We start from the raw sequence: 72,089 nt of genomic DNA on the forward strand, positions 1-72,089 counted from the left end.
GAGCGCAATGGCTGCCCCAATACGCCGGTAAAATAGACACGTTGACCGGGTTTAAGAAGAAGATCAACACCCTGCTAGACATGCACGCGATGACTGGTAAGCAGAGGGCCGCTGTGGTGCTGGGAAAATTGACTGAAGCAGCAGAATTGGAGGCTGAGTCCTGGACCAATGATGACCGGGGCTCTGTTGAGACCATCTTTGCCAAACTAGCAGCTGCTTTTGAACACCGCACAGAGGGAGAGCTGAGGACGGACTTCTATAACTGCCGTCAGAAGCCCCAAGATAGTATAAGAGACTATGCCCTCAGGCTGCAGGCTGCACTACGGGCTCTCAAGCTGGTGGACCCTGTCAGTGATCAGGAAGGAAACCGGATGATGAAGGAACAATTCTTGCGGGGCCTGCGCTCTCCTGAGGATGGGAAGCAGATGAAGCTGTGGTCCCTGGAACACCCTGACGTGGACTTTGCCATTCTGAAAGACAGGGCAGTGAAAGCACTCCAACCTCCTGTGGACACAGACCCCGTCGCACCAGCATGGCCTGCCAGTTCCACGGCTGCAGGAGCGGAATCCTCCTCGCAGGCCCTGATAACTGCAAAAGGACTCAACACGCCAGCAGAGACCATAAATACACTATCCTCCCAGGTGCAACAGCTCACTAAGGACGTCGCACAAATCCTGAAAGCAATGCAGTTGCCCTCAGACACCAAAGTCCCTCATCGGATCCTGCTAGCTGACAGCCCAGAGGACGTCCCGTGGATGCGGAGGAGAAGAGGTCCTGCAACCCGAGGCAGGAGCAGTGATCGCTATGACTCATCTGGACAACCCATCTGTCGTCGTTGCCAGGAGGCAGGTCACTATGCAAGGGCTTGCCCTTTAAACGAGCCAAACCTGGGGCCGAGGGCCAGTCCTCAGGATTAAGAAGATCAGGCCCAGGTCGCTGCCGTGGTCAGTACGTGGGTGGACGTCCTGTCCTGTCCATCGCCCTGGATGGGATCCCTACCCCGGCATTATTGGACACCGGCTCTCAGGTAACCACGATCCCGTATGTCCTTTATCGTAGGTTTTGGTCGGACGACGAACTCCGACCCCCGGACCCCTCCATCACCATCTATGCTGCCAACGGACAGCCTATAGACCAGATCGGGGTCAAAGAGGTAACCATAAAGGTGGGAAGGCAGGAAATGAAGGGACAAGGACTGATTGTTGTGGACACTGATATTAGAGAAAGGAACCCGCAAATGATTTTAGGCACTAATGTCATAGAAAATTGCCTAGGGGAAGTGTTGTTGTTGCTTCACCAGATTGTTGAAGGTGCTGAGGGCAGGTCGCAAAGAGCCTTGCAAAAGGAGATCCGAATCATTCTGAGGAAGCAACAGGTAAAACAGACTGGCGGTGAGATTGGTAGTGTACGGGTGATGGATGCTAACCCCATTGTGATACCCCCACGGAGTGAAATGATGATGTGGTGTAGAGCAGCGGTAGGTCTCAGAGGACAAGATTACCAGGCTGTACTAGAGCCCACTCATTCAGACCACTGGCCCACGATTCTGACAGCCAGGGGGGTAGTTGATGTACACAAGGGACGAGTGCCTGTACGAGTGTTGAACTGTGGGGAGGAGGAAGCCAGACTACCAAGGTACGCTACCATAGCCAAACTGTTTACATGCTCAGATGACGCCATAACACCTGTAGGTCCCCTGACACAAGCTGACTCAACAGAGGATGAGACCTCCCAAAAGCAGTTAGAGGACTGGTGCCAGAAACTACACGTGGGGACTGACTCTACACCCGTCTACCAGAAACATGGGGTTTACAGGGTCGTGCAGGAATACGAGCAGGTCTTTAGTAAGAACCCACTAGACTTTGGTAGGATCAAAGGGGTGCAACATCACATACCCACAGGCAGTCATCCTCCCATTAAGGAAAGACATAGGCCTATTCCACCAGCCCATTACCAGCGCACAAAGGACATGCTTAAGGACATGAAGGAGGCAGGAGTCATAAGGGACAGTTGCAGCCCCTGGGCAGCTCCCCTAGTCCTGGTGAGGAAGAAGGATGGCACGATGAGGATGTGTGTGGATTACAGACGGATAAATCAGATAACACACAAGGATGCCTACCCTTTGCCAAGGATAGAGGAATCCCTCGCTGCCTTGAAAACCTCTAACTACTTTTCTACCCTAGATCTTACTAGTGGCTACTGGCAAGTATCTGTAGCAGAAGAAGATCGGGAGAAGACGGCCTTCACCACTCCAATGGGCCTCTGTGAGTTCAACAGCATGCCATTTGGACTCTGCAATGCCCCCGGGACCTTCCAGAGGCTTATGGAATGCTGCCTAGGGCACCTCAACTTTGAGACCGTCCTGCTCTACCTGGATGATGTCATCGTGTACTCCAAGACCTACGAGGACCACCTGAAACACCTGGCTGAAGTCTTTGAAGCGCTATCCCGATATGGAATGAAGCTGAAACCATCCAAGTGCCATTTACTGAAGCCAAAGGTCCAGTACCTAGGTCACGTGGTCAGTGCAGAAGGAGTAGCACCGGACCCAGAGAAGGTCACAGTCATCCAGGAATGGCCCACACCTACTACCGTCCGGGAGGTACGTCAGTTCCTTGGCTTGGTAGGCTACTACAGAAGGTTCATCAAGGGCTACACGAAAATGGCAGCGCCTTTGCAAGAGCTCCTGGTAGGCCACCCAAAGAAGAAAGGAAAGATCTCCGGCCCGCCATTTCACTGGGGAGAAGCAGAAGAACACTCCTTCAGACAAATGAAAGGGGCCTTGACGGGTGAAGAGATCCTAGCCTACCCTGACTACGGTCTGCCATTCGTACTGTACACCGATGCCAGTAATGTGGGACTGGGAGCAGTGCTTTCACAGGTGCAGGGAGGCAAAGAGTGTGTGATTGCTTACGCCAGCAGGAAGCTCAGGCCTACTGAAAGAAACCCAGAAAATTATAGCTCATTTAAGCTAGAGTTCCTGGCCATGGTATGGGCTATCACAGAGCGGTTCAAGCACTACCTGGCAGCCACCAAATTCACTGTCTTCACGGACAACAACCCCCTGACCCACTTGGATACTGCTAAATTGGGTGCCATGGAGCAGCGTTGGGTAGCCCGACTGGCGAATTATGACTTTACTGTCAAGTATCGAGCTGGCCGCAAGAACGGCAACGCAGATGCTCTGTCCAGGATGCCTCACCTAGCAGACGAGGGTGAAGATGAAGATGATCTTGAAGAGATTGAGCTGCCAGCGTTCCATCGCCATGGAGCAAAACAGTGTCGGCAGTCGCGTGCCAACCGCCAAGAGGTGACCCTGAACCCACTACCTCACTACAACTGGAAGGAGACCCAGGAAAATGATCCAGCGGTAGGCTTGGTAAAGAAACTGATCAGCCAGCCTGGCGCCAGCCTTGACAAAGGAGCCCCACCTGAGGCACAGTACCTATGGAAGGAGAGGGGTCGATTATTCATCTATCAAGACAAACTTTACAGGAGCATCATTGACCCGAGGACGCATGAAAAGGTGTGGCAAGTGATTGTACCACAGAAGGATACGAGGATGGTGCTAGAAGCCTATCACAATGGTGCAGGCCACTTTGGTTGGAAGAAACTGGAGGCCCTACTTAAAGTAAGATTCTACTGGGTGGGCATGAGATCTGCCCTAGAGAAGTGGTGTCGAAACTGCGGGCCCTGCAATCTTAGAAGAAAAGACCAGCACAGCCAGAGAGCACCACTCCAGCCAATCCAAACTAAACGGCCTCTGGAGATCGTGGCCCTGGACCATGTAAAGTTGGCACCCAGCAGACAAGGCTACAACTACGCTCTCACTATGGTTGACCACTACTCCAGATTCCTGGTGGTAGTACCAGTCAAGGACTTGACAGGTCAAACTGCAGCCAAAGCTTTCCAAACACACTTCTGTCGACCACATGGCTATCCAGATCAAGTGCTCACTGACCAAGGACCAGCCTTTGAAGCTGAAGTGTTTAAGGAGTTTTGTAACCTATACGGCTGCCAGAAGATCCGTACTACGCCTTACCATCCCCAGACCAATGGCATGTGTGAGAAGATGAACCACATCATTCTCGACCTTCTGAAGACGCTCCCACTAGAAGAACGAAGTCAGTGGCCGGAAAAGCTGCCCGATCTAGTGGACATGTATAACAACATCCCTGTGAGTTCCACGAACTGCACACCGGCATACCTGATGAGGGCCAGACCAGGGAGATTGCCAGTAGATTTGGAAATGGGAGTTGAGACCCCTGAAGACCATCTACAAGGTGCTGATTGGGATTCCAACCGCCAAGCCCAATACAAGAAAGTACAAGAGTGTGTGGAGCGAAGCCTGACTCAGCAGCGTGAGAAACAAGAAAAGGCCTACAATCGAAAAGCACCTGCTGTTCCTTTGATGCCAGGAGATATAGTTCTCAAAAGAAAGAGAAGACGTCATAAACTTGACAATCACTGGGAAGAAGAACCCTATACTGTGTTACCATCGACGCTTAGCAATGAAAAGACATACCTTATCAGCAAAGATGGAGGAAAAACAACAGCTGTCGTTTCTAGAGATCGCTTAAAGAAATGTCCTGAACAACTAAGAATCCCTGAAGAAATTCCCAACCCTTTGCCAGTTCAAGAACCAAAAGAAAAGATGATCCATACTGTACTTGGAGATTTTCCAGCAAGTTGGCCTCAATACAATGGAGCAGTAGTTATTCCAGTCATTACATTCCCTCAATCTAGAGAAGTAAGAGAACCAGAAGAACCTGTTCAGAACCTGGAAGAGCCAAATGTAGCTGAAGCAGAAGACCATGCACTGGTATCAATACCCAGTACACCCATTATTCACATAGAGACACATACATCGGGTGGGAGGACACAACCTCAGACAGATGACAGTATAGTACTGCGTAGATCAACCCGCAGCAACTTTGGTCAGCTCCCATTACGCTATAGAGAAAGTACAGTTTAGTTCAAAGTGACGGTATGAAATGTAATGTTTAACCTGTTTACAGTTAAGTAACGTTTAAGTGAAATGTGCCCACAAGGACTATTGTGAGACCTCTTTAAAATGTTTTCTTTGCACTAGTTTACGTGCACTTTAAAAATGGACCATCGGTTATGAACTGGCTTTAACCACAAACTCTTGCATTGTAAAAAGTTACCTCCTTGGTACCAACCACAGGGTCTGCCTGTTGAGGGGCATGGCTCTGCACCAACAAGGGGGCACGCCTGTTTATGGGGCCTGCCCTCCAACACTCGGAAGCGGGTACGCCTGTTTATGGGGCCTACCTTACACCACTCTCCTCAGGAGAGGAAGATTGGAGGAAAGGTCTGGGGAATGTGATGGCCCAGCCCTGGTCACCAAAAGGACCGGCGACCTACCTCCTGGAGGTTTTTGGGTGGGGTTCGGACATGTGGGTGGTTGGTGGTGGAATGGTACCTGGCATGTTTAAATGTAAATAATTGCCCCTGTGTGGGAAAAGTTTGTATTTACCTTTTTCTTTCTCTTGTCTTTGCAGCCCGAGGACGTGCTGATGATAACTAAGGGGGAATGTGGCGCCCCTGACCTGGTCAGGCACCACAGAGTATTGCACCCATGCGGGAACAATGCTTCCAGGTAATCTCCAAAGGCCAGGATGAGGTGCACACACAAACACATAGTGACCAGGCCTCCCACATCACCAGAGGGGACCCTTGGGTAGCCAGAAGGGGTTAACTTTCAATTCCCGGCTGGGGGTGTGTTCTGGGGCTAGTTGCTAGGAAGCAGGGCAGAGAGAGGGAGGAAGGAGGGAAGTCTGGAGGAAGAAGTTGAAGTGTGTGGAAGGGAGCAGAGGAGCTCTCGTGTCAGACAGGTCCTGAGGAGTGCAGTAGCTGAAAGCGGGGGAGAAAGGAGTACCGTGGGTCGGCCTGAAAATCATCCAGAGAGAAGGGTGGCTGAGTACGGAGATCCCGGTATCCGAGCACACAAGGGGAACTAGGTCCCCAGTACAGGCAGCAGATCATCCAGAGCTGCTTAACCTACAGGTGGGGGGGGGTACTTCATGCCCTCACCACGACTACACAGAGCTTGAGCCAAGCAGCAATCACCAGGCCCATAAGGGGACAGGGCCAGAAGCCATCCCACCAAGGCCACGCTGCCGGCAGACGAGCCAGAGAGAGGGGAGCAGGGTGGTAACAGCTTCCCTGGAGGGGTCCTACCACGCTTCAAGCAAAGGATCCTCCTAAAACAGAAAGAGTGCAAGGAAGGCGAGTGGACAGCTACCCTCAGAACGGCCTCCTGGAATTCCTGGTTCAACCTGGTTATCACAGTGTCGCCCGGGCATCTCACCGTGACCTCCAAACAGTGAGTAAACACGTTAAAAGACTTCTTGGACTGTGTTTGAGTCATTCTGCGACCTGTGGTCCCACACACATACACCGGGGCCTGGGGCTTGCCTCACTCTCAGAGGGCTAATATACTGACTGCACCCACCATCAGCCCCAGGCATCCCTTAATCTGCAGTGGCGGTCCCCGCTGACCGCAATACTGAGAGTGGCGTCACGACAATCCTAAAAGAAGGTTCCCTACCTGTGACCAGACTGTTCCATCCACGTGGAGTCCCTGAAGGTACTGCACCGACACATACTAGCGGGGCTTCACAGTGGCAGATAGCAGAGTTGGGCTGGTGGTGTGGCTAGCCAGGGTGTGCTAACTATATGAATACTTAGACAGCGAGGGAGATGATGTGCCATGTGCACACTGGTTCCCTATAGTAAACCGGTGCAAAAAAGAGCAAAGAGAGTCGGCAGAAGGGAAGATGTATGGACCGGCCCTGGAGCCAGGACAGGTAACAGCTCTCCAGGGAAAGTCAACCCGCCCCAATCACCTGTAGGTAGCCCAGACTCTGTGTAGTCTAATCTTAAGGGTGCTTTATATGCTGCAACATCGCTAACGATATATTGTCGGGGTTATGTCATTAGTGACGCACATTCGGCGTTGTTAGCGATGTCACACCGGCGTGTGACACCAAGGAGTGACGATCAACAATCGCAAAAACGTCAAAAATCGTTGATCGTTGACACGTCGCTCCTTTTCATAATATCGTTGGTGGTGCATGCCGCTGGTTGTTCGTCGTTCCTGCGGCAGAACACATCGCTGTGTGTGACACCGCAGGAACGAGGAACATCACCTTACCTGCGTCCACCGGCAATGAGGAAGGAAGAAAGTGGGCTGGATGATAAGTCCTGCTCATCTCCGCCCCTCCTCTGCTATTGGACGGCTGCCGTGTGATGTCGCTGTGACGCCGCACGGACCGCCCCCTTAGAAAGGAGGCGGATCGCCGGCCACAGCGACATCGCAGGGAAGGTAAGTCCGTGTGACGGGTGTAAGCGATGTTGTGCGCCACGGGCAGCGATTTGCCCGTGACGCACAACCAACGGGGGCGGGTACGCTCGCTAGTGATATCGATGCCGATATCGCAGCGTGTAAAGCCCGCTTTAGAGTCTTTTTCCTTCTCTCTGTCTCATACATCTCTAGACACACAGGTCTGCACATAATTAGAGATTTTTAATCATTTTGCAAAGTTGTTTCATCTTTTATTCTACATTTACTGCCAAACACCCGGTAAGTATTATGAAATATTTAGATTGCATTTTCTCCCATTATGTGTTCTTCTCTTGCAGACATCCGAATGTGAATATTGTTATTAGGCTATAATTACTAATGTGACCCAGCAGACTGCGAGGTGCCACAGATTATCAGTAGGTATCTTTTGCAGACAATGTTTTCATAACTGATCATTTAGATGGATGGTGCACAATTCCTGACATTTCAAACTAATATCTCCAGGTTTTATTACAATTGTCTGGCACCAATGAAAATCTTTAATTAAGATGAGATCGTTAGATTTTCACCGTTCTATAAATTGCAAATCATGTAACAATTGGCAAAGCAATTACTGCTGGGTTCACTTTCAGGACAAATCTGTCACCTCTCCTGTGTGGTGTAGTATATAGAGGATGTGTCCTGTGTGGTGTAGTATATAGAGGAAGTGTCCTGTGTGGTGTAGTATATGGAGGAAGTGTCCTGTGTGGTGTAGTATATAGAGGATGTGTCCTGTGTGGTGTACGATATAGAGAATGTGTCCTGTGTGGTGTAGTATATAGAGGATGTGTCCTGTGTGGTGTAGTATATAGAGGATGTGTCCTGCGTGGTGTAGTATATAGAGGATGTGTCCTGTGTGGTGTAGTATATAGAGGATGTGTCCTGTGTGGTGTAGTATATAGAGGATATGCCCTGTGTGGTGTAGTATATGGAGGATGTGTCCTGTGTGGTGTAGTATATAGAGGATGTGTCCTGTGTGGTGTAGTATATGGAGGATGTGTCCTGTGTGGTGTAGTATATAGAGGATGTGTCCTGCGTGGTGTAGTATATAGAGGATGTGTCCTGTGTGGTGTAGTATATAGAGGATGTGTCCTGTGTGGTGTAGTATAGAGAGGATGTCTACTGTGTGGTGTAGTATAGAGAGGATGTGTCCTGTGTGGTGTAGTATATAGAGGATGTGTCCTGTGTGGTGTAGTATATAGAGGATGTGTCCTGTGTGGTGTAGTATATAGAGGATGTGTCCTGTGTGGTGTACTATATAGCGTATGTGTCCTGTGTGGTGCAGTATATAGAGGATGTGTCCTGTGTGGTGTAATATATAGAGGATGTGTTCTGTGTGGTGTAGTATATAGAGGATGTGTCCTGTGTGGTGTAGTATATAGAGGATGTGTCCTGTGTGGTGCAGTATATAGAGGATGTGTCCGGTGCGGTTGTAACACCCTGCCTGGATCCACAGACTCAGATGGGCTGTAATGGACAGGCTAGAGGGAAACCACTTCACCAAGCAGAAGCCCCCAGAACCCTGAAACCCTTTAACCCCTATACAGGTATTTGGAATTACACAGGGCCCTGGAGATCACTACCTGTGGAAGGCTGTAGTCCAAGAGAGTAGTCATCAGGCAGGGTCAAACCAGGAATTGTATAACAGGGACAGAATTGGCAGGCAAGGACATAATCAGAAAACGTAGCAGAGGTCAAGTCCAGATTGGGCAGCGAGGTACATAAACAGCAGGCAGGGGGGTAGTCAGGAAACAAGCAGAAGTTAGAACACCAGAATCACAAAACAGAACAGGGCAGAACAGGAACCAGAATATCAGAACTATCTCTGGCAGAGGTCAGCAGACAGGAGAGGAATTAAGAAGGGTGTGGTGTCTTCCCATTGGCTGTAGCTGAATGATGGTAACTTCAGCTGGAAGACACACGCCACCTACAGTCGACTCCTCTCCCATCGCCAGCACCATCCACAGCAGGAACACGGCGATCGGAGTAGAAGTCGCTGGAGTGGACTTCGGTGGTGACGTAACAGCGGTGTAGTATATAGAGGATGTGTCCTGTGGGGTGTAGTATATAAAGGATGTGTCCTGTGTGGTGCAATATATAGGAATGGATCGCTCTGTGTGTAATGACTCTATATAATATATAGGAATAGATCCCTCTGTGTGTAATGACTCTATATAATATATAGGAATAGATCCCTCTGTGTGTAATGACTCTATATAATATATAGGAATAGATCCCTCTGTGTGTAATGACTCTATATAATATATAGGAATGGATCGTTCTGTGTGTAATGACTCTATATAATATATAGGAATAGATCCCTCTGTGTGTAATGACTCTATATAATATATAGGAATAGATCCCTCTGTGTGTAATGACTCTATATAATATATAGGAATAGATCCCTCTGTGTGTAATGACTCTATATAATAGATGCGTTTCCTTTTTGTATTGAATTACTGAAATAAATTAACTTTTTGTGGATATTCTAATTTATTTATTGTGATGCATTTGTATGTGTGTGTATACATATGTGTGTGGTGATCACTACATATATGCATGTGTGCCGTGTGTGTATACCTTTGTGTGTGCATTTGGTGTATAGATGTGTGTGTTTATACATGTGTGTGCTCGGTATATACATACTGTATGTGTGTATGTGCTTGGTGTATACATGTGTGTGCTGTGTGTGTATACATGTGTGTGTGCTCGGTGTATACATATGTGTGTGCAACCTACAGTGATGGTGTCACATACTGTGTGTGTGTAGCATCCACATTTATAAATCCTGGCAGCGCAGATGAGCATTTATTGGTGTAATCATGTCGGCAATCGCCCAACGAACGAGCAAAATGCGGCTCATCATCAGGTGATTGGATTGTTTATGGTGGAACAGAAATCCTTGTTCTCAGCAGCACATCGCCCGCTGCAGACAGCAGAAGTGCTGCTGATAAGAGGATACTGTAGGTGCAGAGTGATCTATAGTGATCGTCTTGAGCCATCATTCCTCATCATCCTGTGTAAAGAGGCTAGAAACCAGCCCGGAAGGACTTTTCTTATTGTTATTAATATTTATTTATAGAGCACCATTGATTCCATGGCGCTGTACATGAGAAGGGGTTGCATACAAAATAGATATACAAGTGTCACAGATAACACACAAACACTCCCACCCCCATTAGACAGGGACACCAGCCAAACAAAAATCCTTGTTGCCTCCCTCCAGTGTCTGATGTCCACACCAGGTGGGGCGGAGTCAAGCGGTTGGCTCCACCCACCGAGGAGTTCACAGGCCTGGAGGCGGGAAAAGTGACAGAACAGTTTAGGAGTTTGAAGAGAGAGGAACAAGCACTTGGGTGTCTGGGTTTGTGGCCCAGGTACTGACAGCAAGGTTGGCAGACGGTGGTGGCCGTCTGCAGGAGTGGTGGAGCAACGCGGAACCGTAGGACCGGGGACGGGCGACGGCCCGCCGGTGCCGAAAGGAGAGAAGTGAAGCCAGCACACACAGGCAGGGCCATCGGACCTCGACCAGGCTTGGAGCCGCCGACAATAGTCAGATCCGAATACGACTGGAACCCCAGGGGTTTCACAACAGCAAAAGTCCCGATTGAAGGCAACAGCCCACACCGTGAGGGTATATAGCTACCGCCTAAGGCTAGAGACCCAAGGGCCAGTGTCTGCGGGCAAACGGGCTCCTCCGGTACCCATACACCGGGGAGCGGACTACCGTTGGGAATCCATAGTAGTCTGAAAGAAGAACATCAAGGTGCAGGGAAAGACAGCCGCCATCACCTGTCCGGGGAGAGACACTGCAGCCGGCTGCGGGACCCGTCCATCCAGCCGTTTGGTATACTGAGGACTTTGTACCTTTCTTGCTGAGTGAGTACACCCATGCCATCCGGCACCGCGCCGCGCTGTCCCTGCAACCCTGCACCTCACCAACCCTGCCTCCCAGTCACAACAACATCACCGGGCCCCGGGACCACCGACCCCTACCCAAGGAGGGGGAAAACAACATCCCAGCTGCTCCCTACCATCGCTCCCGGGATCCCCGTCACCAGCAGCGGTGGTGCCCATCTTCACCACGACCCGTGGGTGGCGTCACGGACAAAATCCCCAAACAAACCACCCCATTTTCACTCACGGGTGAGGAGCGCCGCTCGAGTCCCCGGATCCGGCCCACCGCTCGAGCCACCGAGCAGCGGCAGCAGCCGCAGCAGCACCGGACCCGAGCGTTAGCGAGAGCGCAGCAGCGATGGCGTCCTTCCCGCCCGCAACACAAGTTACAGTAGACAGAGGGAAGAGGGCCTTGCCTTGCAGTGGTGAGGCGGTAGCTCCGGTGGTGGTGAGGAGGCAGCTCTGGTGGTGGTGAGGAGGCAGTGGGGGCATTGCAGACTTTAGGTATATTTGGAGAGATGGGTTTTCAAGTTCCGTTTGAAGCTTGCAAGTGTCGCAGATAGTCTGATGTGTTGAAGCAGCGGATTCCAGAGGACGGGGGCTACTCAGGAGACGTCTTGGAGGCGATTGAGTGAGGAGCGGATAAGTGTGGAGGAGAGAAGGATATCTTGGGAGGACCGGAGATTACATGTTGGCGTATATCTGCAGATTAGTTCGAAGACTTACAGAGGAGACAGATTATGGAAGGTCATGTAGGTCAGTGTTAATAGTTTGAATTGGGTATGCTGGGGAATATGAAGCCAATTGAGGGATTTGCAGAGGGGAGAACTGAGGTGGTGTCGCGGGCGGAGGAGGGGACGCTGCGCTCTCCCACTGCTCGGGTCCGGCTGCCGCTGCTCCGCGGCTGCTGCTGCTCGGTGGCTCGAGCGATGGGCCGGATCCCGGGGACTCGAGCGGCGCTCCTCGCCCATGAGTGAAAAGGGGTGGTTTGATTTTGGGGATATTGTCCGTGACGCCACCCACGGTTGTGGTGATATTGGTGACACCACCGCTGCTCTGGACGGGGATCCCGGGAGCGGTGACAGGGAGCAGCTTTGGTTGTTAATCCTCCCCTCCGTGGGTAGGGGGTTGGTTGTCTCGGGGCCCGTTGATGGGGTTAGGAATGGATGACAGGCGGGTTGCGGGGCCTGATGAGGTGCAGGGTCGCAGGGCAGCGCTGTGCCGCATGGCACGGAGGTACTCACTCAGCCCAATGATGATGACACAGTTCACGGCAAAACAAGCGGCTGGATGGACGCGTCCCTCGGACGGCTGCGGTGTTGTTGTTCCCTGCAGGTTAGCGGTGACTGTCTCTCCCTGCACCTATGTTCTATGTTGATTCTGATGGGTTCCCACCGGTAACCCGCTCCCCGACTTGGATATGGGCCGGAGGAGCCCCTTTTGCCCGCAGGCGCTGGCCCTGAGAAACGGTTGCCTTGGCGGTGGCGGTGTCTCTCCCACTAGGTCGGACTGTTGCCTTCTGTCGGGACTTGACTGTTTGGGAACCCAGAGGTCCCCTTCACTAACGGATTCGGCAACTTCACGGCGACTCCTAGCCTTGCCGGGGTCCGAAAGGCCCCTGCCACTGGTGCTGGCTTCTCTTTGTGTACCGGTCCGGTACCGCCGGGCCACCACCCGTCCACGGTCCTTACGGTAGACTCCAATCGGCCACTCCTGCAGACGGTCACCACCGTCTGCCAACCTTGCTGATCTGTCCGGGCCACACACCCTTCAGTCTGCTCTCTTGCCACTTCACTACTCCTCACTTTTCCTCCTTCCACTTTCACTGTCCAAGCTAATCTGCTCCTTTTCCCTCCTCCAGGACAGTGAACTCCTTGGTGGGTGGAGACCAACCGCCTGGCTTCACCCCCTGGTGTGGACATCAGCCCCTGGGGAAGGCAACAAGGGTTTTGTGTCTGACCTTGATGTGCCTGCAGGGAGTGTGGGGTGTGTTGGTGTTGTTCTCTGTGGCCCCTGGCTTGTCCAGGGCGACACAGTGGTAGTGAGGAGTATGGTGGATCAGTCGGGCAGTGGAGTTAAGGATGGACTGGGGAGGTGCAAGAGTGTTAGCAGGGAGGCCGCAAAGGAGGCTGTTGCAGTAATCAAGACAGGAGATTATGAAACATGCACTAGCATTTTCGTAGATTAGGAGTTGAGGAATGGATGGATTCCGGTAATATTTTTGAGTTGGAGGTGGTGAGAGATTGGATGTGCGTTGTGAAGGACAAGGCAGAGTCAAGGGTCACTCCAAGGCAGTGTACTTCGGGTACTGGGGAGAACGTGATGTTATTTATTCTAATAGATAGATTAGGTAGGGAACATAGGTGAGATGGAGGAAAGATGGTGTATTCAGTTTTGCCTACATTGAATTTTAGGAAGTGAGAGGAGAAGAAGGATAATATGGCCAATAGACCCTGTGGGATTCTGGACAGAGAAGAGGTAACATCTGGGGCAGAGAGGTAGATCTGAGTGTCCTCAGCATATAGGTGGTACTGAAAGCCATGGGACTTTATGAGTTGTCCTAGGCCAAAGGTATAGATGGAGAAGAGTAAGGATCCCAGGACGGAGTTTTGAGGGACACCGACAGATAGAGGGCAGAATAAGGAGGCAGCTTGGGAGTGGGAGACACTAAAAGTATGGTTGGAAATGTATGAGGAGATCCAGGAGAGGGCAAGATCTCTATCACCAAGGGAAGAGAGGATCTGAAGTAGGAGGGAGTGGTCGACAGTGTCAAAGGCTGAAGACAGATCTAGTAGGAGGAGTATAGAGACGTGTCAGTTAGCTTTGGCAGTAAGTCATTAGTAATTTTCGTCAGGGCAGTTTAGGTAGAGTTGTGTTCACGGAAGCCGGATTGTAGGATGTCATAGAGAGAATTAGAAGAGAGGTGGGAGGAAAATTGAGCATGGACGTGCTGTTCGAGGACTTTTCAAGCGAACAGGAGCAGTGATATGGGGCGATAGCTGGTAGTAGAGGTTGGGTCAAGGGATGGTTTCCTTAGGATGGGTGTGATTGTTGCAAGTTTCAAAGTAGAAGGGAAGGTACCAGGGGTTAGAGATAGATTGAAAAGATGGGTTAAGGCTGGAATAAACATAGTGGTGAGGTTGGGGAGGAGGTGGGATGGGGTCAAGTGCACAGGTGGCGAGATGTGAATTGGAGAGAAGATGAGTAGGGACTTGAATATTGTCAATCATGTATGTACTGTATTTCTACATGTGTCTGATTAAACATGGCTCTGACCAGATCTAGAAAATTCTTAGCACCAGTTTTTCCCGTTTGAGACACAGCTCTTGGCACAAACAGAAAACGTGACCTGGTGGAATTTAGTAGAATTGGTAATCTTTGATTGCGATAGGCTCGGTTCGGTGCCAAGCCTCCCAGTCTGCTGAGCGCCGGCACGTTCTTCCTCTATTACCTAGCTAAGAAAGCTTGTCATCCAGGAGAACATTAACTTATAAAGTAAGGACCTCCAGCTATTCTTATTTTTATTGGCTCTGCGGAACAGTTACAGTTTGGATCATTCTCCCCCGTGATCTTTGCCCCGTGGCCGTAATTATTATTTTTGTATTTTTGGTTTATTACTGATTTGTTATTGCTTCTTTTGGCCTTGTTACAAAGCATCGCTCTTTAAAATAACAATCTTATGTGCTAATCTCACCCAAGGTGACCCGACAATCTTTATTTTTTCAATTCTAAAAAGCTTATAAAGAAAGCAAAAAAAAACTGCGAACAGTTTGTTCCTTGCAAGGAATGAGTCATCACACGAGGCAATATTACAAGATTTTACATTTTCACCAAAAGCTATTAAATAATTCCTTTTTGGAAGATTTTAGTGTTTATTTGTTGTTAGCACATTGTCAACATGGTTTTTAGTGTAAATGGAGACGTATGTCTTGCATCATCCATCCCGTGGAACAAAGGGGGAGTGCGTCCAACAATGTCTGGACAAGTGTCTGGACAAACTCCCAGCTCCCCATTTAATCTAGCTAACCCCAAAGTTTCAAAAACTTCCTAAATGCTGGGACTCCAGAAATTGACTTTCCATTCCATAAAGAGTAACTAAACTTTAATGATTTTTTGTAATAATTATGTCCAGCATAGAAAGTTACCAAAGTTTTTAATTAACTGCATTAACCAATTTGGCTTCTTTCCTGGCCAAAAATAGTCCTGAAGTTGCCTCCAAGCCCTTGTTTATTCCAAGTCGAGTCGAACAGTGCCTTATTTTCAATCAAGAAGCTTTAACTTGACTCTGTCTTTGGTCGCCTGGCATCTTTGTCCTCCTTACTATGACTATCTTCTTCTCCTGTTTTCTGACCTTCACCCTTTAATCCCTTTATGAGGATGTGCGCGAAGTCGAACACAGGGTTCCTGGGGTAAGTTAGGGGTGCTTCACACACAGCGAGCTCGCTGCCGAGATCGCTGCTGAGTCACGCTTTTTGTGACGCAGCAGTGACCTCATTAGCGATCTCGCTGTGTGTGACACTGAGCAGCGATCTGGCCCCTGCTGCGAGATCGCTGCTCGTTACACACAGCCCTGGTTCGTTTTCTTCAAAGCCGCTCTCCCGCTGTGACACACAGATCGCTGTGTGTGACAGCAAGAGAGCGACAAATGAAGCGAGCAGGGAGCAGGAGCCGGCATCTGACAGCTGAGGTAAGCTGTATCCAAGATAAACATCGGGTAACCAAGGTGGTTACCCGATATTTACCTTAGTTACGAGCCTCTGCAGCTCTCACGCTGCCTGTGCTGCCGGCTCCGGCTCTCTGCACATGTAGCTGCTGTACACATCGGGTTAATTAACCCGATGTGTACAGCAGCTAGGAGAGCAAGGAGCCAGCGCTAAGCAGTGTGCGCGGCTCCCTGCTCTCTGAACATGTAGCTGCATTACACATCGGGTTAATTAACCCGATGTGTACTGTAGCTATGGTAGGAGAGCAAGGAGCCAGCGCTCAGTGTGCGCGGCTCCCTGCTCCCTGCACACACAGCTGTGCGCTGGTAACTAATGTAAACATCGGGTAACCATACCCGATGTTTACCTTAGTTACCAGTCTCCGCAGCTTCCAGACGGCAGCTCCGTGCAAGCGCAGCGTCGCTTGCACGTCGCTGCTGGCTGGGGGCTGTTCACTGGTCGCTGGTGAGATCTGCCTGTTTGACAGCTCACCAGCGACCATGTAGCGATGCAGCAGCGATCCTGACCAGGTCAGATCGCTGGTCGGATCGCTGCTGCATCGCTAAGTGTGAAGGTACCCTTAGAGTAGTCGCTGGCCGATGTAGTGGGCTAGCGGGAGCCAAGTCCGGTTGCTAGGTCAGAGGAATAAAATCTAAAGATAGTCAGGAAATGGGCAAAGGTCAGAACAGAGTAAAGCCCGCTACACACGCTTCAATATATCTCACAATCCGTCGTTGGGGTCAAGTTGTAAGTGACGCACATCCGGCATCGTTTGTGAGGTATCTGCGTGTGACAGCTACGTGCGATCAGGATTGAACGCAAAACCGTTGATCGCAAACACATCGTATCTTTCTCTAGAATTGAGCGTTTTGTTGCACGAACCTAGTGAATTGTAACGTGTGACATCCCTCATACGATTTTGTTGTCTGATGCTATGTGCGCAGGTGTGCGCTCTGCACCGCAGCTTAAAAAAGGTCTGCTTCAGAGCGCAGCTGAAAAGCTGCGTTCTGAAGCGCCTCACAATGTCTGTCATGCACTAATCTCTGTCAGTCGGTCACTATCTCTGTCCCTCACTCTCTGTCCATGTCAGTCTATCCCCCTCTCTCATATACTCACCAATCCCCGATCCCCGGCGCTGCACGGCATTCACACTGCTCCGGCGGCTTTTACTGTTTTGAAAAAGCCGGCCGCCCATTAAGCAATTTCGTATTCCCTGCTTACCCCGCCCACCAGCGCCTATGATTGGTTACAGTGAGACACGCCCCCACTCTGAGTGACAGGTGTCACACTGCACCCAATCACAGCAGCCAGTGGGCGTGTCTATACTGTGTAGTGAAATAAATAATTAAATAATTAAAAAAAACGGCGTGCGGTTCCCCCCATTTTTAAAACCAGCCAGATAAAGCCATACGGCTGAAGGCTGGTATTCTCAGGATGGGGAGCCCCACGTTATGGGGAGCCCCCCACCCTAACAATATCAGCCAACAGCCGCCCAGAATTTCCGCATACATTATATGCGACAGTTCTGGGACTGTACCCGGCTCTTCCCGATTTGCCCTGGTGCGTTGGCAAATCGGGGTAATAAGGAGTTATTGGCAGCCCATAGCTGCCAATAAGTCCTAGATTAATCATGTCAGGCGTCTATGAGACACCTTCCATGATTAATCTGTAAATTACAGTAAATAAACACACACACCCGAAAAAATCCTTTATTAGAAATAAAAACACACACATATACCCTGGTTCACCACTTTAATCAGCCCCAAAAAGCCCTCCATGTCCGGCGTACTCCAGGATGGTCCAGCGTCGCTTCCACCGCAGCTGCATGGAGGTGACCGGAGCCGCAGCAGACACAGCCGCTCCGGTCACCTCCACGCAGCTAATGAACACAGCCGCGCGATCAGCTGCTTTCACTGGATCCAGCGGTGGATGCAGCGGTGGCCGCGGGTAACCTCAGTGACAGCAGCTGATCGCGCGGCTGTCTTCATTTGCTGTGTGGAGGTGACCGGAGCGGCGGTGTCTGCTGCGGCTCCGGTCACCTCCATGCAGCTGCGGTGGAAGCGACGCTGCATCATCCTGGAGTACGCCGGACATGGAGGGCTTTTTGGGGCTGATTAAAGTGGTGAACCAGGGTATATGTGTGTGTTTTTATTTCTAATAAAGGATTTTTCGGGTGTGTGTGTTTATTTACTGTAATTTACAGATTAATCATGGAGGGTGTCTCATAGACGCCTGACATGATTAATCTAGGACTTATTGGCAGCTATGGGCTGCCAATAACTCCTTATTACCCCGATTTGCCAACGCACCAGGGCAAATCGGGAAGAGCCAGGTACAGTCCCAGAACTGTCGCATATAATGTATGCGGCAATTCTGGGCGGCTGTTGGCTGATATTGTTAGGGTGGGGGGCTCCCCATAACGTGGAGCTCCCCATCCTGAGAATACCAGCCTTCAGCCGTATAGCTTTATCTGGCTGGTTTTAAAAATGGGGGGAACCGCACGCCGTTTTTTTTAATTATTTAATTATTTATTTCACTACACAGTATAGACACGCCCACCGGCTGCTGTGATTGGGAGCAGTGTGACACCTGTCACTCAGCGTGGGGGCGTGTCTCACTGTAACTAATCATAGGCGCCGGTGGGCGGGGTAAGCAGGGAATACGAAATTGTTTAATGGGCGGCCGGCTTTCTCAAAACAGTAAAAGCCGCCGGAGCAGTGTGAATGCCGTGCAGCGCCGGGGATCGGGGAACGGTGAGTATGAGAGAGGGCTGCTAACTCCAGTAACTTAGGAGATTAGCGGTCACCGGTGAATCTTCACTGGTGACCGCTAATCAGGACGCGACACAGACAGAGCCGCAGCATGACAATGAAGTCTGGTGAGGTTCACCCGAGTTCATTCTGACAGTGCGGCTCTGTCTGTGTCTGCTGTCAGCGGCCATTCAGCTCTGCTACATGGCTGTCTGTGTCTGTTGTCAGCGGCCATGTAGCAGAGCTGAATGGCAGATCACATAGTAAAAACGCATCCCTACACATTACACACGCTTGGCAAGTCAATAAATAAAAAAAAAAAAAAGGTGCTCAATGCATACGTCACAGAACACATGATCTAAAGGATCGCACACAAAATTGACCAATTTAACATAGACTACTAACACACGTGTGACAGCAAATGAACGACCAACGTGAAATCTCATAGATCCCGTATGCAACCTGGGCGTGTCACATCGCAAATGCGATTGTACAACTAATTGCAACGTGTAAAGTGGGCTTTACATGTGCTAAACAGGAGCTGGAATACATACATGAACCAGGGCTTGGAAAACTCGAAACAGCAATCTGGGAGTTTTAGTAGGGTGTGGTGATGTCCCATTTGCCAAACAGGGAGCTGAGTACTCAAGCTGGACCTCACACAGACAAGACAGAACTACAGGTCTCAACCACCCTAGTTTCAGTGGTTGGACATGTGTCGCCCTGGGCAAGCCAGGGGACACAGGTCAAACACCACCACACCCCACACTCCAGGTAGGCACATCACAGCTAACCACAAATCCTTGTTGCCTTCCTCCAGGAGTCTGATGATGCACACCAGGGGGTGGGCCAGGCGGTTGGCTCCGCCCACCAAGGAGCTCACAGCTCTGGAGGCAGGAAGTAACCAGGCAGTCAGCTCAGGGACGAGCTTGAGTGAACAGCAGATAGCCCAGGCAGGGCAAGTGTGAGGAGCTAAGTGAGGAGTTAAGAAAGTGAAGGTGAAAGTAGTAAAGGAGGAAAAGCAAGTAAAGTGACAGAAGAGAAAGACAGCCTGAAGGGTCCAGCTTTGTGAGGGCCAGAACAGCAAGGTCAGCAACGGCGATGACTGTCTGGAGGGGGACCGTTTGGAAGTTCCTGGAAGGACCCCGTTGGCTGTGTGCCCGGTGGTCTGGAGCAGTGTTCCGAAGGACAGTCAGCACCAGGGCAGGGGCCTCTCGGACCCCGGCAAGGCTAGGAGTCGCCAGATTTGCCAAATCCGTCAGTGACGGGGACGCAGATCCCCCAACAACCAAGTCCCGATTGAAGGCAACAGCCCAACCCGTATTGGAGAGACACCGCCACCGCCACGGCACAAGTTTCTCAGGGCCAGCGCCTGCGGGCAAAGTGTAGAGCTCCTCAGGCCCAGATTGCAGCTGGGGAGCGGGTAACCGGAGGGAATCCACCGCTACCATCAGTCAACATAGGTGCAAGGAAGAGAGACATCACCGTCACCTACCGGGTGTGCAGGTCCAGCCGTCTGTGGGACCGTCCTACCAGCCGTTGGTTTACCGTACAAACTGTGTCCGTGTGTTAGGCTGAGTGAGTACCACAGTGCCGCAAGGCACAGCGCTGCCCCCGCGTCCCTGCGCCCTCCAGGCCCTACACTTTACATCTCATCACCGGGCCCCGGGATCACCAACCCCTACCCACGGAGGGGCAACACAACACCTGGCTGCTCCGCATCACCATTCCCCGGGACCCCCACACTGAGCAGCGGTGGTGCAATCACCACAACCGTGGGTGGCGTCACGAACTATAACAATCCCCTCACCCAACAAACACCCCCTTTCACTCACGGGCGAGGAGTGTCGCTCGAGAAACCCCGGGATACGGCCCACAGCTCAAGCCACCACTGAGCAGCTGCCGGACCCGAGCAGAAGGGGTGAGCGCGGTGTGCTGACACCCTCCTCCCCGCCCGCGACAACTTGGCGTCACGAACAGGATCTTACCGCTCTGCCGTCAGGTAGAGGTGCGCCTTGTTACCGCCGGAGGCATCCGGCAGAAAAATTTCAGAGGCCGCCATCTTTGGCGCGAAAGGTTCCCGCTCGGGCGTCTTCTCGAGCAGTGGAGGCGCGAAGGCCAAAACCCCGCCCCGAGAGAGGAGGGGCCGGAAAGAGCTAAGGGGGACGCCATGGCGGCTGAACGCATGTAGCTGCGGCTATAAGAGCAGGGACGCCAGGACCTTGCGAGAATACCGTTCCTGGAAGCAAACAGTGAAGACACCATGTGGATGCCGTCCCGCGATACCGTACCCCCCGCGCCTGGAACCGCGGCGTGGGTGGAGATCCGGACCGCGCAGCTCTCCCAACGGCTGCAGGTGAAGATGCAGCTCCTCGTGGAGGAGTGGGAGGCCGACATGGCGGACGTCGTAGCCACCGTGCGGAGACGCGAGGAGGAGGCGGAGAAAGGGAGGGTGAGTGACCCACGTCCCGATGCCCTTGCAGGGCCGGTCATCGCGGCTGTGGGGCCCGGTCCAAGCCCTCTCCCCCCGTTGCCTCCCTCGCCACCCGTCTCGGAGGCCGTGACCCCGCCACTAGGCCCGCTACCACCGCAACCGGTAGCGATACCCAGCCCGTCCGCCCCAGCGGACCGACCTGTAGCCGGAGCCCGTAACAAACCGGAGGCATTACCTTGGAAGGCCCCGAAGATTGTGCCAGAGACAGTCCCCGAGCAGCTTCCCGAGCCGGAGCCGATGACCCGCTCCTAGCCGAAGGCCCAACTGCGGAAAGCCCCTGTGCCCATCCCCCACACCTCGGCTGAGGTGGCGCCGGGTTGTTGCTGCAAGGCAGCGCCCAAGGCCATGACACCGCGGGATACGCTGCCCACCTTCCTGACAGTGGGTAACGTGCTGGATGTCCCGCGGGGCTCAACCCGTGCGCCGGAGCTGGCAGCAGCGCCATACTGGGACAGGGAGCCGACGAAGCTGGGCCTGGAGATCGCGGAGAGGGAGAGAAGGAAAGCCGAGCTGGTGGCCCGAGCCATTCGGGAAAAAGAAAACCTGCGGCAAGCGACCTTCCGTGTCCGGGGCCCGTTCTACGAGGGGCAGGTGAGGCGATTTGATATCCGCCGGGGCTACGGATTCATATACGAACCGGGCCTGGAGGCCGAGGTGTTTGTGGCCCGGCGGGACGTGAATGCCCATCTGTCCGAGGAGCATCCTGGCCGCAATCTTATACCGGGGGACATGGTGCGTTACACCCGGCACTGCGGAGAGAGGGGGTGGTTTGCCCTGGATGTAAAGCTGAAGGGCAGCCCGGAGAGCAAGGTGAGCTCTGCATCCCCTCCCTCGGATGAAGCAGCAAAGGGACCGGAGTAGGGCAGCGGATGCCCGTTGCACCGTCCCCGTTGGGACCATCACTGAAGTTGTTGTTTGTTTGAAAAAGTTTTGAAAAAGTTGTTGAAAGAATGATAAGTGAAATGATACCGAGTACTTCACCAGATTTGCTTTGTTGATTTGTAACCGGCTGGAGCCGGCACCGTTGTCCCCGTGGGGACCGTTTAAAGTTTATATGCATGGGAACTATCCATGGACAAGCCCGTGAACTTGCAGGGCACCACAAACGTTAAGTGGCTTGTAAATATGTTGGGTACCGTTACCGTTTCCGCAATGCCGCCTCCGGAGAGGCAGGTTGGAGGGAGGGCCCTGAGCAGAGCAGGCCAGGGCCCAGCCACCAAAGGAACTGGTGGCTACCCTCTGGAGGGCAAGGACAGATCCCGCTCGGGTGACTTGTGCTGGACTGTGGGTCAAGGGGTGCTGCCTGGGTTTTAGGGGTAGCATCAGGGCCAGGTTGCTTGGGTGGGAGAGAGCGGAAACCGTGACCGTATACCGTTGCAACGTTTAAGTAAATGTGCCTCCCGTCTTGGGAAGAGTTTTGATTAAAAATGTATTTATGTTTTGCTTAACCCTGTTATCCCCTTTTTACAGAAAAATAAAACCGGTGTAGGACGGCAGCCCGCGGACGGTCTGCATTTTGCTAAGGGGGAATGTGTCGCCCTGGGCAAGCCAGGGGACACAGGTCAAACACCACCACACCCCACACTCCAGGTAGGCACATCACAGCTAACCACAAATCCTTGTTGCCTTCCTCCAGGAGTCTGATGATGCACACCAGGGGGTGGGCCAGGCGGTTGGCTCCGCCCACCAAGGAGCTCACAGCTCTGGAGGCAGGAAGTAACCAGGCAGTCAGCTCAGGGACGAGCTTGAGTGAACAGCAGATAGCCCAGGCAGGGCAAGTGTGAGGAGCTAAGTGAGGAGTTAAGAAAGTGAAGGTGAAAGTAGTAAAGGAGGAAAAGCAAGTAAAGTGACAGAAGAGAAAGACAGCCTGAAGGGTCCAGCTTTGTGAGGGCCAGAACAGCAAGGTCAGCAACGGCGGTGACTGTCTGGAGGGGGACCGTTTGGAAGTTCCTGGAAGGACCCCGTTGGCTGTGTGCCCGGTGGTCTGGAGCAGTGTTCCGAAGGACAGTCAGCACCAGGGCAGGGGCCTCTCGGACCCCGGCAAGGCTAGGAGTCGCCAGATTTGCCAAATCCGTCATTGACGGGGACGCAGATCCCCCAACAACCAAGTCCCGATTGAAGGCAACAGCCCAACCCGTATTGGAGAGACACCGCCACCGCCACGGCACAAGTTTCTCAGGGCCAGCGCCTGCGGGCAAAGTGTAGAGCTCCTCCGGCCCAGATTGCAGCCGGGGAGCGGGTAACCGGAGGGAATCCACCGCTACCATCAGTCAACATAGGTGCAAGGAAGAGAGACATCACCGTCACCTACCGGGAGTGCAGGTGCAGCCGTCTGTGGGACCGTCCTACCAGCTGTTGGTTTACCGTACAAACTGTGTCCGTGTGTCAGGCTGAGTGAGTACCACAGTGCCGCAAGGCACAGCGCCGCTGCCCCCGCGTCCCTGCACCCTCCAGGCCCTACACTTTACATCTCATCACCGGGCCCCGGGATCACCAACCCCTACCCACGGAGGGGCAACACAACACCTGGCTGCTCCGCATCACCATTCCCCGGGACCCCCACACTGAGCAGCGGTGGTGCAATCACCACAACCGTGGGTGGCGTCACGAACTATAACAATCCCCTCACCCAACAAACACCCCCTTTCACTCACGGGCGAGGAGTGTCGCTCAAGAAACCCCGGGATCCGGCCCACAGCTCGAGCCACCACTGAGCAGCTGCCGGACCCGAGCAGAAGGGGTGAGCGCGGTGTGCTGACACCCTCCTCCCCGCCCGCGACAGACACAGCTTACATTTCCGATAGCTCCATATCCTGACAGCTCCTCCACCACCAGCGCGACACAGAGAATAAACTCAGCTGTGCCAGACAGAAGCAGATTCTGCAGGAGCAGCTCCGTCTATGGATTTGGAGTACGGATTGTGTTCTAACCTTCACTCTGGAGTCCCTTTACTGGGATGTCCGCTAACTTAGGATTCCTGGTGTAAGTAGGAGCAGTCGCTGGCCAATGTAGCAGGCTAGCAGGAATGGTCAGGTTGCTAGGTCAGACAAGGAACAAAACCTAAAAAGACACAAAAATAGTCAGGAAATGGGCCGAGGTTAGAACAAGATAACACATTCTTAACAGGAGCTGGAATACAAATGTATCACCCAGGGGGCAGGGGTGGTCAGGCATGGGGGGTGTCTCGTATGTGAGTTACTTGTCACCGGGCCGATGTGATGATCTGGGAAGTCGCGGTGGCCTGCCCGTCTTCGTGCCCCGAGGTGTACACCAATAAGGAGGGAAGATGATGGAAGTAGTAGTAGGATGAATGTGTTGACACCACCTGTGGTATGCGGCCAGGAATTTAGCCGCCGCTGCTGTCGCTGTCCTCCGGGGCGGATGGTGGTAGCAGTTATGGATGGTATCGCTCCCCACAGGTGGACCATGCCCCGGGGAGGATGATGAAAGAAGTAATGATGGCGTTTGGCACCAAGGCGCGGGGCGGCGATGCTGGTAATCAAGAGACAGGGTCTATTGCTGCGGTTCCAGGTGTCTTTACGCACTCTTGTGCTGTGCCGCTCGACCGGTTAGTACTGGTCACCTACTGTCATGGGCTCCGTCGAACCTGAATCCCTTTGGAAATCAGTCCGGTGTGGTGTTCGGTGAGTCCCTTCCTTCTAACGCCGTATGTGTTGGATCCTCATGGCTTAAAGCTTCTTGGGGACCCCAGTGCGTCTCAAGTAGTACTCTTGTCCCTAATTGCAGGTACTGCGGCTCCACAATGAGACCTGGTCCAGTACAAGGCCCCGGATCCTATCTGGTACCGTGCTTTCGGGCTCTTTGTGGCCAGGGAAGCTTGAAACCTTCCTATTCCGGCAGATTCTGGAAAACCAACTTGAAGTGTGATCTTCCCTAGGGTCCTCCACCCTGCGTGGTGCTGATTCTGAGGGAACAATGAATCTCTCCCCTCGGCAACCGCATGAACTCCTGTGTCCCACCCGAGCACCAGTGGGGCACGTCTGCTCCTTCCCTCTCCTGTTGGAGAACTCTCTCTAACTGTTGTGATGGCTTCTAACTCCCCCTAAGCGGCTGCTCCTCCCCGGTTCCCTGTCACTAGTGGGTGGTGCCACCCATGTTTGAAGGCTACCTTAAGACCCTACCCTAGCCTGGTCCCCATTGGGGAGGGCAACCTGGTTGTGTATTTTAGTGTGTAATTGGTGGAACCGGTACCGAACGCCTCAGGATCCGGGTGTAGCATTACACCTTAAATCAGGTGCAATACTCTGTGGCGACTGAAGCCTCAGGGGCACCACACACACATGAACCAGGGCTTGAAAAACTATAAGTGTCAACTTGAAACAGCAATCTGGGAGTTTTAGTAGGGTGTGGTGATGTCCCGTTTACCAACAGGGAGCTGGTTATTCTAGCTGCACCTCACACAGAGTAGACAGAACTACAGGTCTCAACCACCAGATTCTCGGTGTATGGACACAGGTTACATTTCTGATAGCTCCACACCTTAACAGTACTCCACTACAAGACACACATGAGGGTGGAGGGGTAAATAGACTCCCGGCCATTTTTGTCATGAGTGTGTCCTGCTTTGGGGAGACCTCTAACAAGTGTTGGAGTGAAAGGTCACAACACCTTATTATACACAGGTCTATAACTTGTATTTTAGGAAATCTACTTTCTTTCAGTGCTGTAGGGGTTCAGGACTTTTTCATATCTGGCTATCCTTTGTAGCCATAATCTCAGGTGCAGCTCCTTTTTAACCACTGCCCTTCACTATAAAAAGTCATGCATCTTACCATCTGACACCGGTTTTAGAATTTCATTGGTATGTTGACCACTTTAGAAGGAGCCTGTGTCTGGAAGAAGCTAATGAGTCATAACTATTGCAGCTGTAGAGTTTAGCTGCATTGCAAGAGGTTGGAGTGTTTTCCTTTTGTCTCTATCTTCACTCTGTTTGTCTCCTTTACCTCATGTTATATTATAGTAGTGGTGAGACTAGTGTTCTCCCTGGCCTTCTCACTAACCAGGATGAGTTCAGGGCAAGCGAGGGCCTGGGCACGTGACAGCAATAGGGGGAAGGACTTGTATAGGGATGTTAGAGAATACAGAGTACAGACTCAGGTGAGTTGTAGGAGGTATCCCCTTATGTTGACCACTTTGGAAGGAGCCAGTCTCTGAAAGAAGCTGATGAATCATAACTACTGCATCTGGGGTGTTTGGCTGCATTGGAGGAGCTTGGAGTGTTTTCCTTTTGTGTCTATCTTCATTCTGACTGTCTCCTTTACCTCATGTTATACTATAGTAGTGGTGAGACTAGTGTTCTCGCCAGCCTTCTCACTAGCCAGGATGAGTTCAGGGCAAGTGAGTGCCTAGGCACATGACGGCGATGGGGGAAAGGACTCATATAGGGATGTTAGAGAATACAGGGTCCAGACTCATGGGAGTTGTAGAAATTGTCCCCTTATGTTGACCACTTTGAAAGGAGCCAGTCTCCGGAAGAAGCTGATGAGTCATGATTATTGCAGCTGGAGTGTTTAGCTGCATTGGAGGAGCTTGGAGTGTTTTCCTTTTTGTGCCTATCTTCACTCAGTTTGTCTCCTTTACCTCATGTTATATTATAGTAGTGATGAGACTAGTGTTCTCGCCAGCCTTCTCTCTAGCCAGGATGAGTTCAGGGCAAGTGAGTATCTAGGCACGTGACGGCGATGGGGGAAAGAACTCGTAAAGGGATGTTAGGGAATGCAGGCTACAGACTCAGGTGAGTTGTAGAAGGTATCTCCTTTCCCCTCTCCTTATTTCCAGGGCCTTCCTTCTATAAAAAATCCCATTGTTACCCTTACGTTGCGCTGCACACTGAGCGTCTGTGTGCTCCAGCATAACAATTTTGGCTTGGGTGGCAAAACCCAGCAATTGAAAAGGTAAAAGGATAAGAATTTATCATTATCCAAAGAATAAGAGATAACTTACTGATTGGATGGTTCCCCTACTAGTCTCAGTCAGTACGGGGTGGTGGCCCAGTCTGAATGGGGTGGTGGCCGGACATGCTCACCACTACTCCATTAATTCTCTATGGGATTGTACTTGGAATGAAGCTGGGTGGTCGTAATGGTGGGATCCTCATGGTTATACCACTATGACTTACCCTACCCCTTTTAACTAAGCCCCCCAAAATTAAAGGCATTGTCCCTTTAAACAAAAGAGACACTTTTTGTCTTTTCGTCTTTTTCTTACCTTCTCCGTTCAAACAAAACATCTTAAAACTATCCATCATGTCTTCAAACGCCCCCAGAGACAAGCCCATACGACTGGAGGCCTCAGTCCTGCCGACCAGATGGGAGACTGTTCTGATTATCGGCTCTTTTGATACGGACCGTAGAGCGGAGATTTCTAGTGTTAAAGGGACTGACGGGAAATATGTGTGGTGTGTAGCTGATAAATTCAGCCACAAAACTTCCTTGCTTCTGAAACTCATTTCTTTAAGAAGATCAAAAAGAGGGGAAACTTTAAATATGTCTTTGAAGTCTTTGAAGTCTACGGGAGCATCAGCTTGCAGCCTATTTTAGGCAAAGTCACCCCTTTAAGTGCCGCGTGTACGTGCCCTCCTGGGCCATCTGCTCGTGCATTCCTGGAGCGGACTGTCATCCACCTTCTAGAAGCGTTGGGCTTCATGTGTTTTCTCTATTTTGCAGCTAATCTTGAAGAAACACTCTTGAGACTGAGATCTTATACAATGTGGACATCTGTCAATAGTACCACGGCGCGGAGGAATCACGTGGCTCCTGGGGCCCCCGGTGAAGGATGTGGGTTGGAGGCTATGCACAGGTCACCGTTTTGGGGCCATTAAGGCACAAACAATATCTGATCCAAATGGGGATTGACAGGAGCAAAAAATTGGTGTCTGAAGAAACGTGGAAATATTCTGTCCCCTGATGGTCCAGTAGAAAATAAGTGCTTAAGAGTGTCACCCGAAAATTATCAAGTATCTACTCGTGCTTCAATCTGTACAGATGAATTTTTAATTGCCTTATTGTTGTCACAGAAAGGATCACAATGAAAGATAAAGGTATATAACACAGGATCCACCACTCACAATAGATGATGTCACAGCTCACCTCCTCCCCTTTCTGTACAATGACTAATAACACCTCTATTTACAGTAGATAACACAGGATCCACCATTCACAATAAGTGATTTCACAGCTCACCTCCTCCTCCTTGTATACACTGACTGATAACACCTCTATATACAGCAGATACCACAGGATCCACCATTCACTATAGGTGATATCACAGCTCACCTCTTCCCCCTGTTTCAATGACTGAAAACACCTCTATATACAGTAGATAACACAAGATCCACCATTCACAAAAGGTGATGTCACAGCTCACCTCCTCCTCCTCGTGCACAATGACTGATAACACCTCTATATACAGTATATAACACAGGATTCCCCATTCACAATAGGTGATATCACAGCTCACCTCCTCCTCTGTCTTCACAATGACATTTGTCGAGATTGATAGATGCTTAGATAACCCTTTAAGAAAAGAAAGTCAGAACCTTATATTAGAGTTAGCGGCCAGTAGAAAAATTGCAAGATTTTTTTTTAACTTAAATTGTGGTATTAATAAATAAAAAAAAAAAAAAAAACGATTTATTAAACAAAATATTTTAACTTAAAAACCTGAATTAAACAATATATTATTTTCTGATGACCCACTAGATGACAAACCTGGGGGCCTGAAGTACGCAAAATTTCCAAAACATGTCACTACCGCCCCACACTATAATATGCAGAAACATTTTAGAAAGATTTTTTATTTTTTTGTATAATAGTGTATTGTAGTTTTTAGAGGTTTAGAAGTGGTGGTTACACCTGGCCCCGGTGTCTGAGGGGATCGGAAGGTTCCTCTTCTATATAGGAAGACATCAGTATAATAAGACATATGGTACATGGAGACCCTTTTACAGTTTTTACGCCGCCTCTTTTATTGTCTATCATCTTACCCCATCAGTGCTCCTTCAATATTTGGATTTTTGCCTTTTCTACAAATTCTATCTACACAGAGAAGAAGCAGCAGATGCAGCACCGAAAGGCCCAATGCTCAAGGCTCAATGCTCAAGGCCCAATGCTCAAAGACCAATGCTCAAGGACCAATGCTCAAGGACCGATGCTCAAGGCCCAATGCTCAAGGCCCAATGTTCAAGGCCCAATGCTCAAGGCCCGATGCTCAAGGCCCAATGCTCAAGGCTCGATGCTCAAGGCCCAATGCTCAAGACCCAATGCTCAAGGCCCGATGCTCATGCCTCGATGCTCAAGGACCAATGCTCAAGGACCAATGCTCAAGGCCCAATGCTCAAGGACCAATGTTCAAGGCCCAAAGCTCAAGGCCCAATGCTCAAGGCCCAATGTTCAAGGCCCGATGCTCAAGGCCCAATGCTCAAGGCCCAATACTCAAGGCCCAAAGGAAATTTAGAACATGGTGAGAACATACAAAGTGGAATGGAGAAAAATATTTGTGCTGTCCAATTTGCTGCTCTGTAGCAGCCGGACTAGGGTAGTCGTCACTTCTACATCGGCATCCTCTGCCTGGCACCTCTGACATTTACTAGACCCCCATGATGACATCATGTCTGTCACATCAATATCAAGACTTTAGAGGGGCCTTTAAAATGATAGGCTGAGAATACCGGCTGCAGAAATTTAGACTAGCCTGGTCTGTTTATAGAGGACTGGAGTAGATTTGGGCGACTGAGCTACCATTGGTCCCTGCTGCCAGAATAATCATTTCCTGGAGACCAAGATTTCTTTTTAGAATTTCTTTTATTACTATATTATTTTTTTAACCACATTGTAAGTTTTTTGAGGAAATTGTAAGTTTTTGGGAGTTTGTTCTTTTAAGGATTGGAGATCTTATGCTCAGTTTCTGCTCCAAAACCCCTTCAAATACCCAGTGTGAAGACGCCCTTAGGTTTTTTTGGGGAGGGGGTGCATTGATAAAAAAGCTTTTTTAATTTTTGGAAAACGTTTGAATTTAACACAACTATTTTCTAAAGTAGCAATCATTAACCTGCCCCCTCCCCCCATGACTATAATCAATCACTACCCGGAGCCCAATATTTATTTGTATTATTTTCTATGAATTTACTTTTGCTTTTTTTTTTGCCCTTTTTGGTTGTGTTCCCACTGAGTTTTTAAGAAAATTCCAAGTTTTGGGGAGTTTACGTTTTTAAGGATTTGGAGATCAAATACCCAGTGTGAAGATGCCCTTAGTTTTTTACTTAAATAAACTTTTTGAATTTGTGGAAAAAGTTATAAAATTTAATTCAACTATTTTCTTGAGAAATATTTGTATTAAAATTGTATTTGTGTCAATTTCTTTGAATTTACTATTGTACAATACTACCACCTTTAGATTTTTTTTTTTTTTTTGGGGGGGGGGGGTATGCATTGCTAAAAAAAAACTTTATGGGATTTTTGGAAAACATTTTAATGTAATACAACAATTTTCTTGATCCTGGAGCCCAAGATTTGTTTGTGTTACTTTCTATAAATTTATTTTTGCACAATACTACCATCACAATATTTGTTTTGGGGGGGTAGGGGGAAGGGAGGAGGGAAAGCTAAAACAACTTTTTGGGATTTTTGGATAAAGTTCTCCTTCAATCTAAATAACAAAAAAGTGATTTCATAGACAAATGTTGCCACTTGGGAGTTTCACTAGTTTCTTAAGAAACAAAAAATTTTCCACACGTGAAGTCTACAAAAAACCCACTTCAAGACCGGTTTTAGGGCAGTAGTGGGAGTTTTTGGTTCTGGTCTGTCAAGGTTTGTTATATCCGGCAGCTACGAAATGCACATGAAGATTTTTAATTTTAAGATTCTTGCACGAGGCCGTGTGAAGAATGCACTTTGCTGCTGGAAGCAATAACATTAAGGGCAACCGGTTGCGATCTGACTGCCAGGTCTCGTTTTGCCTCTTGTATTATAACTCCTATTTAGTGATTAGTGCAGAATGCATTTGTTATACATTTTAACTACGTGGCTATTCAGGTGATCTGTTGCTAACTGAACCTTCTTTAATCCAAAGGGGTACTTTGCACGTTGTGATATCGCTAGCCGATTGTAGAGATGCCGAGCGCAATAGTCCCCGCCCCCGTCGCAGATGCGATATCTTGTGATAGCTGCCGTTGCGAACATTATCGCTACGGCAGCTTCACACCCACTTACATGCCCTGCGACGTCGCTCTGGCCAGTGACCCGCCTCCTTCCTAAGGGGGTGGGTCGTGCGGCGTCAAAGCGACGTCACACGGTAGGCGGCCAATAGAAGCGGAGGGGTAGAGATGAGCAGGACGTAAACATCCCGCCCACCTCCGTCCTTCCTCATTGCAGGCGGGACGCAGCTAAGGAGATGTTCCTCGCTCCTGCGGCTTCATACACAGCGATGTGTGCTGCCGCAGGAACGAGGAACAACATCGTACCTGTCGCTGCAGCGAAATTATGGAAATGACCGACACTACACAGATCACCGATTTTCGACGCTTTTGCGATCGTTTATCGGTGCTTCTAGGCTTTACACGTTGCGATGTCGTTACCAGTGCCGGATGTGCGTCGCTTTCGATTTGACCCCGACGAGATCGCAGTAGCGATGTCGCAACGTGCAAAGTACCCCTAACTCTTCATGAAGGATATTACAGCTGTTCAGGGTGTAAAGAGAAGGCTTAAGGGCTGAGCCTGCTACAGACAGGGCAGATGCTGGCTGTTTTACACTGCCGACATCTGAACTCTAATGCGGGCGTCACACGAGACGTGCTATCGTGCGATGCATCGTCGGGGTCACGGTTTTCGTGACGCACATCCGGCATCGTTTGCGACATCGTTTCGTGTGACACCTCCGAGCGACGCTGAATCAGTCACAAATCGTGAGTTGTGTACACGTCGCTTATTTTTAAAAAAATCGTTTATTTTTCATGGCGCCGGTTGTTCATTGTACCCGCGGCAGCACACATCGCTCCGTGTGACACCCCGGGAACGATGAACACAGCTTACCTGCGTCCCGCGGCACCCGCCGGCTATGCGGAAGGAAGGAGGTGGGCGGGATGTTTACGTCCCGCTCATCTCCGCCCCTCCGCTTCTATTGGCCGGCGACTGTGTGACGTCGCTGTGATGCCGAACGTCCCTCCCCCTTCAGGAAGTGGATGTTTGCCGCCCACAGCCAGGTCGCTCAGCAGATAAGTACGTGTGACGGCGGCTTAACGACAGCGATTTGCCCGTGACCCACAAACGACGGGGGCGGGTACGATCGCTAGTGTGATCGCACGATAGATCATACCGTGTGACGCCCGAATTAGAGCAGCGATCAACCTTACCTCTGATCGCTGCTGTTAAAGTAGTGGTTCACTACTCTACAATAATGACCACATCTCTGTAAAACTGCTAGGGAAGGCTTTTCCTATGTGCCTTGTTAAGCCACTTCTGCCTCTGAGCGGTGCTATTGCGGTCCGCTCATCCTCATGAAGTGATCCCACCGGGCTCCGTGACCTCTGAGATCCGGTGATGTCACGTCAACTTTCAGTTGACCCGACATCACCAAGCCCGGCCCCAGTCTTCCTGAGTGACTGGGCTGTTGGCGGTGGTTCGCTGCTCATCACATCCCAGCATTGCTTCTGATTGCGGTGCTCTGCAGTGAAGGAAAGAGGGTACAACATGTTCCACTGTGATGTTGGCCTGTGATAAGCGGTGAAACGCCGCCCACAGCCCAATCACTCAGGAAGACTGGAGCTCGGTGATGTCGGGTCAACACTGGAAGTTGTCGGGTCAACACTGGAAGTTGTCGGGTCAACACTGGAAGTTGTCGGGTCAACACTGGAAGTTGACGTGACATCACCGGATCTCAGACATCACAGAGCCCAGGGGGGGTCTTGCCATGGGGATGAGCAGATATAATAGCACCGCTAAGAGGCAGAATTGGCTGAAAAAAATATCAGGTTTACAGGCATGTAGCCGCTATTGCAGAGTAGTAAACCACCCCTTTAACCCCTCTGACAGCTATATAAAAGCTGTATAATCCCACCCATTACCTTACCCACTCACGAAGTGATCTCAGGATGCCTGTGTAATCCCACCCATTACCTTCTCCACCTGCGAGGTGATTTCAGGGTGTATGCTTAAGGCTGCCATCTGGTTACTCCTGTGAATCTAAGCCACAGCCTCAGCTTCGTAGAGGACCATGGTTTTCACTGTATACTGCAATACTACAGTATAGTACAAAAAAGAAACAAGTAATTAAATGAAAGAAAAAAGTATAACATTTTAAATCGCCCCCAATTTCCACAGTTAAAAATAAATTAAAAAATAAGCATATTGTCCTGAGTGTGTTGTCCGCATGGTACCTCTAGGGGATATGGGAGCAGGAGATATCAATGCTTAAGTGATCACAGGTCCTCTGTGAAGCCCACTTGACTGTTATCTTGTACTGGAATGGATTTACTTTCATTTGATGCTTTTTTTTTCTTTGTGAGCTACTCATAGCCTTAATCACAGCTGCAGCATCTTATCATCACTGCCCTTCTGCAATATTTACACACTCCTGGCTTCATTCTATGCCGGTTATAATTCTTCTATACTGACCACTTTGAAGGAAACTGCCTCTGGAGAAGCTGAGGTGTTTGCTTCTGTTGCAGCTGAGAAATTTCCTACTGGAAAATCCTCTGGGGTAGCTGAGGTGTTCATTTATGTTGCAGCTTAAAAGTTTGCTGCTGGAGAAGCCGAGTAGTAATATTTGTTGTGTCTTTCCCCACCAGTTTGTCATCCCTGCCTTGTGTTGTTTTATTGCAGTGGTGAGACTAGTGTCTTGCTGGCCTTCACTAGTCAGGGTGAGTTCAGGGCCAGCAAAGGTCTAGGCACATGACAGTGCACAGGGGGAAAGAACCGTCTAGGTACGTTAGGGGCTGCAGGGATTAGATTCAGGTGAGTTTTAGGTGGTAACCCTGCTCCCCTCTCCCTATCACCAGGGCCTTCCATTGTACTTCTTCCCTGGTTTTCCCATTGTGTTGAGTTGCACCGCTCGCCGGGTGTCCTCTGCAACCCAGCGTGACACATATCCATCATCATATCTGTAAAATTCCGATCTATCAATATAGAACATTGTTTTAACGTGTGGGAAATGTTAAATTAAAAATAATAAAAAATAAATAAAAAATAATCTATATATCAAAATTGCTATTTTTTTATTCACTGCAACAGCCACAAAAAAGCAATAAAAAGCGAATAAAACATAATATGTGCCTCAAAATGGTATCAGTAAATGTGACAGCTCGGCACACAAGAAATTAGTCTTCATACAGACCCATTGATGCAAAAATAAAATATTATGCGGCTCCAAATAGAGTGATACCAATCAGCAGGGGATGAGCTTATTATTTTGGAATATTTGGGATATTTTATTTATTTATTTATTTATTTTTTTAGCAATGGGTTGCCAACTCTTTTCCGATCATTTCTGGATCCATAGTGTTGGGAAAAAAAACTGCTTTTCCTGAACTTGATTTTTTGGATGTGGGATAGAACGAGTCTTTTTAAACAAGAAGCGGCAAGATCTTTGTTGTTCCCTTCAAGAAGACGAAGCAAACAGAGCTGGCGCGCTAAAATATTTCTTAATTAAGGTTGGCAACTGAGAAAACGCTTGGCAGGAACGATGGAACAGTCCTTACTATGTAGCAATCTGGTCACACGTAAAGAAAAAGGTTCCCTTTCTTGCGGTAGAAATGGCTGCTCGAAAGGAAACAACGTCTTTTCAGAAAAAAAGCATTTCAATAGGGATTCTCGGAAGGGTTCACACAGAAGTACCAAGACCAAATGCCACTGAGGACAGGAAGACTTGAAGGTTACAAAATGCTCCAAAAAGACTTGTTATTAAGGGTTGATCAGAAAACAACTATATATTATTTTTTGAGGGGAAGTAGAACTTAAAGGGAACAAATTATTATTATTATTATTTATTATTATAGCGCCATTTATTCCATGGCGCTTTACAAGTGAGAGAGGGTATACGTACAACAATCATTAACAGTACATAACAGACTGGTATAGGAGGAGAGAGGACCCTGCCCGCGAGGGCTCACAGTCTACAGGGAAGGGGTGATGGTACAATAGGTGAGGACAGAGCTGGTTGCGCAGTGGTCTACTGGACTGAGGGCTATTGTAGGTTGTAGGCTTGTTAGAAGAGGTGGGTCTTGAGGTTCCTCTTGAAGCTTTCCACGTTAGTGGAGAGTCTGATATGCTGAGGTAGAGCGTTCCAGAGTATGGGGGATGCACGGGAGAAATCTGGTACGCGATTGTGGGAAGAGGAGATAAGAGAGGAGCAGAGAAGGAGATCTTGTGAGGATCTGAGGTTGCGTGCAGGTAGGTACCGGGAGACTAGGTCACAGATGTAGGGAGGAGACCGGTTGTGCATGGCTTTGTATGTCATGGTTAATGTTTTGAACTGGAGTCGTTGGGCGATGGGAAGCCAGTGAAGGGATTGGCAGAGTGGCGAGGCTGGGAAATAACGAGGGGAGAGGTGGATTAAGCGGGCCACAGAGTTTAGGATAGATTGGAGGGGTGCAAGAGTGTTGGAAGGGAGGCCAGAGAGCAGGAGGTTGCAGTAGTCGAGGCGGGAGATGATGAGGGCATGCACTAATGTTTTTGCAGATTCTTGGTTAAGGAAAGCACGGATCCGGGAGATATTTTTGAGTTGTAGTCTGCATGAGGTGAAGAGGGCTTGGATATGTGGCTTGAAGGATAGAGCAGAGTCGAGGGTTACTCCAAGGCAACGAGCTTGTGAGACTGGGGTGAATGAGCAACCATCAAGTTTGATGGAAAGGCTTGGAAATCACCAGGATTTTCGTATATAACCTAAAGCCAGTGCTATACTGGCTCTATCAGGCTGATTCTATTCATACCATGAGTCGTTAGCTCAGATGTTTATGCGACGCCCTTGGACTATCAGGTCGCCACAGGGTACTGCACAAGCTGCCCTTCCGTGCGGTATTCCCCATCTCTCATGGTTCTGGGTCCCTATCTAAATGGTGTTGCCTCTAACAGCAAATCAAATCCTACATACACCCTGGACAACACCCACCAAACACACCAGTGGACGGCTTGAGTGGAATAGAGTTGCCCACTTGGGGGGGTCAGGAGGGGGAAGTGAGGAGTGAAGTCAATCAATGAGTGGAGAGAGAGTTGGACAGTAGCCCTCGAGCTGTGAGGAGCTCAAAGGAAGTCGGGATCGGTGGCTCATGAAGGAACTGTCTAGGTTGCATACGGTGGTCTGGGCCTAGAGGAGTCGGACCCCCGGTCGCAGGGGATTGTGGCAAGGTGCCTGGACCTGTTGAGGAGGACAGCCAGCAGCCTAGCACGGTCACCGGTCCGGGACTGAAGGCACGACAGGGTACACGGACTCTAGGTCGGGGAGTAGCTTCAGGCAACCCGATAATTCACCTGAGGAGAATGGAACCTTCATGATCTGTTCCCACCTACTCCAGAATCGGGGCATTAGCGCAACGAGGGGGATAGGACTTTCCAATCCAAAATGGTCCAGAAAATCCCACGTGTGAGCCTTGAAAGCAAGCTCCCATACTTAACCATAGTGGGGAGCGGGGCCCGGCTAATTCCATGCTACCGGGCCACCAAGTTGAAGTGAAACTAAATGCCAGGAGGCAGGGCACGGAGCACCAGGAAGCACCATTGGGGACGGGACACGGACGAGCTCCCCTCAGCGGCAGCAGTATTCAGAGACTTGGTTTACCCGGTTGTCAACGTCTGCTTATGAACTGAGTGAGTACGAGTGTGACCCCTGCACCCCACGGCACCCCCTCACCAAGTTCCGGGGCATCCCCCCTACCCGTTGATGGCTACGACACCTTGCTGTCCCACTTCATCACCCCGGGTACTCCCAACGGTAGCGGCGGTACTCCCCAAATTACTGTGGACCCGTAGAAGTCTGACCTACAGACGAAACGGCCGTCGTCCTCCTGGAGGGACTCGCATCCAAGCCACCTCCCGCTTTTTACTGGCACCGACTATGAAATATGGTTGAATAAAATTCCTTCGGCACAGCAGCTGTATGCGGTCTATTCCTTCTCCCCTTTGTTGGATTCCCGGCTATCCTGTCTGTTTGACTAGCACGCTGCGCCTGAAACTCACCGAGCGCTACACCTCAATCCTGAGCACATGTGCCACTGAATCAAAAGGTAACCTGAGGGCAGGCGGTGCAGGACTTTCTCTTTCTGATCACAAACTAGGTGAGGTTTGCGCGCTCACGAGATTATGGGCGGGTACTTGCTGATAACAATCACAGCCCCGCCCATAATCACTTGCCTGCGCACGCGTCACCAGCGGTCACACTGCTCAGTCCCGTGAAACTGGCACTGGGCATGCGCGGGGATGGCTGGAGCAGTGGGCGGTGCATCAGCTATGGAAAGAAGCGATGGGGGCGGCATACAGGACCAGGAGGCAGAATAACGGACGGCAGAGAGCCCGCCCCCGTGTCACATTTACAGTATCTGAATACAAAAAGGTACCACTTTATAAAGTCTTTATTTTGGTCTCACATGGCGCACAATAATAACAGGGACCTTTCTAGAATGCAGCCCAGGAGCTGCAGAGGGGGAATCTTTTAGGTTTTGGGCGAAATTTCTGCTGACAGGTTCCCTTTAAACTGTAATTTGCCCAGGTCTGGTTTACGTAATTATACTAATTGTCTCTTTGGAATATAGTAATATAACCTTTGTCTTTGCGTACCTTTAGTTTAATGAGCCGGCTCGACAAGACCTCCCTCTATTTACTACATTTACTTTTCCTTGGTTTATCATTCGTTACCATAAGAATCAGGTTTCGGTGAGAATTCTCACACTTATGTCCTTGGTTCCAGCAAAGTTAAAAGACCCAAATATCATCTTGCCCTCTGGAGGATTGAAGGCACATTTTTAAATCAGTCCATTGATCTTGGCTTGAATTGTGTAGTGCTTTATTTTCCCTTCTCAGATGCTGCAGGAGAATTGATCACTTGTCACCACAGATTCTATGTAATCTAAGGCAGAACCTTCCTTTAAAAAGGGTGACTACTAGTGATGAGCGAACCCGAACTGTAAAGTTTGGCATCCGCACCGAACAGCTGGTATTAGGGTCCCAATCCTGGACACAGACTTCTCAGGGAACTCCGTGTTACAATTCGGGTTCAGTCACCTGGATAATAAAAAAAACCCCAAAAACAAACAAAAGGGTTAAAGCAGGAGTATATACTTACTTACTTAGCCTCCTGCGTGGCTGAAACACTACTTTCAGGTCCGCTCATCAGTCCTCATACATATTCACTGTTTTCCCCACCCACCTGCGGCTCTGAATGGCTGTCAGTAGACCACACCCCCACCTTCTCTAACAGCGCCTGTGATTGGTTGGAATTACAGGCCCTGTCTGCGTGCTTATAGAGTGTAAAATAAGTAAATAAATAAAAAAAGGCATAGTGTCCCTCCTTTAATGGTAATACCAGAACAGATAAAGCCACGGCTACAGACTGCCTCTCCCAGCTAAGGGCTTGTGACGCCCTGGCCTATCAGGTCATCACAGGGTATTCTGCAATCTGACCTTCAGTGCAATATCCACCTCCTCCTTGGTTACGGGTCCCCCAACTTATGGTGTTGCCAATACCAGCCAATCAAAATCCTAAGAACACTCTGCATCACACCCACCAGACACACCAGTGGACGGCCTGAGTGGAATAGGGTCACCCACTTGGGGGGTTGGTAAGGGGAGGTCAGGAGAGTCAGGAGTAGGTCAGTGTAGTGTTGGAAGTGTAGGCGAGAGGAGGTCAGGAGCTGGGCTCCTTGGAAGTACTAGGTGGCAGATGGTGGTCTGGGCCTAGTAGGAGCTGGACCCCCGGTCGCAGGGGACGTGACAAGGGGCACGGAACTGTCGAGGAGGACAGCCAGTGGCCTTGTACCATCACCAGGCTGGGACAGTGCACGACGGGGTACTTGGACCCTAGGTCAGGGAGTAGCTTCAGGCAACCTGACAATATACCCAAAGAGAACGGAGCCTTCAAGATCCGCTCTCCACCCGCTCCAGAATCAGGGTACTAGCGCAACGAGGGGGATAGGACTTTCCACAAAAAAGGTCCAGGAAATCCCAAGCGTGAACCCTGAGAGCAAAATCCCACAGTTAGCCACACTGGGGAGCGGGACCCGACTAGTTTTACACTACAGGGGCCAACCAGCAGAGAACTCAGTGCCAAGGGAAAGGGCACAGATCATCAGGCAACACCAGTGAGAACGGGACCCAAACTAGCTCCCCTCAGCTACAGCAGTGTCCAGAACTTTGGTTTATTAAATTGTCGGTGTCAGCTTTATGAGTATGCAATTGACCCCTTCACACCCAACAGCACTTCCCACCACCATCACCGAGTCCCGGGGCATTCCCCCCTACCCGTGGAGGGTCGCAACACCTGGCTGCCCCTGTTATCACCCCCAACGGCAGCGGTGGTACCCCACCTTACCACACTCCACGGGGGGCATCACGAACTCTAAACACAATCCCCTGTAAATACCCCCTTCATTTGAGTGGCCGCACGACCCCCGGGTCCGGACGCCCCTCGAGCCACGGATCCGAGCAGCCTGGCTGCTGACACGAGGGCGGCACAGGCTTATCTTATCTTGGCTGTGTATCAAAATAAGAGGAACCGCATGCAGCTTATTATTTTTTTTATTTAATTAATTAAAAAAAACAACATGCAGTCCCCCTAATTTTGATACCCAGTCAAGATAAAGCCGACAGATGAGGGCTGGTATTCTCAGGCTGGGGACGTCCATGGTTATTGGGACCCCCCAGCCTAATAATAGCGGCCTGCAGCCGCCCTAGAATCTTTCCATCCATTAGATGCGACAATCCGGGTGCTGAAAGAAAAAAAGAAAGAGTCATTATACAAAAATTCCGTATATGTCACGAGTGTGTCATGGCCTGATGTGATCACAGGGGGATTTGGGAACAGAAGGGCACAGCGTATTTTTGATCTCAGAGAGCCTGCTTGTCATTTACCCTGAGTTGGAGCGTGTTTAACTCCATCAGGTACTAAAAGGGTTAAGGTTCATTCCTATCCTGCAGTGATCTAACAGGTAATTGTAACCTCAGTTGGAGCCACCTCCTTCTGCTATAAATATCTGCTGCCTCACTCCTCATGCCGGCTATAGCTCATACCTATGCTGTCCATGTTGAAGGAACTTGTCTCTGCAGAGCTGTAGTGTTGTTTCTGTTGCAGCTGTGAAGTTCTTGTTGAAGAAACCTAGGAGCGCTCTGTATTGTGTCTTTCCCCTCCCGTTTGTCTTAGGCTTCTTTCACACATCAGGTTTTTGCCATCAGGCACAATCCGGAAAAAAACGGGTAAAACGGATCCGGTACCGCATCTTTTTTATCCCCATAGATTTGCATTGTTACCGGATTGTGCCTGATGGCTTTGCGTTGCATCCGTTTTTTTCCGGATGCGGCAAAATTAAGTAAAGCGGCGGCTGGAGGCAACGTATCTTGTAACGTTTTTTTGTCCGGCAAAAAACCCGCATCGCGCCGCATCCGGCCGCTGCGGCGCATTTTTCAATGCATGCCTATGGACGCCGGATGCGGCAAAAAACGCATCCGGCCACCGCATGCGGTTTCTTCCACTGCGCATGCTCAGTAGCATGCAGCAACCAGAAAAAAACGGACTGGCCGCATGTAAAAACTTATGCATAGGGTGCGGTGTTTTCGCCGCATGCGTTGCATAGGTTTCACAGCCGGATTGAGCCGCACTGCTCAAAACGGATGTGTGAAAGTAGCCTCAGCTAGCTCGTGTTGTCTTATTTGCATCTCGCTGGCCTTCACTAGGGGGAGTTCAGGCCCAGCGAGAGCCCGGGCACATGATCAGCAAACGTGGGGAAGGACCCTTCTAGCGATGTTAGGGACAGCAGGGATCAGCTTTAGGTGAGTGTTAGGAGGTGTTCCCGCTCCCCCTTCCCTAGCCCCAGGATTTACAGTTATGTTTCCTTGGTGTTGCGTCAGGTGGCCGGGGGTCTTATACTCTCCCAAAGTAACACTATCCAGGTGTTCCCTCTGTGTTGCTCTGTGCGCTGGGAGACCACTCTTACCTGGCATGACACCTGTAGTCACATCATGAGACGATAGTACATTAATTAGCTGGCATCTTGTTACACTAAATGCACTGAAAGAAATCCATCCTATAGTGTTAATAGGACACGTGCCTGTGAGCATGTGCAATAGAGGCTGTGGCCTTCTCTAATAATAATGATACCAGGAGTGCTGAGGTTAAGAAGAGGCCTGCTGTGACCTGGAGAAAACCTGGCATCACCTGGTATGTGGTCACAGCAGCAGAGCTTCCTACTCCATATGAACGGAAGAGCTTCCTACTCCATATGAAGGGAAGAGCTTCCTACTCCATATGAAGGGAAGAGCTTCCTACTCCATATGAAGGGAAGAGCTTCCTACTCCATATGAAGGGAAGAGCTTCCTACTCCATATGAAGGGAAGAGCTTCCTACTCCATATGAACAGAAGAGCTTCCTACTCCATATGAAGGGAAGAGCTTCCTACTCCATATGAAGGGAAGAGCTTCCTACTCCATGTGAAGGGAAGAGCTTCCTACTCCATATGAAGGGAAGAGCTTCCTACTCCATATGAACAGAAGAGCTTCCTACTCCATATGAAGGAAAGAGCTTCCTACTCCATATGAACAGAAGAGCTTCCTACTCCATATGAAGGAAAGAGCTTCCTACTCCATATGAACAGAAGAGCTTCCTACTCCATATGAAGGAAAGAGCTTCCTACTCCATATGAAGGGAAGAGCTTCCTACTCCATATGAAGGAAAGAGCTTCCTACTCCATATGAAGGGAAGAGCTTCCTACTCCATATGAAGGGAAGAGCTTCCTACTCCATATGAAGGGAAGAGCTTCCTACTCCATATGAAGGGAAGAGCTTCCTACTCCATATGAACAGAAGAGCTTCCTACTCCATATGAAGGGAAGAGCTTCCTACTCCATATGAAGGGAAGAGCTTCCTACTCCATGTGAAGGGAAGAGCTTCCTACTCCATATGAAGGGAAGAGCTTCCTACTCCATATGAACAGAAGAGCTTCCTACTCCATATGAAGGAAAGAGCTTCCTACTCCATATGAACAGAAGAGCTTCCTACTCCATATGAAGGAAAGAGCTTCCTACTCCATATGAACAGAAGAGCTTCCTACTCCATATGAAGGGAAGAGCTTCCTACTCCATATGAAGGGAAGAGCTTCCTACTCCATATGAAGGAAAGAGCTTCCTACTCCATATGAACGGGAAGAGCTTCCTACTCCATATGAACGGAAGAGCTTCCAACTCCATATGAAGGGCACAGTTTCCTACTCCATATGAAGGAAAGAGCTTCCTACTCCATATGAAGGAAAGAGCTTCCTACTCCATATGAAGGGAAGAGCTTCCTACTCCATATGAAGGGAAGAGCTTCCTACGCCATATGAAGGGAAGAGCTTCCTACTCCATATGAAGTGCAGAGCTTCCTACTCCATATGAAGGAAAGAGCTTCCTACTCCATATGAAGGGAAGAGCTTCCTACTCCATATGAAGGGAAGAGCTTCCTACTCCATATGAAGGAAAGAGCTTCCTACTCCATATGAAGGGAAGAGCTTCCTACTCCATATGAAGTGCAGAGCTTCCTACTCCATATGAAGGAAAGAGCTTCCTACTCCATATGAACGGAAGAGCTTCCTACTCCATATGAAGGGAAGAGCTTCCTACTCCATATGAAGGAAAGAGCTTCCTACTCCATATGAAGGAAAGAGCTTCCTACTCCATATGAAGTGCAGAGCTTCCTACTCCATATGAAGGGAAGAGCTTCCTACTCCATATGAAGGAAAGAGCTTCCTACTCCATATGAAGGAAAGAGCTTCCTACTCCATATGAAGGGAAGAGCTTCCTACTCCATATGAACGGGAGAGCTTCCTACTCCATATGAACGGGAGAGCTTCCTACTCCATATGAAGGAAAGAGCTTCCTACTCCATATGAAGGAAAGAGCTTCCTACTCCATATGAAGTGCAGAGCTTCCTACTCCATATGAAGGGAAGAGCTTCCTACTCCATATGAAGGAAAGAGCTTCCTACTCCATATGAAGTGCAGAGCTTCCTACTCCATATGAAGTGCAGAGCTTCCTACTCCATATGAAGGGAAGAGCTTCCTACTCCATATGAAGGAAAGAGCTTCCTACTCCATATGAAGGAAAGAGCTTCCTACTCCATATGAACGGGAAGAGCTTCCTACTCCATATGAACGGAAGAGCTTCCTACTCCATATGAACGGAAGAGCTTCCAACTCCATATGAAGGGCACAGTTTCCTACTCCATATGAAGGAAAGAGCTTCCTACTCCATATGAAGGAAAGAGCTTCCTACTCCATATGAAGGGAAGAGCTTCCTACGCCATATGAAGGGAAGAGCTTCCTACTCCATATGAAGTGCAGAGCTTCCTACTCCATATGAAGGAAAGAGCTTCCTACTCCATATGAAGGGAAGAGCTTCCTACTCCATATGAAGGGAAGAGCTTCCTACTCCATATGAAGGAAAGAGCTTCCTACTCCATATGAAGGGAAGAGCTTCCTACTCCATATGAAGTGCAGAGCTTCCTACTCCATATGAAGGAAAGAGCTTCCTACTCCATATGAACGGAAGAGCTTCCTACTCCATATGAAGGGAAGAGCTTCCTACTCCATATGAAGGAAAGAGCTTCCTACTCCATATGAAGGAAAGAGCTTCCTACTCCATATGAAGTGCAGAGCTTCCTACTCCATATGAAGGGAAGAGCTTCCTACTCCATATGAAGGAAAGAGCTTCCTACTCCATATGAAGGAAAGAGCTTCCTACTCCATATGAAGGGAAGAGCTTCCTACTCCATATGAAGGGAAGAGTTTCCTACTCCATATGAAGGAAAGAGCTTCCTACTCCATATGAACGGGAGAGCTTCCTACTCCATATGAACGGGAGAGCTTCCTACTCCATATGAAGGAAAGAGCTTCCTACTCCATATGAAGGAAAGAGCTTCCTACTCCATATGAAGTGCAGAGCTTCCTACTCCATATGAAGGGAAGAGCTTCCTACTCCATATGAAGGAAAGAGCTTCCTACTCCATATGAAGTGCAGAGCTTCCTACTCCATATGAAGTGCAGAGCTTCCTACTCCATATGAAGGGAAGAGCTTCCTACTCCATATGAAGGGAAGAGCTTCCTACTCCATATGAAGTGCAGAGCTTCCTACTCCATATGAAGGAAAGAGCTTCCTACTCCATATGAAGGGAAGAGCTTCCTACTCCATATGAAGGGAAGAGCTTCCTACTCCATATGAAGGAAAGAGCTTCCTACTCCATATGAAGGGAAGAGCTTCCTACTCCATATGAAGTGCAGAGCTTCCTACTCCATATGAAGGAAAGAGCTTCCTACTCCATATGAAGGAAAGAGCTTCCTACTCCATATGAACAGAAGAGCTTCCTACTCCATATGAAGGGAAGAGCTTCCTACTCCATATGAAGTGCAGAGCTTCCTACTCCATATGAAGGAAAGAGCTTCCTACTCCATATGAAGGAAAGAGCTTCCTACTCCATATGAACGGAAGAGCTTCCTACTCCATATGAAGGGAAGAGCTTCCTACTCCATATGAAGGAAAGAGCTTCCTACTCCATATGAAGGAAAGAGCTTCCTACTCCATATGAAGTGCAGAGCTTCCTACTCCATATGAAGGGAAGAGCTTCCTACTCCATATGAAGGGAAGAGCTTCCTACTCCATATGAAGGAAAGAGCTTCCAACTCCATATGAAGGGAAGAGCTTCCTACTCCATATGAACGGAAGAGCTTCCAACTCCATATGAAGGGAAGAGCTTCCTACTCCATATGAAGGAAAGAGCTTCCTACTCCATATGAACGGAAGAGCTTCCAACTCCATATGAAGGGAAGAGCTTCCTACTCCATATGAACGGAAGAGCTTCATACTCCATATGAAGGGAAGAGCTTCCTACTCCATATGAAGGGAAGAGCTTCCTACTCCATATGAAGGAAAGAGCTTCCTACTCCATATGAAGGGAAGAGCTTCCTACTCCATATGAAGGGAAGAGTTTCCTACTCCATATGAAGGAAAGAGCTTCCTACTCCATATGAACGGGAGAGCTTCCTACTCCATATGAATGGGAGAGCTTCCTACTCCATATGAAGGGAAGAGCTTCCTACTCCATATGAAGGAAAGAGCTTCCTACTCCATATGAAGGAAAGAGCTTCCTACTCCATATGAAGTGCAGAGCTTCCTACTCCATATGAAGGGAAGAGCTTCCTACTCCATATGAAGGGAAGAGCTTCCTACTCCATATAAAGTGCAGAGCTTCCTACTCCATATGAAGGAAAGAGCTTCCTACTCCATATGAAGGAAAGGGCTTCCTACTCCATATGAACGGGAAGAGCTTCCTACTCCATATGAAGGAAAGAGCTTCCTACTCCATATGAACGGGAGAGCTTCCTACTCCATATGAAGGAAAGAGCTTCCTACTCCATATGAACGGGAGAGCTTCCTACTCCATATGAACGGGAGAGCTTCCTACTCCATATAAAGGAAAGAGTTTCCTACTCCATATGAACGGGAGAGCTTCCAACTCCATATGAACGGGAGAGCTTCCTACTCCATATGAAGGGAAGAGCTTCCTACTCCATATGAAGGAAAGAGCTTCCTACTCCATATGAAGGAAAGAGCTTCCTACTCCATATGAAGTGCAGAGCTTCCTACTCCATATGAAGGGAAGAGCTTCCTACTCCATATGAAGGGAAGAGCTTCCTACTCCATATGAAGGGAAGAGCTTCCTACTCCATATGAAGGGAAGAGCTTCCTACTCCATATGAGGGGAAGAGCTTCCTACTCCATATGAAGGAAAGAGCTTCCTACTCCATATTAAGGAAAGAGCTTCCAACTCCATATGAAGGGAAGAGCTTCCTACTCCATATGAACGGAAGAGCTTCCAACTCCATATGAAGGGAAGAGCTTCCTACTCCATATGAAGGAAAGAGCTTCCTACTCCATATGAACGGAAGAGCTTCCAACTCCATATGAAGGGAAGAGCTTCCTACTCCATATGAACGGAAGAGCTTCCTACTCCATATGAAGGGAAGAGCTTCCTACTCCATATGAAGGGAAGAGCTTCCTACTCCATATGAAGGGAAGAGCTTCCTACTCCATATGAAGGGAAGAGCTTCCTACTCCATATGAAGGGAAGAGCTTCCTACTCCATATGAAGGGAAGAGCTTCCTACTCCATATGAAGGGAAGAGCTTCCTACTCCATATGAAGGGAAGAGCTTCCTACTCCATATGAAGGGAAGAGCTTCCAACTCCATATGAAGGGAAGAGCTTCCTACTCCATATGAAGGAAAGAGCTTCCTACTCCATATGAAGGAAAGAGCTTCCTACTCCATATGAAGGGAAGAGCTTCCTACTCCATATGAACGGAAGAGCTTCCTACTCCATATGAACGGAAGAGCTTCCAACTCCATATGAAGGGCACAGTTTCCTACTCCATATGAAGGAAAGAGCTTCCTACTCCATATGAAGGGAAGAGCTTCCTACTCCATATGAAGGAAAGAGCTTCCTACTCCATATGAAGGGAAGAGCTTCCTACTCCATATGAAGGGAAGAGCTTCCTACTCCATATGAAGTGCAGAGCTTCCTACTCCATATGAAGGAAAGAGCTTCCTACTCCATATGAAGGGAAGAGCTTCCTACTCCATATGAAGGGAAGAGCTTCCTACTCCATATGAAGGAAAGAGCTTCCTACTCCATATGAAGGAAAGAGCTTCCTACTCCATATGAAGTGCAGAGCTTCCTACTCCATATGAAGGAAAGAGCTTCCTACTCCATATGAAGGGAAGAGCTTCCTACTCCATATGAAGGAAAGAGCTTCCTACTCCATATGAAGGAAAGAGCTTCCTACTTCATATGAAGGGAAGAGCTTCCTACTCCATATGAAGGGAAGAGTTTCCTACTCCATATGAAGGAAAGAGCTTCCTACTCCATATGAACGGGAGAGCTTCCTACTCCATATGAACGGGAGAGCTTCCTACTCCATATGAAGGGAAGAGCTTCCTACTCCATATGAAGGAAAGAGCTTCCTACTCCATATGAAGTGCAGAGCTTCCTACTCCATATGAAGGGAAGAGCTTCCTACTCCATATGAAGGGAAGAGCTTCCTACTCCATATGAAGTGCAGAGCTTCCTACTCCATATGAAGGAAAGAGCTTCCTACTCCATATGAAGGAAAGAGCTTCCTACTCCATATGAACGGGAAGAGCTTCCTACTCCATATGAAGGAAAGAGCTTCCTACTCCATATGAACGGGAGAGCTTCCTACTCCATATGAAGGAAAGAGCTTCCTACTCCATATGAACGGGAGAGCTTCCTACTCCATATGAAGGGAAGAGTTTCCTACTCCATATGAAGGAAAGAGCTTCCTACTCCATATGAACGGGAAAGCTTCCTACTCCATATGAAGGGAAGAGCTTCCTACTCCATATGAAGGGAAGAGTTTCCTACTCCATATGAAGGAAAGAGCTTCCTACTCCATATGAACGGGAGAGCTTCCTACTCCATATGAACGGGAGAGCTTCCTACTCCATATGAAGGGAAGAGCTTCCTACTCCATATGAAGGAAAGAGCTTCCTACTCCATATGAAGGAAAGAGCTTCCTACTCCATATGAAGTGCAGAGCTTCCTACTCCATATGAAGGGAAGAGCTTCCTACTCCATATGAAGGGAAGAGCTTCCTACTCCATATGAAGTGCAGAGCTTCCTACTCCATATGAAGGAAAGAGCTTCCTACTCCATATGAAGGAAAGAGCTTCCTACTCCATATGAAGGAAAGAGCTTCCTACTCCATATGAAGTGCAGAGCTTCCTACTCCATATGAAGGGAAGAGCTTCCTACTCCATATGAAGGGAAGAGCTTCCTACTCCATATGAAGGGAAGAGCTTCCTACTCCATATGAAGGAAAGAGCTTCCTACTCCATATGAAGGAAAGAGCTTCCTACTCCATATGAAGGAAAGAGCTTCCAACTCCATATGAAGGGAAGAGCTTCCTACTCCATATGAACGGAAGAGCTTCCAACTCCATATGAAGGGAAGAGTTTCCTACTCCATATGAAGGAAAGAGCTTCCTACTCCATATGAACGGAAGAGCTTCCAACTCCATATGAAGGGAAGAGCTTCCTACTCCATATGAACGGAAGAGCTTCCTACTCCATATGAAGGAAAGAGCTTCCTACTCCATATGAAGGGAAGAGCTTCCTACTCCATATGAAGGAAAGAGCTTCCTACTCCATATGAAGGAAAGAGCTTCCTACTCCATATGAAGGGAAGAGCTTCCTACTCCATATGAAGGGAAGAGTTTCCTACTCCATATGAAGGGAAGAGCTTCCTACTCCATATGAACGGAAGAGCTTCCAACTCCATATGAAGGGAAGAGCTTCCTACTCCATATGAACGGAAGAGCTTCCTACTCCATATGAAGGAAAGAGCTTCCTACTCCATATGAAGGGAAGAGCTTCCTACTCCATATGAAGGAAAGAGCTTCCTACTCCATATGAAGGAAAGAGCTTCCTACTCCATATGAAGGGAAGAGCTTCCTACTCCATATGAAGGGAAGAGCTTCCTACTCCATATGAAGGGAAGAGCTTCCTACTCCATATGAAGGGAAGAGCTTCCTACTCCATATGAAGGAAAGAGCTTCCTACTCCATATGAAGGAAAGAGCTTCCTACTCCATATGAAGGGAAGAGCTTCCTACTCCATATGAAGGGAAGAGTTTCCTACTCCATATGAAGGAAAGAGCTTCCTACTCCATATGAACGGGAGAGCTTCCTACTCCATATGAACGGGAGAGCTTCCTACTCCATATGAAGGGAAGAGCTTCCTACTCCATATGAAGGAAAGAGCTTCCTACTCCATATGAAGGAAAGAGCTTCCTACTCCATATGAAGTGCAGAGCTTCCTACTCCATATGAAGGGAAGACCTTCCTACTCCATATGAAGGGAAGAGCTTCCTACTCCATATAAAGTGCAGAGTTTCCTACTCCATATGAAGGAAAGAGCTTCCTACTCCATATGAAGGAAAGAGCTTCCTACTCCATATGAACGGGAAGAGCTTCCTACTCCATATGAACGGGAGAGCTTCCTACTCCATATGAAGGAAAGAGCTTCCTACTCCATATGAACGGGAGAGCTTCCTACTCCATATGAACTGGAGAGCTTCCTACTCCATATGAAGGGAAGAGTTTCCTACTCCATATGAAGGAAAGAGCTTCCTACTCCATATGAACGGGAGAGCTTCCTACTCCATATGAACGGGAGAGCTTCCTACTCCATATGAAGGAAAGAGCTTCCTACTCCATATGAAGGAAAGAGCTTCCTACTCCATATGAAGGGAAGAGCTTCCTACTCCATATGAACGGGAGAGCTTCCTACTCCATATGAAGGGAAGAGCTTCCTACTTCATATGAAGGAAAGAGCTTCCTACTCCATATGAAGTGCAGAGCTTCCTACTCCATATGAAGGGAAGAGCTTCCTACTCCATATGAAGGGAAGAGCTTCCTACTCCATATGAAGTGCAGAGCTTCCTACTCCATATGAAGGAAAGAGCTTCCTACTTCATATGAAGGAAAGAGCTTCCTACTCCATATGAAGTGCAGAGCTTCCTACTCCATATGAAGGGAAGAGCTTCCTACTCCATATGAAGGGAAGAGCTTCCTACTCCATATGAAGTGCAGAGCTTCCTACTCCATATGAAGGAAAGAGCTTCCTACTCCATATGAAGGGAAGAGCTTCCTACTCCATATGAACGGAAGAGCTTCCAACTCCATATGAAGGGAAGAGCTTCCTACTCCATATGAAGGGAAGAGCTTCCTACTCCATATGAAGGGAATAGCTTCCTACTCCATATGAAGGGAAGAGCTTCCTACTCCATATGAAGGAAAGAGCTTCCAACTCCATATGAAGGGAAGAGCTTCCTACTCCATATGAACGGAAGAGCTTCCAACTCCATATGAAGGGAAGAGCTTCCTACTCCATATGAACGGAAGAGCTTCCTACTCCATATGAAGGGAAGAGCTTCCTACTCCATATGAAGGGAAGAGCTTCCTACTCCATATGAAGGGAAGAGCTTCCTACTCCATATGAAGGGAAGAGCTTCCTACTCCATATGAAGGGAAGAGCTTCCTACTCCATATGAAGGAAAGAGCTTCCTACTCCATATGAAGGGAAGAGCTTCCTACTCCATATGAAGGGAAGAGCTTCCTACTCCATATGAAGGGAAGAGCTTCCTACTCCATATGAAGGGAAGAGCTTCCTACTCCATATGAAGGGAAGAGCTTCCTACTCCATATGAAGGGAAAGAGCTTCCTACTCCATATGAAGGGAAGAGCTTCCTACTCCATATGAAGGGAAGAGCTTCCTACTCCATATGAAGGGAAGAGCTTCCTACTCCATATGAAGGAAAGAGCTTCCTACTCCATATGAACGGGAGAGCTTCCTACTCCATATGAACGGGAGAGCTTCCTACTCCATATGAACGGGAGAGCTTCCTACTCCATATGAAGGGAAGAGCTTCCTACTCCATATGAAGGAAAGAGCTTCCTACTCCATATGAAGGAAAGAGCTTCCTACTCCATATGAACGGAAGAGCTTCCAACTCCATATGAAGGGCACAGTTTCCTACTCCATATGAAGGAAAGAGCTTCCTACTCCATATGAACGGGAGAGCTTCCTACTCCATATGAACGGGAGAGCTTCCTACTCCATATGAACGGGAGAGCTTCCTACTCCATATGAAGGGAAGAGCTTCCTACTCCATATGAAGGAAAGAGCTTCCTACTCCATATGAAGTGCAGAGCTTCCTACTCCATATGAAGGGAAGAGCTTCCTACTCCATATGAAGGGAAGAGCTTCCTACTCCATATGAAGTGCAGAGCTTCCTACTCCATATGAAGGAAAGAGCTTCCTACTCCATATGAAGGAAAGAGCTTCCTACTCCATATGAACGGGAAGAGCTTCCTACTCCATATGAAGAAAGAGCTTCCTACTCCATATGAAGGAAAGAGCTTCCTACTCCATATGAACGGGAGAGCTTCCTACTCCATATGAACGGGAGAGCTTCCTACTCCATATGAACGGGAGAGCTTCCTACTCCATATGAAGGGAAGAGCTTCCTACTCCATATGAAGGAAAGAGCTTCCTACTCCATATGAAGGAAAGAGCTTCCTACTCCATATGAAGTGCAGAGCTTCCTACTCCATATGAAGTGCAGAGCTTCCTACTCCATATGAAGGGAAGAGCTTCCTACTCCATATGAAGGGAAGAGCTTCCTACTCCATATGAAGTGCAGAGCTTCCTACTCCATATGAAGGAAAGAGCTTCCTACTCCATATGAAGGAAAGAGCTTCCTACTCCATATGAACGGAAGAGCTTCCTACTCCATATGAAGTGCAGAGCTTCCTACTCCATATGAAGGGAAGAGCTTCCTACTCCATATGAAGGGAAGAGCTTCCTACTCCATATGAAGGAAAGAGCTTCCTACTCCATATGAAGGAAAGAGCTTCCAACTCCATATGAAGGGAAGAGCTTCCTACTCCATATGAAGGGAAGAGCTTCCTACTCCATATGAACGGAAGAGCTTCCAACTCCATATGAAGGGAAGAGCTTCCTACTCCATATGAAGGAAAGAGCTTCCTACTCCATATGAACGGAAGAGCTTCCAACTCCATATGAAGGGAAGAGCTTCCTACTCCATATGAAGGGAAGAGCTTCCTACTCCATATGAAGGGAAGAGCTTCCTACTCCATATGAAGGGAAGAGCTTCCTACTCCATATGAAGGGAAGAGCTTCCTACTCCATATGAACGGAAGAGCTTCCAACTCCATATGAAGGGAAGAGCTTCCTACTCCATATGAAGGGAAGAGCTTCCAACTCCATATGAAGGGCACAGTTTCCTACTCCATATGAAGGAAAGAGCTTCCTACTCCATATGAACGGGAGAGCTTCCTACTCCATATGAACGGGAGAGCTTCCTACTCCATATGAAGGGAAGAGCTTCCTACTCCATATGAAGGAAAGAGCTTCCTACTCCATATGAAGGAAAGAGCTTCCTACTCCATATGAAGTGCAGAGCTTCCTACTCCATATGAAGGGAAGAGCTTCCTACTCCATATGAAGGGAAGAGCTTCCTACTCCATATGAAGTGCAGAGCTTCCTACTCCATATGAAGGAAAGAGCTTCCTACTCCATATGAAGGAAAGAGCTTCCTACTCCATATGAAGTGCAGAGCTTCCTACTCCATATGAAGGGAAGAGCTTCCTACTCCATATGAAGGGAAGAGCTTCCTACTCCATATGAAGGAAAGAGATTCCTACTCCATATGAAGGAAAGAGCTTCCTACTCCATATGAACGGAAGAGCTTCCTACTCCATATGAAGTGCATAGCTTCCTACTCCATATGAAGGAAAGAGCTTCCTACTCCATATGAAGGAAAGAGCTTCCTACTCCATATGAAGGAAAGAGCTTCCTACTCCATATGAAGGAAAGAGCTTCCTACTCCATATGAAGGGAAGAGCTTCCTACTCCATATGAAGGGAAGAGCTTCCTACTCCATATGAAGGGAAGAGCTTCCTACTCCATATGAAGGGAAGAGCTTCCTACTCCATATGAAGGGAAGAGCTTCCTACTCCATATGAAGGGAAGAGCTTCCTACTCCATATGAAGGGAAGAGCTTCCTACTCCATATGAAGTGCAGAGCTTCCTACTCCATATGAAGGAAAGAGCTTCCTACTCCATATGAAGGAAAGAGCTTCCTACTCCATATGAACGGGAGAGCTTCCTACTCCATATGAAGGGAAGAGCTTCCTACTCCATATGAAGGGAAGAGCTTCCTACTCCATATGAAGGAAAGAGCTTCCTACTCCATATGAAGGAAAGAGCTTCCAACTCCATATGAAGGGAAGAGCTTCCTACTCCATATGAACGGAAGAGCTTCCAACTCCATATGAAGGGAAGAGCTTCCTACTCCATATGAAGGGAAGAGCTTCCTACTCCATATGAAGGGAAGAGCTTCCTACTCCATATGAAGGGAAGAGCTTCCTACTCCATATGAAGGGAAGAGCTTCCTACTCCATATGAAGTGAAGAGCTTCCTACTCCATATGAAGGGAAGAGCTTCCTACTCCATATGAAGGAAAGAGCTTCCTACTCCATATGAAGGGAAGAGCTTCCTACTCCATATGAAGGGAAGAGCTTCCTACTCCATATGAACGGAAGAGCTTCCTACTCCATATGAACGGAAGAGCTTCCAACTCCATATGAAGGGCACAGTTTCCTACTCCATATGAAGGAAAGAGCTTCCTACTCCATATGAAGGAAAGAGCTTCCTACTCCATATGAAGGGAAGAGCTTCCTACTCCATATGAAGGGAAGAGCTTCCTACTCCATATGAAGTGCAGAGCTTCCTACTCCATATGAAGGAAAGAGCTTCCTACTCCATATGAAGGGAAGAGCTTCCTACTCCATATGAAGGGAAGAGCTTCCTACTCCATATGAAGGAAAGAGCTTCCTACTCCATATGAAGGGAAGAGCTTCCTACTCCATATGAAGTGCAGAGCTTCCTACTCCATATGAAGGAAAGAGCTTCCTACTCCATATGAAGGAAAGAGCTTCCTACTCCATATGAAGTGCAGAGCTTCCTACTCCATATGAAGGAAAGAGCTTCCTACTCCATATGAAGGGAAGAGCTTCCTACTCCATATGAAGGAAAGAGCTTCCAACTCCATATGAAGGGAAGAGCTTCCTACTCCATATGAAGGAAAGAGCTTCCTACTCCATATGAAGGAAAGAGCTTCCTACTCCATATGAAGGAAAGAGCTTCCTACTCCATATGAAGGGTAGAGCTTCCTACTCCATATGAAGGAAAGAGCTTCCTACTCCATATGAAGGAAAGAGCTTCCTACTCCATATGAAGGGAAGAGCTTCCTACTCCATATGAAGGGAAGAGTTTCCTACTCCATATGAAGGAAAAAGCTTCCTACTCCATATGAACGGGAGAGCTTCCTACTCCATATGAACGGGAGAGCTTCCTACTCCATATGAAGGGAAGAGCTTCCCACTCCATATGAAGGAAAGAGCTTCCTACTCCATATGAAGGAAAGAGCTTCCTACTCCATATGAAGGAAAGAGCTTCCTACTCCATATGAAGTGCAGAGCTTCCTACTCCATATGAAGGGAAGAGCTTCCTACTCCATATGAAGGGAAGAGCTTCCTACTCCATATGAAGTGCAGAGCTTCCTACTCCATATGAAGGAAAGAGCTTCCTACTCCATATGAAGGAAAGAGCTTCCTACTCCATATGAACGGGAAGAGCTTCCTACTCCATATGAAGGGAAGAGCTTCCTACTCCATATGAACGGGAGAGCTTCCTACTCCATATGAAGGAAAGAGCTTCCTACTCCATATGAACGGGAGAGCTTCCTACTCCATATGAAGGAAAGAGCTTCCTACTCCATATGAAGTGCAGAGCTTCCTACTCCATATGAAGGGAAGAGCTTCCTACTCCATATGAAGTGCAGAGCTTCCTACTCCATATGAAGGAAAGAGCTTCCTACTCCATATGAAGGAAAGAGCTTCCTACTCCATATGAACGGGAAGAGCTTCCTACTCCATATGAAGGGAAGAGCTTCCTACTCCATATGAACGGGAGAGCTTCCTACTCCATATGAAGGAAAGAGCTTCCTACTCCATATGAACGGGAGAGCTTCCTACTCCATATGAACGGGAGAGCTTCCTACTCCATATGAAGGGAAGAGCTTCCTACTCCATATGAAGGAAAGAGCTTCCTACTCCATATGAAGGAAAGAGCTTCCTACTCCATATGAAGTGCAGAGCTTCCTACTCCATATGAAGGGAAGAGCTTCCTACTCCATATGAAGGGAAGAGCTTCCTACTCCATATGAAGGAAAGAGCTTCCTACTCCATATGAAGGAAAGAGCTTCCTACTCCATATGAACGGAAGAGCTTCCTACTCCATATGAACGGAAGAGCTTCCTACTCCATATGAAGGGAAGAGCTTCCTACTCCATATGAAGGGAAGAGCTTCCTACTCCATATGAAGGAAAGAGCTTCCTACTCCATATGAACGGAAGAGCTTCCAACTCCATATGAAGGGAAGAGCTTCCTACTCCATATGAACGGAAGAGCTTCCTACTCCATATGAAGGGAAGAGCTTCCTACTCCATATGAAGGGAAGAGCTTCCTACTCCATATGAAGGAAAGAGCTTCCTACTCCATATGAAGGAAAGAGCTTCCTACTCCATATGAAGGGAAGAGCTTCCTACTCCATATGAAGGGAAGAGTTTCCTACTCCATATGAAGGAAAGAGCTTCCTATTCCATATGAACGGGAGAGCTTCCTACTCCATATGAACGGGAGAGCTTCCTACTCCATATGAAGGGAAGAGCTTCCTACTCCATATGAAGTGCAGAGCTTCCTACTCCATATGAAGGAAAGAGCTTCCTACTCCATATGAAGTGCAGAGCTTCCTACTCCATATGAAGGGAAGAGCTTCCTACTCCATATAAAGTGCAGAGTCTCCTACTCCATATGAAGGAAAGAGCTTCCTACTCCATATGAAGGAAAGAGCTTCCTACTCCATATGAACGGGAAGAGCTTCCTACTCCATATGAACGGGAAGAGCTTCCTACTCCATATGAAGGGAAGAGCTTCCTACTCCATATGAAGGAAAGAGCTTCCTACTCCATATGAACGGGAGAGCTTCCTACTCCATATGAAGGAAAGAGCTTCCTACTCCATATGAACGGGAGAGCTTCCTACTCCATATGAACGGGAGAGCTTCCTACTCCATATGAAGGAAAGAGCTTCCTACTCCATATGAAGGAAAGAGCTTCCTACTCCATATGAACGGGAGAGCTTCCTACTCCATATGAAGGGAAGAGCTTCCTACTCCATATGAAGGAAAGAGCTTCCTACTCCATATGAAGGGAAGAGCTTCCTACTCCATATGAAGGAAAGAGCTTCCTACTCCATATGAAGGAAAGAGCTTCCTACTCCATATAAAGTGCAGAGCTTCCTACTCCATATGAAGGGAAGTGCTTCCTACTCCATATGAAGGGAAGAGCTTCCTACTCCATATGAAGTGCAGAGCTTCCTACTCCATATGAAGGAAAGAGCTTCCTACTCCATATGAAGGAAAGAGCTTCCTACTCCATATGAAGGAAAGAGCTTCCTACTCCATATGAAGTGCAGAGCTTCCTACTCCATATGAAGGGAAGAGCTTCCTACTCCATATGAAGGGAAGAGCTTCCTACTCCATATGAAGGGAAGAGCTTCCTACTCCATATGAAGGAAAGAGCTTCCTACTCCATATGAAGGAAAGAGCTTCCTACTCCATATGAAGGGAAGAGCTTCCTACTCCATATGAACGGAAGAGCTTCCAACTCCATATGAAGGGAAGAGCTTCCTACTCCATATGAACGGAAGAGCTTCCTACTCCATATGAAGGGAAGAGCTTCCTACTCCATATGAAGGGAAGAGCTTCCTACTCCATATGAAGGGAAGAGCTTCCTACTCCATATGAAGTGCAGAGCTTCCTACTCCATATGAAGGAAAGAGCTTCCTACTCCATATGAAGGAAAGAGCTTCCTACTCCATATGAACGGGAAGAGCTTCCTACTCCATATGAAGAAAAGAGCTTCCTACTCCATATGAAGGAAAGAGCTTCCTACTCCATATGAACGGGAGAGCTTCCTACTCCATATGAACGGGAGAGCTTCCTACTCCATATGAACGGGAGAGCTTCCTACTCCATATGAAGGGAAGAGCTTCCTACTCCATATGAAGGAAAGAGCTTCCTACTCCATATGAAGGAAAGAGCTTCCTACTCCATATGAAGTGCAGAGCTTCCTACTCCATATGAAGTGCAGAGCTTCCTACTCCATATGAAGGGAAGAGCTTCCTACTCCATATGAAGGGAAGAGCTTCCTACTCCATATGAAGTGCAGAGCTTCCTACTCCATATGAAGGAAAGAGCTTCCTACTCCATATGAAGGAAAGAGCTTCCTACTCCATATGAACGGAAGAGCTTCCTACTCCATATGAAGTGCAGAGCTTCCTACTCCATATGAAGGGAAGAGCTTCCTACTCCATATGAAGGGAAGAGCTTCCTACTCCATATGAAGGAAAGAGCTTCCTACTCCATATGAAGGAAAGAGCTTCCAACTCCATATGAAGGGAAGAGCTTCCTACTCCATATGAAGGGAAGAGCTTCCTACTCCATATGAACGGAAGAGCTTCCAACTCCATATGAAGGGAAGAGCTTCCTACTCCATATGAAGGAAAGAGCTTCCTACTCCATATGAACGGAAGAGCTTCCAACTCCATATGAAGGGAAGAGCTTCCTACTCCATATGAAGGGAAGAGCTTCCTACTCCATATGAAGGGAAGAGCTTCCTACTCCATATGAAGGGAAGAGCTTCCTACTCCATATGAAGGGAAGAGCTTCCTACTCCATATGAACGGAAGAGCTTCCAACTCCATATGAAGGGAAGAGCTTCCTACTCCATATGAAGGGAAGAGCTTCCAACTCCATATGAAGGGCACAGTTTCCTACTCCATATGAAGGAAAGAGCTTCCTACTCCATATGAACGGGAGAGCTTCCTACTCCATATGAACGGGAGAGCTTCCTACTCCATATGAAGGGAAGAGCTTCCTACTCCATATGAAGGAAAGAGCTTCCTACTCCATATGAAGGAAAGAGCTTCCTACTCCATATGAAGTGCAGAGCTTCCTACTCCATATGAAGGGAAGAGCTTCCTACTCCATATGAAGGGAAGAGCTTCCTACTCCATATGAAGTGCAGAGCTTCCTACTCCATATGAAGGAAAGAGCTTCCTACTCCATATGAAGGAAAGAGCTTCCTACTCCATATGAAGTGCAGAGCTTCCTACTCCATATGAAGGGAAGAGCTTCCTACTCCATATGAAGGGAAGAGCTTCCTACTCCATATGAAGGAAAGAGATTCCTACTCCATATGAAGGAAAGAGCTTCCTACTCCATATGAACGGAAGAGCTTCCTACTCCATATGAAGTGCATAGCTTCCTACTCCATATGAAGGAAAGAGCTTCCTACTCCATATGAAGGAAAGAGCTTCCTACTCCATATGAAGGAAAGAGCTTCCTACTCCATATGAAGGAAAGAGCTTCCTACTCCATATGAAGGGAAGAGCTTCCTACTCCATATGAAGGGAAGAGCTTCCTACTCCATATGAAGGGAAGAGCTTCCTACTCCATATGAAGGGAAGAGCTTCCTACTCCATATGAAGGGAAGAGCTTCCTACTCCATATGAAGGGAAGAGCTTCCTACTCCATATGAAGGGAAGAGCTTCCTACTCCATATGAAGTGCAGAGCTTCCTACTCCATATGAAGGAAAGAGCTTCCTACTCCATATGAAGGAAAGAGCTTCCTACTCCATATGAACGGGAGAGCTTCCTACTCCATATGAAGGGAAGAGCTTCCTACTCCATATGAAGGGAAGAGCTTCCTACTCCATATGAAGGAAAGAGCTTCCTACTCCATATGAAGGAAAGAGCTTCCAACTCCATATGAAGGGAAGAGCTTCCTACTCCATATGAACGGAAGAGCTTCCAACTCCATATGAAGGGAAGAGCTTCCTACTCCATATGAAGGGAAGAGCTTCCTACTCCATATGAAGGGAAGAGCTTCCTACTCCATATGAAGGGAAGAGCTTCCTACTCCATATGAAGGGAAGAGCTTCCTACTCCATATGAAGTGAAGAGCTTCCTACTCCATATGAAGGGAAGAGCTTCCTACTCCATATGAAGGAAAGAGCTTCCTACTCCATATGAAGGGAAGAGCTTCCTACTCCATATGAAGGGAAGAGCTTCCTACTCCATATGAACGGAAGAGCTTCCTACTCCATATGAACGGAAGAGCTTCCTACTCCATATGAAGGGCACAGTTTCCTACTCCATATGAAGGAAAGAGCTTCCTACTCCATATGAAGGAAAGAGCTTCCTACTCCATATGAAGGGAAGAGCTTCCTACTCCATATGAAGGGAAGAGCTTCCTACTCCATATGAAGTGCAGAGCTTCCTACTCCATATGAAGGAAAGAGCTTCCTACTCCATATGAAGGGAAGAGCTTCCTACTCCATATGAAGGGAAGAGCTTCCTACTCCATATGAAGGAAAGAGCTTCCTACTCCATATGAAGGGAAGAGCTTCCTACTCCATATGAAGTGCAGAGCTTCCTACTCCATATGAAGGAAAGAGCTTCCTACTCCATATGAAGGAAAGAGCTTCCTACTCCATATGAAGTGCAGAGCTTCCTACTCCATATGAAGGAAAGAGCTTCCTACTCCATATGAAGGAAGAGCTTCCTACTCCATATGAAGGAAAGAGCTTCCAACTCCATATGAAGGGAAGAGCTTCCTACTCCATATGAAGGAAAGAGCTTCCTACTCCATATGAAGGAAAGAGCTTCCTACTCCATATGAAGGGTAGAGCTTCCTACTCCATATGAAGGAAAGAGCTTCCTACTCCATATGAAGGAAAGAGCTTCCTACTCCATATGAAGGGAAGAGCTTCCTACTCCATATGAAGGGAAGAGTTTCCTACTCCATATGAAGGAAAGAGCTTCCTACTCCATATGAACGGGAGAGCTTCCTACTCCATATGAAACGGGAGAGCTTCCTACTCCATATGAAGGGAAGAGCTTCCTACTCCATATGAAGGAAAGAGCTTCCTACTCCATATGAAGGAAAGAGCTTCCTACTCCATATGAAGGAAAGAGCTTCCTACTCCATATGAAGTGCAGAGCTTCCTACTCCATATGAAGGGAAGAGCTTCCTACTCCATATGAAGGGAAGAGCTTCCTACTCCATATGAAGTGCAGAGCTTCCTACTCCATATGAAGGAAAGAGCTTCCTACTCCATATGAAGGAAAGAGCTTCCTACTCCATATGAACGGGAAGAGCTTCCTACTCCATATGAAGGGAAGAGCTTCCTACTCCATATGAACGGGAGAGCTTCCTACTCCATATGAAGGAAAGAGCTTCCTACTCCATATGAACGGGAGAGCTTCCTACTCCATATGAAGGAAAGAGCTTCCTACTCCATATGAAGTGCAGAGCTTCCTACTCCATATGAAGGGAAGAGCTTCCTACTCCATATGAAGTGCAGAGCTTCCTACTCCATATGAAGGAAAGAGCTTCCTACTCCATATGAAGGAAAGAGCTTCCTACTCCATATGAACGGGAAGAGCTTCCTACTCCATATGAAGGGAAGAGCTTCCTACTCCATATGAACGGGAGAGCTTCCTACTCCATATGAAGGAAAGAGCTTCCTACTCCATATGAACGGGAGAGCTTCCTACTCCATATGAACGGGAGAGCTTCCTACTCCATATGAAGGGAAGAGCTTCCTACTCCATATGAAGGAAAGAGCTTCCTACTCCATATGAAGGAAAGAGCTTCCTACTCCATATGAAGTGCAGAGCTTCCTACTCCATATGAAGGGAAGAGCTTCCTACTCCATATGAAGGGAAGAGCTTCCTACTCCATATGAAGGAAAGAGCTTCCTACTCCATATGAAGGAAAGAGCTTCCTACTCCATATGAACGGAAGAGCTTCCTACTCCATATGAACGGAAGAGCTTCCTACTCCATATGAAGGGAAGAGCTTCCTACTCCATATGAAGGGAAGAGCTTCCTACTCCATATGAAGGAAAGAGCTTCCTACTCCATATGAACGGAAGAGCTTCCAACTCCATATGAAGGGAAGAGCTTCCTACTCCATATGAACCGGAAGAGCTTCCTACTCCATATGAAGGGAAGAGCTTCCTACTCCATATGAAGGGAAGAGCTTCCTACTCCATATGAAGGAAAGAGCTTCCTACTCCATATGAAGGAAAGAGCTTCCTACTCCATATGAAGGGAAGAGCTTCCTACTCCATATGAAGGGAAGAGTTTCCTACTCCATATGAAGGAAAGAGCTTCCTACTCCATATGAACGGGAGAGCTTCCTACTCCATATGAACGGGAGAGCTTCCTACTCCATATGAAGGGAAGAGCTTCCTACTCCATATGAAGTGCAGAGCTTCCTACTCCATATGAAGGAAAGAGCTTCCTACTCCATATGAAGTGCAGAGCTTCCTACTCCATATGAAGGGAAGAGCTTCCTACTCCATATAAAGTGCAGAGTCTCCTACTCCATATGAAGGAAAGAGCTTCCTACTCCATATGAAGGAAAGAGCTTCCTACTCCATATGAACGGGAAGAGCTTCCTACTCCATATGAACGGGAAGAGCTTCCTACTCCATATGAAGGGAAGAGCTTCCTACTCCATATGAAGGAAAGAGCTTCCTACTCCATATGAACGGGAGAGCTTCCTACTCCATATGAAGGAAAGAGCTTCCTACTCCATATGAACGGGAGAGCTTCCTACTCCATATGAACGGGAGAGCTTCCTACTCCATATGAAGGAAAGAGCTTCCTACTCCATATGAAGGAAAGAGCTTCCTACTCCATATGAACGGGAGAGCTTCCTACTCCATATGAAGGGAAGAGCTTCCTACCTCCATATGAAGGAAAGAGCTTCCTACTCCATATGAAGGGAAGAGCTTCCTACTCCATATGAAGGAAAGAGCTTCCTACTCCATATGAAGGAAAGAGCTTCCTACTCCATATAAAGTGCAGAGCTTCCTACTCCATATGAAGGGAAGTGCTTCCTACTCCATATGAAGGGAAGAGCTTCCTACTCCATATGAAGTGCAGAGCTTCCTACTCCATATGAAGGAAAGAGCTTCCTACTCCATATGAAGGAAAGAGCTTCCTACTCCATATGAAGTGCAGAGCTTCCTACTCCATATGAAGGGAAGAGCTTCCTACTCCATATGAAGGGAAGAGCTTCCTACTCCATATGAAGGGAAGAGCTTCCTACTCCATATGAAGGAAAGAGCTTCCTACTCCATATGAAGGAAAGAGCTTCCTACTCCATATGAAGGGAAGAGCTTCCTACTCCATATGAACGGAAGAGCTTCCAACTCCATATGAAGGGAAGAGCTTCCTACTCCATATGAGCGGAAGAGCTTCCTACTCCATATGAAGGGAAGAGCTTCCTACTCCATATGAAGGGAAGAGCTTCCTACTCCATATGAAGGAAAGAGCTTCCTACTCCATATGAAGGAAAGAGCTTCCAACTCCATATGAAGGGAAGAGCTTCCTACTCCATATGAACGGAAGAGCTTCCAACTCCATATGAAGGGAAGAGCTTCCTACTCCATATGAAGGGAAGAGCTTCCTACTCCATATGAAGGGAAGAGCTTCCTACTCCATATGAAGGGAAGAGCTTCCTACTCCATATGAAGGGAAGAGCTTCCTACTCCATATGAAGTGAAGAGCTTCCTACTCCCATATGAAGGGAAGAGCTTCCTACTCCATATGAAGGAAAGAGCTTCCAACTCCATATGAAGGGAAGAGCTTCCTACTCCATATGAACGGAAGAGCTTCCAACTCCATATGAAGGGAAGAGCTTCCTACTCCATATGAAGGGAAGAGCTTCCTACTCCATATGAAGGGAAGAGCTTCCTACTCCATATGAAGGGAAGAGCTTCCTACTCCATATGAAGGGAAGAGCTTCCTACTCCATATGAAGGAAAGAGCTTCCTACTCCATATGAACGGGAGAGCTTCCTACTCCATATGAACGGGAGAGCTTCCTACTCCATATGAAGGGAAGAGTTTCCTACTCCATATGAAGGAAAGAGCTTCCTACTCCATATGAACGGGAGAGCTTCCTACTCCATATGAACGGGAGAGCTTCCTACTCCATATGAAGGGAAGAGCTTCCTACTCCATATGAAGGAAAGAGCTTCCTACTCCATATGAAGGAAAGAGCTTCCTACTCCATATGAAGGAAAGAGCTTCCTACTCCATATGAAGTGCAGAGCTTCCTACTCCATATGAAGGGAAGAGCTTCCTACTCCATATGAAGTGCAGAGCTTCCTACTCCATATGAAGGAAAGAGCTTCCTACTCCATATGAAGGAAAGAGCTTCCTACTCCATATGAAGGAAAGAGCTTCCTACTCCATATGAACGGGAAGAGCTTCCTACTCCATATGAAGGGAAGAGCTTCCTACTCCATATGAAGGAAAGAGCTTCCTACTCCATATGAACGGGAGAGCTTCCTACTCCATATGAAGGAAAGAGCTTCCTACTCCATATGAACGGGAGAGCTTCCTACTCCATATGAACGGGAGAGCTTCCTACTCCATATGAAGGGAAGAGTTTCCTACTCCATATGAAGGAAAGAGCTTCCTACTCCATATGAACGGAAGAGCTTCCTACTCCATATGAACGGGAAAGCTTCCTACTCCATATGAAGGGAAGAGCTTCCTACTCCATATGAAGGAAAGAGCTTCCTACTCCATATGAAGGAAAGAGCTTCCTACTCCATATGAAGTGCAGAGCTTCCTACTCCATATGAAGTGCAGAGCTTCCTACTCCATATGAAGGGAAGAGCTTCCTACTCCATATGAAGGGAAGAGCTTCCTACTCCATATGAAGTGCAGAGCTTCCTACTCCATATGAAGGGAAAGAGCTTCCTACTCCATATGAAGGAAAGAGCTTCCTACTCCATATGAACGGAAGAGCTTCCTACTCCATATGAAGTGCAGAGCTTCCTACTCCATATGAAGTGCAGAGCTTCCAACTCCATATGAAGGGCACAGTTTCCTACTCCATATGAAGGAAAGAGCTTCCTACTCCATATGAACGGGAGAGCTTCCTACTCCATATGAACGGAAGAGCTTCCTACTCCATATGAAGGGAAGAGCTTCCTACTCCATATGAAGGGAAGAGCTTCCTACTCCATATGAAGGAAAGAGCTTCCTACTCCATATGAAGGAAAGAGCTTCCTACTCCATATGAAGGAAAGAGCTTCCAACTCCATATGAAGGGAAGAGCTTCCAACTCCATATGAAGGGAAGAGCTTCCTACTCCATATGAACGGAAGAGCTTCCAACTCCATATGAAGGGAAGAGCTTCCTACTCCATATGAAGGGAAGAGCTTCCTACTCCATATGAAGGGAAGAGCTTCCTACTCCATATGAAGGAAGAGCTTCCTACTCCATATGAAGGGAAGAGCTTCCTACTCCATATGAAGGGAAGAGCTTCCTACTCCATATGAAGGGAAGAGCTTCCTACTCCATATGAAGGAAAGAGCTTTCCAACTCCATATGAAGGGAAGAGCTTCCTACTCCATATGAACGGAAGAGCTTCCAACTCGATATGAAGGGAAGAGCTTCCTACTCCATATGAAGGGAAGAGCTTCCTACTCCATATGAAGGGAAGAGCTTCCTACTCCATATGAAGGGAAGAGCTTCCTAATCCATATGAAGGGAAGAGCTTCCTACTCCATATGAAGGGAAGAGCTTCCTACTCCATATGAAGGAAAGAGCTTCCTACTCCATATGAACGGGAGAGCTTCCTACTCCATATGAACAAGAGAGCTTCCTACTCCATATGAAGGGAAGAGTTTCCTACTCCATATGAAGGAAAGAGCTTCCTACTCCATATGAACGGGAGAGCTTCCTACTCCATATGAAAGGGAGAGCTTCCTACTCCATATGAACGGAAGAGCTTCCTACTCCATATGAAGGGAAGAGCTTCCTACTCCATATGAAGGAAAGAGCTTCCAACTCCATATGAAGGGAAGAGCTTCCTACTCCATATGAACGGAAGAGCTTCCAACTCCATATGAAGGGAAGAGCTTCCTACTCCATATGAAGGGAAGAGCTTCCTACTCCATATGAAGGGAAGAGCTTCCTACTCCATATGAAGGAAGAGCTTCCTACTCCATATGAAGGGAAGAGCTTCCTACTCCATATGAAGGGAAGAGCTTCCTACTCCATATGAAGGGAAGAGCTTCCTACTCCATATGAAGGAAAGAGCTTCCTACTCCATATGAAGGAAAGAGCTTCCTACTCCATATGAACGGGAGAGCTTCCTACTCCATATGAACGTGAGAGCTTCCTACTCCATATGAAGGGAAGAGTTTCCTACTCCATATGAAGGAAAGAGCTTCCTACTCCATATGAACGGGAGAGCTTCCTACTCCATATGAAGGGAAGAGCTTCCTACTCCATATGAAGGAAAGAGCTTCCTACTCCATATGAAGGAAAGAGCTTCCTACTCCATATGAAGTGCAGAGCTTCCTACTCCATATGAAGGGAAGAGCTTCCTACTCCATATGAAGGGAAGAGCTTCCTACTCCATATGAAGTGCAGAGCTTCCTACTCCATATGAAGGAAAGAGCTTCCTACTCCATATGAAGGAAAGAGCTTCCTACTCCATATGAACGGGAAGAGCTTCCTACTCCATATGAAGGGAAGAGCTTCCTACTCCATATGAAGGAAAGAGCTTCCTACTCCATATGAACGGGAGAGCTTCCTACTCCATATGAAGGAAAGAGCTTCCTACTCCATATGAACGGGAGAGCTTCCTACTCCATATGAACGGGAGAGCTTCCTACTCCATATGAAGGGAAGAGTTTCCTACTCCATATGAAGGAAAGAGCTTCCTACTCCATATGAACGGGAGAGCTTCCTACTCCATATGAACGGGAAAGCTTCCTACTCCATATGAAGGGAAGAGCTTCCTACTCCATATGAAGGAAAGAGCTTCCTACTCCATATGAAGGAAAGAGCTTCCTACTCCATATGAAGGAAAGAGCTTCCTACTCCATATGAAGTGCAGAGCTTCCTACTCCATATGAAGTGCAGAGCTTCCTACTCCATATGAAGGGAAGAGCTTCCTACTCCATATGAAGGGAAGAGCTTCCTACTCCATATGAAGTGCAGAGCTTCCTACTCCATATGAAGGGAAGAGCTTCCTACTCCATATGAAGGAAAGAGCTTCCTACTCCATATGAACGGAAGAGCTTCCTACTCCATATGAAGTGCAGAGCTTCCTACTCCATATGAAGTGCAGAGCTTCCAACTCCATATGAAGGAAAGAGCTTCCTACTCCATATGAACGGGAAAGCTTCCTACTCCATATGAAGGGAAGAGCTTCCTACTCCATATGAAGGAAAGAGCTTCCTACTCCATATGAAGGAAAGAGCTTCCTACTCCATATGAAGTGCAGAGCTTCCTACTCCATATGAAGTGCAGAGCTTCCTACTCCATATGAAGGGAAGAGCTTCCTACTCCATATGAAGGGAAGAGCTTCCTACTCCATATGAAGGGAAGAGCTTCCTACTCCATATGAAGGGAAGAGCTTCCTACTCCATATGAAGGAAAGAGCTTCCTACTCCATATGAAGGAAAGAGCTTCCTACTCCATATGAACGGAAGAGCTTCCTACTCCATATGAAGGGAAGAGCTTCCTACTCCATATGAAGGAAAGAGCTTCCTACTCCATATGAAGGAAAGAGCTTCCTACTCCAAATGAACGGAAGAGCTTCCTACTCCATATGAAGGGAAGAGCTTCCTACTCCAAATGAACGGAAGAGCTTCCTACTCCATATGAACGGAAGAGCTTCCTACTCCATATGAAGGGAAGAGCTTCCTACTCCATATGAACGGGAAGAGCTTCCTACTCCATATGAAGGGAAGAGCTTCCTACTCCATATGAACGGAAGAGCTTCCTACTCCATATGAACGGAAGAGCTTCCTACTCCATATGAAGGGAAGAGCTTCCTACTCCATATGAAGGGAAGAGCTTCCTACTCCATATGAACGGAAGAGCTTCCTACTCCATATGAAGGGAAGAGCTTCCCACTCCAAGTGAAGGGAAGAGCTTCCTACTCCATATGAAGGGAAGAGCTTCCTACTCCATATGAACGGAAGAGCTTCCTACTCCATATGAAGGGAAGAGCTTCCTACTCCAAGTGAAGGGAAGAGCTTCCTACTCCATATGAAGGAAAGAGCTTCCTACTCCAAATGAACGGAAGAGCTTCCTACTCCATATGAAGGAAAGAGCTTCCTACTCCAAATGAAGGGAAGAGCTTCCTACTCCATATGAACGGAAGAGCTTCCTACTCCATATAAACTGAAGAGCTTCCTACTCCATATGAAGGGAAGAGCTTCCTACTCCATATGAAGGAAAGAGCTTCCTACTCCATATGAAGGGAAGAGCTTCCTACTCCATATGAAGGGAAGAGCTTCCTACTCCATATGAAGGGAAGAGCTTCCTACTCCATATGAAGTGCAGAGCTTCCTACTCCATATGAAGGGAAGAGCTTCCTACTCCATATGAAGGAAAGAGCTTCCTACTCCATATGAAGGGAAGAGCTTCCTACTCCATATGAAGGGAAGAGTTTCCTACTCCATATGAAGGAAAGAGCTTCCTACTCCATATGAAGGGAAGAGCTTCCTACTCCATATGAAGGGAAGAGCTTCCTACTCCATATGAAGTGCAGAGCTTCCTACTCCATATGAAGGGAAGAGCTTCCTACTCCATATGAAGGGAAGAGCTTCCTACTCCATATGAAGGGAAGAGCTTCCTACTCCATATGAAGGAAAGAGCTTCCTACTCCATATGAAGGAAAGAGCTTCCAACTCCATATGAAGGGAAGAGCTTCCTACTCCATATGAACGGAAGAGCTTCCAACTCCATATGAAGGGAAGAGCTTCCTACTCCATATGAAGGAAAGAGCTTCCTACTCCATATGAACGGAAGAGCTTCCAACTCCATATGAAGGGAAGAGCTTCCTACTCCATATGAACGGAAGAGCTTCCTACTCCATATGAAGGGAAGAGCTTCCTACTCCATATGAAGGGAAGAGCTTCCTACTCCATATGAAGGAAAGAGCTTCCTACTCCATATGAAGGGAAGAGCTTCCTACTCCATATGAAGGGAAGAGCTTCCTACTCCATATGAAGTGCAGAGCTTCCTACTCCATATGAAGGGAAGAGCTTCCTACTCCATATGAAGGGAAGAGCTTCCTACTCCATATGAAGGGAAGAGCTTCCTACTCCATATGAAGGGAAGAGCTTCCTACTCCATATGAAGGAAAGAGCTTCCTACTCCATATGAAGGAAAGAGCTTCCTACTCCATATGAACGGAAGAGCTTCCTACTCCATATGAAGGGAAGAGCTTCCTACTCCATATGAAGGAAAGAGCTTCCTACTCCATATGAAGGAAAGAGCTTCCTACTCCAAATGAACGGAAGAGCTTCCTACTCCATATGAAGGGAAGAGCTTCCTACTCCATATGAAGGGAAGAGCTTCCTACTCCATATGAACGGAAGAGCTTCCTACTCCATATGAAGGGAAGAGCTTCCTACTCCATATGAAGGGAAGAGCTTCCTACTCCAAATGAACGGAAGAGCTTCCTACTCCATATGAACGGAAGAGCTTCCTACTCCATATGAAGGGAAGAGCTTCCTACTCCATATGAACGGGAAGAGCTTCCTACTCCATATGAAGGGAAGAGCTTCCTACTCCATATGAACGGAAGAGCTTCCTACTCCATATGAACGGAAGAGCTTCCTACTCCATATGAAGGGAAGAGCTTCCTACTCCATATGAAGGGAAGAGCTTCCTACTCCATATGAACGGAAGAGCTTCCTACTCCATATGAAGGGAAGAGCTTCCTACTCCAAGTGAAGGGAAGAGCTTCCTACTCCATATGAAGGGAAGAGCTTCCTACTCCATATGAACGGAAGAGCTTCCTACTCCATATGAAGGGAAGAGCTTCCTACTCCAAGTGAAGGGAAGAGCTTCCTACTCCATATGAAGGAAAGAGCTTCCTACTCCAAATGAACGGAAGAGCTTCCTACTCCATATGAAGGAAAGAGCTTCCTACTCCATATGAAGGGAAGAGCTTCCTACTCCATATGAAGGGAAGAGATTCCTACTCCATATGAAGGAAAGAGCTTCCTACTCCAAATGAAGGGAAGAGCTTCCTACTCCATATGAAGGGAAGAGCTTCCTACTCCAAATGAAGGGAAGAGCTTCCTACTCCATATGAACGGAAGAGCTTCCTACTCCATATAAACTGAAGAGCTTCCTACTCCATATGAAGGGAAGAGCTTCCTACTCCATATGAAGGAAAGAGCTTCCTACTCCATATGAAGGGAAGAGCTTCCTACTCCATATGAAGGGAAGAGCTTCCTACTCCATATGAAGGGAAGAGCTTCCTACTCCATATGAAGTGCAGAGCTTCCTACTCCATATGAAGGGAAGAGCTTCCTACTCCATATGAAGGAAAGAGCTTCCTACTCCATATGAAGGGAAGAGCTTCCTACTCCATATGAAGGGAAGAGTTTCCTACTCCATATGAAGGAAAGAGCTTCCTACTCCATATGAACGGGAGAGCTTCCTACTCCATATGAACAGGAGAGCTTCCTACTCCATATGAAGGGAAGAGCTTCCTACTCCATATGAAGGAAAGAGCTTCCTACTCCATATGAAGGAAAGAGCTTCCTACTCCATATGAAGTGCAGAGCTTCCTACTCCATATGAAGGGAAGAGCTTCCTACTCCATATGAAGGGAAGAGCTTCCTACTCCATATGAAGTGCAGAGCTTCCTACTCCATATGAAGGAAAGAGCTTCCTACTCCATATGAAGGAAAGAGCTTCCTACTCCATATGAACGGGAAGAGCTTCCTACTCCATATGAAGGGAAGAGCTTCCTACTCCATATGAACGGGAGAGCTTCCTACTCCATATGAAGGAAAGAGCTTCCTACTCCATATGAACGGGAGAGCTTCCTACTCCATATGAAGGGAAGAGTTTCCTACTCCATATGAAGGAAAGAGCTTCCTACTCCATATGAACGGGAGAGCTTCCTACTCCATATGAACGGGAGAGCTTCCTACTCCATATGAAGGGAAGAGCTTCCTACTCCATATGAAGGAAAGAGCTTTCTACTCCATATGAAGTGCAGAGCTTCCTACTCCATATGAAGGGAAGAGCTTCCTACTCCATATGAAGGGAAGAGCTTCCTACTCCATATGAAGTGCACAGCTTCCTACTCCATATGAAGGAAAGAGCTTCCTACTCCATATGAAGGAAAGAGCTTCCTACTCCATATGAAGGAAAGAGCTTCCTACTCCATATGAAGTGCAGAGCTTCCTACTCCATATGAAGGGAAGAGCTTCCTACTCCATATGAAGGGAAGAGCTTCCTACTCCATATGAAGGGAAGAGCTTCCTACTCCATATGAAGGAAAGAGCTTCCTACTCCATATGAAGGAAAGAGCTTCCAACTCCATATGAAGGGAAGAGCTTCCTACTCCATATGAACGGAAGAGCTTCCAACTCCATATGAAGGGAAGAGCTTCCTACTCCATATGAAGGAAAGAGCTTCCTACTCCATATGAACGGAAGAGCTTCCAACTCCATATGAAGGGAAGAGCTTCCTACTCCATATGAAGGGAAGAGCTTCCTACTCCATATGAAGGGAAGAGCTTCCTACTCCATATGAAGGAAAGAGCTTCCTACTCCATATGAAGGGAAGAGCTTCCAACTCCATATGAAGGGCACAGTTTCCTACTCCATATGAAGGAAAGAGCTTCCTACTCCATATGAACGGGAGAGCTTCCTACTCCATATGAACGGGAGAGCTTCCTACTCCATATGAAGGGAAGAGTTTCCTACTCCATATGAAGGAAAGAGCTTCCTACTCCATATGAACGGGAGAGCTTCCTACTCCATATGAAGGAAAGAGCTTCCTACTCCATATGAAGTGCAGAGCTTCCTACTCCATATGAAGGGAAGAGCTTCCTACTCCATATGAAGGGAAGAGCTTCCTACTCCATATGAAGGGAAGAGCTTCCTACTCCATATGAAGTGCAGAGCTTCCTACTCCATATGAAGGGAAGAGCTTCCTACTCCATATGAAGGAAAGAGCTTCCTACTCCATATGAAGGGAAGAGCTTCCTACTCCATATGAAGGGAAGAGCTTCCTACTCCATATGAAGGAAAGAGCTTCCTACTCCATATGAAGGAAAGAGCTTCCTACTCCATATGAACGGAAGAGCTTCCTACTCCATATGAAGGGAAGAGCTTCCTACTCCATATGAAGGGAAGAGCTTCCTACTCCATATGAAGGGAAGAGCTTCCTACTCCATATGAAGGGAAGAGCTTCCTACTCCATATGAAGGGAAGAGCTTCCTACTCCATATGAAGGGAAGAGCTTCCTACTCCATATGAAGGGAAGAGCTTCCTACTCCATATGAAGGAAAGAGCTTCCTACTCCATATGAAGGGAAGAGCTTCCTACTCCATATGAAGGGAAGAGCTTCCTACTCCATATGAAGGGAAGAGCTTCCTACTCCATATGAAGGGAAGAGCTTCCTACTCCATATGAAGGGAAGAGCTTCCTACTCCAAATGAACGGAAGAGCTTCCTTCTCCATATGAAGGGAAGAGCTTCCTACTCCAAATGAACGGAAGAGCTTCCTACTCCATATGAACGGAAGAGCTTCCTACTCCATATGAAGGGAAGAGCTTCCTACTCCATATGAAGGGAAGAGCTTCCTACTCCATATGAACGGGAAGAGCTTCCTACTCCATATGAAGGGAAGAGCTTCCTACTCCATATGAACGGAAGAGCTTCCTACTCCATATGAACGGAAGAGCTTCCTACTCCATATGAAGGGAAGAGCTTCCTACTCCATATGAACGGAAGAGCTTCCTACTCCATATGAAGGGAAGAGCTTCCTACTCCAAGTGAAGGGAAGAGCTTCCTACTCCATATGAAGGGAAGAGCTTCCTACTCC

Source organism: Anomaloglossus baeobatrachus, chromosome 1, assembly GCF_048569485.1.
Source record: "Anomaloglossus baeobatrachus isolate aAnoBae1 chromosome 1, aAnoBae1.hap1, whole genome shotgun sequence".
Classification (NCBI taxonomy): domain Eukaryota; kingdom Metazoa; phylum Chordata; class Amphibia; order Anura; family Aromobatidae; genus Anomaloglossus; species Anomaloglossus baeobatrachus.